General features: G+C 34.8%; 1 protein-coding gene across 2 annotated transcripts; it reads right to left on the bottom strand.

Moving 5' to 3' along the window:
- Positions 1 to 5,369: 5,369 nt before the first annotated feature.
- LOC137410082 (nuclear hormone receptor HR96-like) lies at positions 5,370 to 39,544 on the bottom strand. 2 transcript variants are annotated; one of them, XM_068095665.1, is made up of 8 exons: positions 39,424 to 39,544; positions 27,120 to 27,230; positions 24,094 to 24,169; positions 20,767 to 20,823; positions 12,697 to 12,885; positions 12,097 to 12,180; positions 9,796 to 9,900; positions 5,370 to 6,471 (listed from the first exon to the last, which is right to left on the bottom strand). In XM_068095665.1, exons 2-8 carry the CDS (start codon positions 27,182 to 27,184, stop codon positions 5,935 to 5,937), a joined length of 1,113 nt encoding a protein of 370 aa, XP_067951766.1. In that variant the 5' UTR covers positions 27,185 to 27,230; positions 39,424 to 39,544; the 3' UTR covers positions 5,370 to 5,934. The 2 variants fall into 2 exon arrangements, with proteins under 2 accessions (XP_067951766.1, XP_067951771.1); XM_068095670.1 differs by lacking the exon at positions 20,767 to 20,823.
- Positions 39,545 to 60,948: the final 21,404 nt, after the last annotated feature.

Here is a 60,948-nt window from a genome sequence, read left to right as displayed (position 1 = left end):
AGAGTGGCACTAGATCACTGGTTAGCGCTGTTATGGTCAATCAGTAGAGTGGCACTAGATCACTGGTTAGCGCTATTATGGTCGATCAGTAGAGTGGCACTAGATCACTGGTTAGCGCTATTATGGCCGATCAGTGGAGTGGCACTAGATCACTGGTTAGCGCTATTATGGTCGATCAGTAGAGTAGCACTAGATCACTGGTTAGCGCTGTTATGGTCGATCAGTAGAGTGGCACTAGATCACTGGTTAGCGCTGTTATGGCCGATCAGTGGAGTGGCACTAGATCACTGGTTAGCGCTATTATGGCCGATCAGTGGAGTGGCACTAGATCACTGGTTAGCGCTATTATGGTCGATCAGTGGAGTGGCACTAGATCACTGGTTAGCGCTATTATGGTCGATCAGTAGAGTGGCACTAGATCACTGGTTAGCGCTATTATGGCCGATCAGTAGAGTGGCACTAGATCACTGGTTAGCGCTATTATGGTCGATCAGTAGAGTAGCACTAGATCACTGGTTAGCGTTATTATGGTCGATCAGTAGAGTGGCACTAGATCACTGGTTAGCGCTATTATGGTCGATCAGTGCAGTGGCACTAGATCACTGGTTAGCGCTGTTATGGTCGATCAGTGGAGTGGCACTAGATCACTGGTTAGCGCTATTATGGTCGATCAGTAGAGTAGCACTAGATCACTGGTTAGCGCTGTTATGGTTGATCAGTGGAGTGGCACTAGATCACTGGTTAGCGCTGTTATGGTTGATCAGTAGAGTGGCACTAGATCACTGGTTAGCGCTGTTATGGTTGATCAGTAGAGTGGCACTAGATCACTGGTTAGCGCTGTTATGGTCGATCAGTGGAGTGGCACTAGATCACTGGTTAGCGCTATTATGGTCGATCAGTAGAGTGGCACTAGATCACTGGTTAGCGCTATTATGATCGTTCAATGGAGCGGCCAACTCCTAACACAGATTCTTTTTGCAGCAATGAAACGATTCATGTGCATAAGAGTAACCCTCGTTGACCCAGAACTATTAAAGCCGGTTCTCCAGTTTCATGTAGCTACCTCCACCTATCTCACGAATTTAGCTACGGGTGGTGATAATTCTGTCCCCTTCTCTTCTTTAACATTTCCTCTTAAAGAACCAAACACCAGGCTACTCGGCTGCATACCTGAGCATATTATCACAAATATAACAGATGCTATGTCCGTTACACGCCGCTTCAAAGAGTCATACTTTCAAGTTAGCCATGATATCGTTGGTATTGGTTTCAATCATAGATATAGTAAACCCTATATCTATGGTTTCAATATAGGTTTACTATATCTATGGTTTCAATAGACCTTTTGCTTTTCATATGCTATATTTTATAACAACCTTTAGGGCCTATTATGATAGCTTTAGATTCACCGCTCATCTTAGAATTGGAGAAATATTTTTGTAATTTGTGACAGTTGTAGTATTCGTTTGAAGACTTGCAGTATCTGTTATATTATTGACATCATTTGTGTAACTTGAAATACTTATGTGCCGTGTGTCACATATTGCTATTTCACATGATTGTTTAAAATTCATTTACAGATCTGCTGATTTTTACAGGAAGTTATTGATGTGGCTGAACACTTTATGGATCTGATCCTTGTGTTTATGGGTAGCAAATCCCGGCTGAAAAACCCGCATCTTCGAGCGAAGTTAGCTGAGGTACTCTGTGAAATCATGCCTAGTCAGGACGGGATACCTACGCGATGAGCCAGCTCAACCCGTATGTAGATTTTAGTTTTTGATTGCACAGTAGTGGAGGTTGATTGAATATAATCTTATTATCAATGCTGCCAGACAGATCTGCAGCTGCCATTAATATCTATAATTGATTAAGAGTCAGCATATAATTATATGATTTTGTCATGCAAGTTTACCTTGAAGCTTTTCTTGTCAAGACGTGTTGCCTTTTTCATTACTTTTGATATAGAATGGCTAGCAACCGGCGCGTGCATGTATGTAAGATCCAAAAAGGAATAAAAACTTTGAAATTATCGTTAGTTCCATCAAAATGATAGCATCTTCCTGATAAAATATGTAATGACCGAATATCTTTTGCTGGTTTTCTAGAATACAGATAAAGGTGAATCTGCTTATGACTTTGTGTAAAGAGCGAAAATAAATTCAATTCTTAAAGTAACTTTGACAAATAATGCAAAAAGTAAGATTTGATGAACTAATATATCAAAGTGAAAGTATGTTTAGTTAAACACTGTTTTTATTTCGGAGCCCTGAGTTGCAAAGTATAAACCTGGTCAATATATAGGGGGTCGGAGTGTTTGGGGAGCTCTTAGACCGGCGTGTTGACTAATTGATGGGACCAAAGGCAATACAAATAACTTAATCAGACACAATAATTTTGAAGTTTGGGTATCGCCATGATCTATTGTAGTTTTAATATATGTCGTTTATTTTTTTGCCCATAGACAAAAAACTGCAGTTTTTGTTGTTGTTTAATGCTTATTAGCAGAAATTGTTAAGGAACATGAGTTTTTGGCTAACTTAGGGCCTCGATTTGATTAGAAAGATTTTGTTTGCACTCAACCATGCTTTACTCTCCTCCCTGTCTAGTTGAACATGATCCTTTTTCTGTAGCCACGATGTACTAAAAGAGATGCTATTCAAGGAGCATCGCAATGTTGACAGGCTAGCAGTTACCAGTATTACAGCAGCAAATGCACTATTATATAATTGATAATACCACTAATAATATAATTGCTGCTCTTTAACAGTTTTGTCAGCCTTATACGTGTTTTCCAGTTTCTTCTGAAATGCAGCAAGATATGGCTACTCGACAAGCAAAAGACTGAATTACTTCAACGCATCGTTAAAAAACTGCCTAAACTGGTTGAAATGTCAAAATTTCTCATTAAATTCAAATAATAAAAACACTTTTTAGACTTTTCAATCTCATTTGTTAACAAGCAAGTTTATTTTCACAAAATATTAGCTACAGCAAATTGTTGGGATGCAACAGTAAATAGGATAATAGATGATGAATATTGTTTTACTATGATACAAGACAAATCACACGGTAGACAGTATTTCATAGCCACGTGTGCAATCACCTAGAACGTGTTAATTTAAAGTAATATAGCTCTTATATTCACATCCAGTTTTTTATCTATAAAATATTTAACTGTTTTCTTTAGGCAGTCCTTTGTTTGTTACATAATATCTTGGCAACAACTTATTAAGATAAAAATGGTTGATTAGTCGGGTATGAAGCCACATTTCTGGCAGTTTGTAAAAGTTGAGTGAAATTATCTTTGCTGAGAATTGTTTTATTCTTTATTATCATATCATAGTAGTTTGGGAATTTCCATAGAATGCAGCTGTACAGCAGATGGAGGATGACGAGCTGAGCTCATCAGCTCCAGAGGAGTTCCTTGATGCATTGCTGAACACGATGATGAAGGATCCAGTGATATTGCCAAGCAGCAAGCAGAGAGTCGACTGATCTACCATTGCTCGCCACATACTCAGGTACTACAACTAAATTAAGGCTCGCAACTATGTTAGCCATTATGCTGCGGTATAATTTATGGCTTATATGTCTAATGTCTGTGATACAAGACTACTGGACAAAAGCTGCTGTTAGACCTACAGTTGGTTCATGTTATCTTAGGCTTATATATGTGAGGTTCAGGAACAGTATAAGCAATAAGAAATGGACAACGTCATCAGGTAGCGTCACAGAACAAGCTTCATAGAAAAAACCTAATTTTGATTTATTCGTTCTGTTGCGACTTTTATTGTCTCCACCTGCTATTTATATATTTCTGCATTGTCCAAACAAAGCTCTCATTACTGTGTTAACTGCGATGAAGTTAGCATTCCTCAAATAACCTTCCTGAGATGACTTTAGGGAGACATATTGGGCATCACCCTAGTTTTCACCTCAATAGGGAGCCAATTCAGACCAAAAGCGCTGACTAGTGATAACCTGTATTAAAGATCAACTTCGGAAAAAATTTACAAAATTTTATTTGAAGGTATAAATATTTTTTATCATTTGCGATCGCATTTTATGTTTAAGGTGATCTGACTGCTACGATGTTTCAAGATTAAACTCAATGAAACTTGATCACAATTAAAACACTCAAACCAATAGAAAGTGCGATTATGAATGTATATAGTTGCAAAGAGACCGACAGGTTAGAGATGTGTAATGCTTCAACTTGAACACAATAGCCGAAATCAACTAACGCAAAGATAACTAGTGGTGTCATATTGCATGTATTTTTCTTCTGAACATTCTAACCGCGATCAAGTTTTATCGATTTTAACTTAAAAACTACCTGGCTGTCAGATCTCCTCAAACATCAAAAACAATCGCAAATGATAGAAAAATCTCGATATATTCTGGTGAAATTTCAAAAATTTTGTTCAAGTTCATTTTTACGGTTTTGTATTACTTATTATTGTTATTCATTATTTTACTAGAAGCAAACTCTTTAACTCAAATTTTCCTCTCGAATGTCCCGTGGCAAGAGTGGAATTCTATGATTCTAAAGAACACATCTGCTGTAATATGTTTTTATTCTCTCATTGAAGTCTGCAGATTACCTATCACAAGATATAAGCTGCAAACACTTATTCTTTTTTTATAAAACTGCGAGATTGTTGATCTGTATACCATTATTGACCTAAAAAACCTCCCTGTAGCAGTTGTGCGCTCTTGTAATGTAACACCTAGAACATGCTTCTCAATAATAATTCAGCTGCTGATGAACACTGAGAAATCAAGCTAATTATATGCTTTACCATTCATCGACAAAAGCATGGAGTAACACTAGAGTTATCATAAAACTTTGCCAAAGAACTTATCTATTGCTAGAATATGTTTTGCGGTTTAATAAGGTTTGTTCTCAATTGCTTTGAACGGCTTTAAATTGTTTGGCTAGGGCTAGTCAAATCATATTTATATTATTTTGCCGTGATTAGACCAATCCATTTGATCGTATTCCACTTATCCTGGACCAAATCATTCCGGACACAGAACTTAAATCAAAGATTTTCACCTGGCTCCAAGAGCAGAGAAATAAACTATAGTATTCTCTTATCACCTGTAAGACATATGAATGGGTTATCAGTGGGTTGGCATATCTTGCTCGGCTATTAATATTGCACTAGTATCATGACAGAGCCTGCCAGCCTGCCACCATAACCAGCGCTGTCAGCTCTCATATTGGCTTGTGGAATTAAGCATATTCAATTGGTGCTAATACTAGGGTTTGTCCACTTGCACCAAGTAGGCTATGTATTTGTACATGTATGTGAATTTATCAGACCTCCACGTGCACCGACACAGGCATAATCTGCTTATTTTCAAGTGATATATTGATATCTGGAAGCATGAATTAAGAGCCAAGTTACAAAGCAAAACTGTAAGTTTAGCCAGCTCAGTGGTGGTAACATATGCATCTGAAACCATAGATGTTTGTGTAAGATAAGCTAGATTTGACTCCATTATATAGGAAATATTATGGTAAATATATAAATGGGTGAATCGACGTATATGAACATTTTGTAACCTTGGCATTCCAATAGCAGCACATATTCTGTTTTATACAAAAATTCGAAAATACATGTTTATTTAGCCATAACAATTACAAAGTAGTCTATCAAATGATATAGAACATGGAGACTTTCCGCTACCAAATTTAAGAAGCCCCAATGTTGGAGACTCACAAAAAATAAATCAATAAAATGGAAAACAACAACTCTTTTGACTCGAAGGCAAGCAGCTTCGAGTCAAAATAAATTTCAAAATAAAAAAATGTTAAACTATTCATGCAAGCATAACGAACATAATTGTATCAGCGTTTTCAAATCTCTGACGATACGTAATTAATACTGACAATACGTAGGCTATAGCATTGAACTCATTAGATCAATGATAGTTTAGAGAGAGAGGTAAACGAGGCATCGGGTCTCGCAAGAGCAGCTCCCTAAGCAGTGGCTCAATAGCATCGTCTGAGCTAACTTCTTGATTAGCTATCGCACCTTGTGACATCACAACATAGTTGCGGAGATCTGTAAGCTTCATGACAATGCGTGGATAAATGATCTTCTTTGCTTCTGAACAAGGACACACGCTGCATAGATATGCCAGAAGCAACTCGCTGTAATGCGACAAATGCTGATCGACTGTATCCTGCTGATCATTGCTGATCGTCGTTCTGTCAACGTTGAACACATTGATAATCATGGCAAGAATCATGGCTGTCTTGTCCTCCAAAGCGGCTGTTCTGAACGAGCTTATGAATTTTAGGTGCTCCTCGTAGATCTCCTCACCAAAGATCGTTCGAATAAATTCAAGCTGAAGATGTTTGCTTGAACCAGAAGTTGTGTCCACGACCGAATATCCTCCGATGTCTGGATGGTATTGAAGGGCTGATCGTATTGCCATAATATCCATCATACTATTCTACAATGTACAATATTTCAGAAGTGTTTAGGCTCATAGCACGCGAGAAGCAAATCTCTACCAGAAGGTCGTTTAAAAAAGGGTTTAAAGTAACCAAGCCTACGCCTTTTTTTAAATATTGCAGGTTAAACAATTTATTTTACTTGAAAGTAATTTTGTTGTAGAACATTTTGTGATTTTTGAAATCTTGTGCATAATTGATAACACATTTAAATGACAGGGAACAAGTTTTTGCCATCATGGCTACTATGGCTTTATGACTACCTATCCGCTAGGCTAACTAATGTAAGCTTTCGATTATGGACAATGTTTTAGTACACTGATATCTCTACATACTCTAGTACAGTGAGTACCCCAACACGCATGAAACTCGAGATGCAATCTGACTTTCGAGCAAGTTTCTGCCTTGAGGTACAACTAATCTTTGAGATACACTGTAGCATTACAAACATAAAAACAACTAATTTTTAGCTATATATGCATAAATGATATATTTCATAGGCAGCAGTCAAAATGGATGGCTAGCAACATTTGAATGCACCATCTCGTAAAGGGCAAACCAATGAAGACAAATTTAAAATTGGTTTTGACAAAAACCGATATGCAAGAAAGTCACTGCTATATGAATTTTGTGAAATTTTTCAGCCACACCGTATACAATGTAAGATTTAATCGCAAAGTTTTTTCCAAGTCATATTGTCCATTTCTACAGGATATTTTTTATCAGTTGATTTGTCTTCCATAAGGTGTCATTTGTTAGCTGTGATTAGTGCTAATGTTTGGGACCATTCTGGACAACCATGCATATGGCAGAGAAGACTCCTGTTCCAAATTGCTTGTATTTCTTGTGTATGTTCTTTCAAAAACTCGCAACCATTTTTTAAAATCTCCGCAAATCTTAAGCACAAAAGTGGATGAATGTTTTGGGCAAGCTTACAAAACATTAAAAAAATTTTTCCTGGACTGAGCTTTTAGGATAGAAATAGCTAAAAAAGCCTGCTTACAGGTCTATTTATTATGTTATTGTCTTGAGAAAAATGCTAACCAGTCTTTTGCAGATTTATGACTCTTCAGCCTTTATGTTAAAGGTTTACTTGCAACAAAATTCACATAACAGTTATTTGGTATCAAAAAGTTCACTACGTCTTACTCTGCTGTGTTGTAGGTGCAAAATATGTGGGAATGTGATCACAAGCTCTTAAAAGATCAAAAACGAACAGTTCATCGAGGCCATGACGAAAACGCCGTAGTTTGGAATCCTTTTCCAAAACGGTTCAAATTAGACGAAGCTGAACACGATGGCATCTGTTTACACTTTCACGCAACCTCATTCATTGAAATAACTTCACAAATATGCTTCACGCATTCAATAAAACCATATCTATTGTCCTTACGCGTCTATTTCATCATCATTGTATTGCTGTCACTTTGAGCACTGAAATCTTATAACCTCGTAAAAACTCATTGAATTTTTTAAACTTAGCTTGAAGGAGTGCATATCGTCCTTTGATAACCATGAGGAGCCTGTTGGTCACTTGTGATGGTCAAAAAAATGCTGTAAAAATTGTTTGCGCCATTTGGAAGGAAGTATGGGTCACATGATCAGATTACGACTAGATGATTAGACCAAGCTGAAACGGAAATGTAAAGTAGTGAGCATTTATATTCGGTTATGGCTTTTCGGTAAAACCCGTGTTTGTTATAGACTGGTGCTAGGAGACGTTTTATATTGCGCCTTTAATTGGCATTTCAATTAACTTGATAACATCACGTGTCAAAACGATAACCATGTTGCTTGAGTACATCATCAAAATAAAAGGTTTTCGACCTATGGCGCTTTCGTTGTGGCTGCGATTAACTGTTCGTCTTTTAGCTTTTAAGAGCTTGTGATCACATTTCCACATATTTTGCACTAGCAACACAACAGAGTAAGACATAGTGAATCTTTTGATACTAAATAACTGTAATATTAATTTTTTTGCAAGTCAACCTTTAATGAGTTTTTTTAGTACAACAACATTTTATCTCCCGTACTAAAACTGACACGATTATGAATTATAGATATTAATTTGTCTTAGCCATAAATTATTTTTTAGATGGCTTTATTATAATTGGTCAGAGGAACAAATTTGCAAGTTCATAAACTCCAAGTCTGTGTAGCACTTGCATTTACCACTAATAGTATGCAGTGTTCTGAGGAAGGTTTACCACTACTAGTATGCAGTGTTCTGAGGAAGGTTTACCACTAATAGTATGAAGCGTTCTGAGGAAGGTTTATTACTAATAGTATGCAGTGTTCTGAGGAAGGTTTACCACTAATAGTATGAAGTGTTCTGAGGAAGGTTTACCACTAATAGTATGCAGTGTTCTGAGGAAGGTTTACCACTAATAGTATGCAGTGTTCTGAGGAAGGTTTACCACTAATAGTATGAAGTGTTCTGAGGAAGGTTTACCACTACTAGTATGCAGTGTTCTGAGGAAGGTTTATTACTAATAGTATGCAGTGTTCTGAGGAAGGTTTACCACTAATAGTATGAAGTGTTCTGAGGAAGGTTTACCACTAATAGTATGAAGTGTTCTGAGGAAGGTTTACCACTAATAGTATGCAGTGTTCTGAGGAAGGTTTACCACTAATAGTATGAAGTGTTCTGAGGAAGGTTTACCACTACTAGTATGCAGTGTTCTGAGGAAGGTTTATTACTAATAGTATGAAGTGTTCTGAGGAAGGTTTATTACTAATAGTATGCAGTGTTCTGAGGAAGGTTTACCACTAATAGTATGAAGTGTTCTGAGGAAAGGTTCTTCAACTTTAATGAGTCTTTTTTATACATAACAAAAGCCACTAGTACAAATAAGAACAAAAAATAAAACAACCTGCAGATGAGTAGTAAAAACTTCCATTTGTTTTGCTAATAATTTTAAAAGCATTGCAGATCGCAAACTAATTGACCAGCGAACGCTCTTGATAGATTCCAATCATATAATCTAACAGCTTCACATGTGCTAAGAAAATCTCTGGCAAAAATGTACAATTGTTCCATGAAAGCTATTAAGCATTCATATGATCACCTACATGTACATGTAGCGCATGAGAAGCAAACAACCAAATCTAATGCAACATACAGAATTTTAGTTAGCTTTTTGCTGTTTGAAAACTTGCAATTGTTTGTTTTTTGTGTACTTGCAAAGTCTGTTTATCTGGAGAAGATAACTGCATAAACCGTCAATCATACTGTTAATGTAAAACTCAATCAAAAATGTCATGTCGAGGCAAAACACTGAACAAATTTAATGCAGATCTGTTTTTATGCGGGAAAGCCTTACCTTGAGCAGGGCCAATTTAACATTCAGGTGAAGCTCTTTATAATGTTCCAAACTCATCAAAAATTTTATGAATCTTTCAGCAAAGCTTTCTACCATATTGAGAAGCTAAAATGGAAAAAGGAAATATCGGTAATAGGATGCTTGAATATCACAAATCTAACAATAAGTCTATCAGTGAGCTTTCTAACATAATCATAAGCTGAAATGAAAAGGAAAATATAGGCAAACACTTAAATTTTAATAACACGCATAACTAGCCAGTCACTAGACAATAACTAGCCAGTCACTAGACAATAACTAGCCAATCACTAGACAATAACTAGCCAGTCACTAGACAATAACTAGCCAGTCACTAGACAATAACTAGCCAGTCACTAGACAATAACTAGCCAGTCACTAGACAATAACTAGCCAGTCACTAGACAATAACTAGCCAGTCATTTATTAGTTGGAATTTTATACAGTTATGAATATATATATATACTAAGTGAATGCCCATCGGTGCACAGGTAATAAAAATATTTACCATTCCAACTTTTAAATGAAAGGGTTTATTAATTTCTGAGTGTGTCCAGCCAGTGCATAATTCAAATATTTAAAAGCTTGAGGCATGGCTAAAACAGGTTGTTAAAAAACATTTCTTACTTTTTATGCTACACACTCGTGCAAGATTTAAAACAGTGGCAGGTAATAGAGTTGCCATTGGCTAAGTTTCTTTACCCAAAGAATTTGGGTAAATTGAGCTAGTCCAAATATTTACTATAGTAGGAGTTGTGTCCATCCTTCCGTATGGTCGTTAAGAAAAAAGATTGCACCCCACGGGAATCACACCCATACATTCTGCGGTTGCACAGAAATGAAGACAAGCGTACTATCACTAAGCCTCGCAGCTAGCATGACATGCCTGAGAATAATTATATTTATAATCATTACGCGTCATGATCTCTCACACAACCATGATCTTCAAGCGTACTGGAATTATTCAAGTGTCCTAATTATTCCACAGTATCACAAGTAGGCCGGGTGGGGTGGTGGATAGCACGCCTGTCTGCATAACAGTTGTTTCTGGGTTCAATGCCAGTGCGAAAAGGTTTTCCATTTCTATAACTATTTCACTATAATTGACAAGCCGATGACAAACAGACAAATGACAAATAGTAAAATTTATATAGATATATAATATGGAAGTGTTAAACTTGTGTATTTTTCTCAAAAACAGAAGTCACATTTACAATGTGATACTCATCTTTATATTAGTGAATGCCTGGCGTTGCTCGGGTAATAAAAAAGTTTTTGGATAAAAAATTTATTAGCAGTTAACATATAACAACATTTACCATTCTGCCAATGGTGGGTGGCGATGGGGCCAATGGCTATTCTGCAAGTGTGTGTGTTTGGATGTGTGTGTGTTTGTGTGTGTGTTTGTGTGTGTGTTTGTGTGTATGTGTTTGTGTGTTTGTGTGTTTGTGTGTGTGTGTGTGTATGTTTGTGTGTGTGTGTTTGTGTGTGTGTGTGTGCGTGTGTTTGTGTGTGTGTGCGTGTTTGTGTGTGTGTTTGTGTGTGTGTGTTTGTGTGTGTTTGTGTGTGTGTGTTTGCGTGTTTGTGTGTTTGTGTGTGTTTGTGTGTATGTTTGTGTGTGTGTTTGTGTGTGTGTGTGCGTGTGTTTGTGTGTGTGTGTACAAAAGGTTACTGTTTTACCAGAAGCTATCCACCAAAACTTTGATAGCGCACTGTCTTTATCTGGCCGAACAGAGAGAAAATGTAGAGGCTCTTCCTACGAAGATAATACAATTGTTCGCGTGAAAAGAATTGGCTTTAACCGTGATATAGTAATTGAACCTTAAGAAAAACCGAAAATAGAAGTTCAAAAAAACACGAAAAAGCATCGTGTTTCGTAAGTTAATAGAATTCATAGTTTCAAATAATACGTCATTTAGCGTGTGCATACGCTATACGGTATATGATAATGTATTTGTTCAATATGCTTTGTCTAGCTCAGTGGTAGAGAGCGAGGATTATAAAATCAAAATGTGGAAGTTTAATTCCAAGAATTTAATAGCTATATCTGGACATACACAGACAGACACACAAATGTTGAGAAATATGTATATAGATTCATGACATTCTTTATATATCATGATATTCATCACGGTATAGCAAATTCGACTGTACTTCAATGAAACCAGTTTTTGGAGACAGGACTTGTACATGTTAATCACCACTAGCACATGATGAACTGGAGCAATTCATAATCTATAGCTACATTAGATAGAGTAGATACATATAGGTGATCGTACCCACCTCTGCAGCATGCTGGGGTTGGTCTGTCAACTTGCGAAAGATTTCACCATCCACACAATACTGCTTACTGTGCTTTATTAACTCCTAAAATCAAAGAAATAAACAGGTGGATCCATATGTAGATGCTAGTTTAATGTAACATGTATTAGGTGAGCTGATATATATCAGTGTATATAGTGAGATGTTTAGCTGTTTTGCTATTCCAGAGCCTTCAGTTTTACAAGTACTAGTATCAAACAACTAACAGTGTGCCAGCACTGAAGAATAGCAAACAGCAAATCATGTTATTTTTTAAAAGCAATGAAAACAGCTTTTTATTTAAAATACATGTTTAAAAGAAACCAGTGTAATTGTTGAAACTTTGAAAACTTTATAATAGCTATAATTAATGAAATAGTTACCAATTAAATATCGATGAGAAGTCAGAATGTTTATAAAGATTTTATATAAGCGAAAAAGCACCAGTGACCACTTAGAACAAGACAATCACCAAAATCTATTATACATACATTTTTGAGAGGAGACACTTGTTTTACTAAAGTGCTAATTTCAATACTGGTCAAATACAGGCCTTAAAGGAAGTCCAGATCATCAACTCACTATGTCTTCGGAGAGGTGACGAGTGTCAGGGGCATCTATAAGCTCATGAGCACGTAATATTGCATCAATCTCTTCTTTCTGAGAAGAAGTGAGTGGTTGAGGATGAGAATTTGGGGCAGACATTTCTTTGGTTCTACTGTTTGATGAAGAGGCCACCTCTGATCTAGCACCTTCACTCGCTGTCTTTTTCTAAATAAAAAGGTTTATATTTTGCTGACATTCCGCTCATGAGTATCAGACAAGCTAATTTTGTTTAAAGCCTATAACTGATGTTGTGACAGACTCGCAGTAACATCGCTTGCTATCTGGGTGAATTGTGGTTGATTCTTGTCAACATCTCAGTTTTTTATCTCACAGGTTTCCCTTCATGTTCACCAGTAATACTTTCACTGCAGCACTTCAGCGATTGTTTACTAAAAGCTTTTTTAATGCCTACAAGAATAGCTATCATAAAAATTTATTTAAAATGTGACTGGTTTATTGTCTGTCTAACCAGTTTGACTGTGGCGTAACACTGCTGGCCTTATCAGATTGTCTAACGTCATATACATAAATAGCTTTGATGCCTTGCAGTTGCAAATATGATTTGAGTAACACAAAATTATTTATGTTAAACACTCTCTGATGTGATATTGGTTATAGCACTGACTATGTATTAAATTAAATGCTCCAGGAACTAATTAGTCTGGTGTGGTTTCTGAGTGAATCACTCTTTAGAGATGTAAAATACAGAAAATAATTTGAGCATAACTTCTATAGCATATTTCAAGACTGCCAGGAGGATGCAACCACAATGTCATTACTGTGCGACTAGCTTGATTTACTGTCTGATTACCGGTATAAGAGATAGAGCTCTTTACATAGTATAAGAGATGGAGCGCTGTACATAGTATAAGACATAGAGCTCTGTACATAGTATAAGAGATGGAGCTCTGTACATAGTATAAGAGATGGAGCTCTGTACATAGTATAAGAGATGGAGCTCTGTACATAGTATAATAGATAGAGCTCTGTACATAGTATAAGGGATGGAGATCTGTACATAGTAAAAGAGATAGAGCTCTGTACATAGTATAAGACATAGAGCTCTCTACATAGTATAAGAGATGGAGCTCTGTACATAGTATAAGAGATGGAACTCTGTACATAGTATAAGAGATGGAACTCTGTACACAGTATAAGAGATGGAGCTCTGTACATAGTACAATAGATAGAGCTCTGTACATAGTATAAGGGATGGAGATCTCTACATAGTATAAGAGTTAGAGCTCTGTACATAGTATAAGAGATGGAGCTCTGTACATAGTATAAGAGATAGAGCTCTGTACATAGTATAAGAGTTAGAGCTCTGTACATAGTATAAGAGTTAGAGCTCTGTACATAGTATAAGAGATAGAGCTCTGTACATAGTATAAGAGATAGAGCTCTGTACATAGTATAAGAGATAGAGCTCTGTACATAGTATAAGAGATAGAGCTCTGTACATAGTAAAAGAGATAGAGCTCTGTACATAATATAAGAGATAGAGCTCTCTACATAGTATAAGAGATGGAGCTCTGTACATAGTATAAGAGATGGAACTCTGTACATAGTATAAAAGATGGAACTCTGTACACAGTATAAGAGATGAAGCTCTGTACATAGTAAAAGAGATAGAGCTCTGTATGTAGTATAAGAGATAGAGCTCTGTACATAATATAAGAGATGAAGCTCTGTACATAGTATAAGAGATAGAGCTCAGTACATAGTATAAGAGATGGAGCTCTGTACATAGTATAAGAGATAGAGCTCTGTACATAGTATAAGAGATGGAGCTCTGTACATAGTATAAGAGATGGAGCTCTGTACATAGTATCAGAAATGGAGCTCGCTGCTATTCATAGATCTAGATAAGATTTTAGCTGAGCATTCTAATGTATATGGAAACCAGGCTTTATGCTCAGTGGCCATAGCTATTCATATTGTGTTGTTTATTTAGTTTCGTAACTAGATACGTTTCTCCTCACTTTCAACTTTGAAGTTTTTACATTAATTATCTTAACTTGTCAAATTTGAAAGTACTGTCAAGGTGTGAAGTCCATATAGCTTGCTTGGATTGGTCACTTACTTACCATAACAGCTACTGCTTGCCTGTAGCCTTTCCTTCGTATGTATGGTAACTTTATCGCTTAACTTACTATAAAAATCTGTTGCTACTTTATTGACACTCGTTTTGTGACAAACTGTCTATTCTAACCGGATGTAAGTTACTTTCGGATTTCATAAACAGACCTCAAAGATGTATCAGTGAAAATATCTGTCATTACCTGTGATGTTAGATAAAAAATCATTGACGCTTTATGAATAGACAGCATTCACATCTTGCACTTGTGTTGTGTTTACATCAAAGTCAAATCATTGCTTTACTCTGTAATAGGTTTTCATGAAAATGTGCCATGAGTGTATGTACATCGTGATGCAATAGTTTGTACCGCATCTAGCGCTGTGAAGTGTGTACTAGCAACACTCCCATTGCATCCAGCATTGCACACTGCAGTACTTAGGATATACTGCCACTGCACCATTACTGCTTAGTGCTCACTAGATAATAGTTGAACTGCGAGTATACTGCGTATTGGCAGTAGTAAAAGTATGTATTGCTATTACACTGCACAGCTGTGACATGCTTACTATTGCTAATGCAATTAATTTGATGCCCAGGCCAAAAAATTGCTGCAATTGTTATGCACTTTACTTGAAAAGTATTAAATTTCACCGTTTTGCAAATACATGCAAAACGGTGAAAATTTAAAGTTCTTGTGTAACATTAATCAGGTCAGCATGGGCGTCGTGGTTCTACAATCTATAATAAAAAATAAATATAGGAATGGATAAACTTTGTATGTCAAGGTTTGACTGCATTTAAAATTATGTAGACCAGCAAAAGTGCCAAATAAAAGCTAAGATTGTCTCTACAAAAGTTTGTAAAATTTGTCATTTTACAAACACATGTACATCCCTTTTATGTAACATTAATAAGGCTAACACCGGTTGTCACCCGGGATTCTATAATCTTGCAAAAATATAATTTGGTTTCATCTTGTGATTTTTTACTATTTACTTGGTCACCAGCCCATCACATGCTTTTAATAGTTCAAGTTGCTGCCAATACTACTTTACGATTCTGTGCCTAATCCTACGTTGTTGCCAAAGTGAAACCTAGAAGGTCTGTGAAACAGTGAATCGCAGTAATTCTTCACTGAAAATGAACAAAAACGAATTCCATCGATTATAATTTTTATGCATGTGTTGTAGATTGCTGTTGAACGAGAAAAATAGACTATGAGACATTGACATATGCTGGATAGTTTTAGAAGAGGTATTACGACACAATTATTGTGTAAGTGTGATTCAAAGTGCCAATATTTCTTCAAACCTCTGCTCTCTCATATGCATGACAACCTTTCATTCAGGCAATGGCTCAGCCCATGAATACTTTACATAAATTGTTGAATCTGCAAAGCTGACTAGATAGGGTAGCGATATATGGCAGCATAATGACTTCACATTCTTTAGCTGTCATCACTAACTTGACAACTCACTAAAATTTTAAAATGATGACTTGATATTGTAGACATATGTGGCAGCATATTTATTTCACATTATTCAACTGTTGTAACTAACTTGACAACTTACTAAATGCACAATGTTGACTTGATATTGTAGACATATGCGGCAGCATATCGATTTCACATTATTCAACGGTCGTCACTAACTTAACAACTTACTACATTTACAATGCTGACATGATATTGTGGACATATATGGCAGCATAATGACTTCACATTCTTTAGCTGTTGTAACCTAACCTGACCTTCAGACTTTGTTCGAGATTCTTAGGTCTTGCCACATCCCTTCCTAGAGGGATTTGAAGTGAGACTGTTGAAAAGGTCAGATAGATTTTGCTAAGGCCAATGTAAATGTTCTCCAATTGAGGCATCCAATTTTTTAGGCAATTTACACTTGATTAGCTCTCTTATATGAGCTGTGTGCTACTTTTAGAAAGGGTTGTCTCTACCTGTCATGGGAGGCTATTCTCACACCGACCAGCCTACTTCTAGCCAATCGTTTACCTCTAAACTCAACCGACTAGTTGCATCGGCAGATACGGCTGGCGCATCCGATGTACAAGCTAAGGAAAAGCCGAAGAAACAAGTTCGGCACCACGACCTGGACCCAAACACTGCTGCCTGCGTGGTATGCGCTTCCATTTTAGGGAATGCATGTCTTTAATATTCTGCACTGACTGTCTAATTGTCATGCCTAGGGTGTTTGTATTAGCAACATCGTCACTTGACTTTTCCATACAGTCAGTCAAACTTACCTGTTGACTTCATTGGACTGTCTCTAATACAGTCAGCCAAACTCCCTCGCTGACTTCTTAACCCAATCTCCATTAGCCACTATCTATGACCAATGTTTACTACATTCTTTTCTAGATCCATCTTGGTAAAATGTTCACAGTTGCTTGAGAAATTTTGCAAAATCAATTTCTTTTAGTGTAACCCATGACATCTCGTTGTGTTCGTTATTAAAAAGGGACAAAAATGGAAACTTAGCCTTGTGCTTCTGCAAACTGTCAGCCATACTTGCTGCCTTGCAAAGTTATGGCTACTTTTTGGCACCATTGGGTTGTTTTTTCAGAGCCGACTTATTTCGGCAGCATTAATTTTTCAAATTATATTATCTAACGGTGTCAATCTCATTTCTGTTACTTTTAGCTGTCGCAACGATGGTAAATGGCTGCATTTTTATCAATCGTCTAATGAATCAATCATGTTTTTGTGTCATGCGCAATGGCACTAAACCAATGGCACCGCCAACAAAACCTGCACCATGCACTGGCGTGAAATCTTACTTTGCCTTCTGTATTATGTCTCTGTCAATAGTGACGGTTGTAATCATGGCTGTTGCCATTGTTAAATCTGTTGCACACTGAAAAAAATATTATTGAGCAGAAAATATTACTTCACTAAAATCCCGGTACATAGCAGTGTAATACTTTATACAGTGAAACTCGGATAACTCAAACTTCAAGGGACCGAGCAAAAGTGTTCGAGTTATTAGAGCGTTCAAGTTATCAGGACAGTCATAAGTGCACGTATTTATCAGTAGATACATGTACATATACAAACTATATATAAATCAAAAGCATAGATTGCTTGTTGCAAATTAAAGGGTCTCTCGTGTGAAGTTTTAAATATTTTTAATCAGAAAGTATAGATATTTTTCTATCACTTGAGATTTGTTTGTTGTTTTAGGTGATGTGACTGCCAGGACGTTCTCAGATTATAATTGGCAAAACGTGATCGCAGTTAAAACGCTCACAAAAAATACATACGTATTTTTTTACCGAGCGTTTTAACCAAGATCAATTTTGTAGTAAGTCAGTTATTACAAAACTGCTTTACTATGAAAAACCCATTATCAATTTTGCGGATTTTACTTTAAATTTATCCGAATTTTACCTCGCTTTTCTTGCTTTCAGAGGGTTATCGCTAAGCAGATGTTTGGTAAAATTTGATTTTTGCAAATCTTTAGAAAAGTCGTTAATGAAAAATATTTTGCCGATGTTAGTAATAACGAGGCCTAAGAACTACTAAAAGTCGATGTTTATCTCTATGGCTTGGAATAAAGTGATATTCTAGAGCGATAGTAACAACCATCTCGGTAGCCATTTGGCAAAAAACTGTTCGAGTTAACGGAGTTTCGGTCGAGTTATCTAAAGCCATTTATCATTGCGTGGGAACAGACCAACTCAAACTTCAAGGGACCGAGCAAAAGTGTTCGAATTATCAGAGCGTTCAAGTTATCAGAGCACTGTCACAAGTCCATGTATTTAACTTTATGCAACAGTAACTTTATGCTATATCTAAATACATGTATACAAATCTCAGTGCTTGTTGTTTGCGTGTCGTTAGTCCAGCGATAATTTTACGAATGAAAAATGTGCTTTGCACAGGATTCGGACTCACAACCTCCAGGTCTGTAGATCGGCAAACTAATCCACTACACCACATCAGCCTGAGTTTACATCTGTTTAGATCTCTAAACTATGATGAAATATTTCAAATCTCACTTTCCCGAATTGCAAATCGGGAGCAACATTGCCCAGAAACTAACGGTACACGAGTGTCAACATTGTCATAATAGATGTACGCATACCTTCTGTACGATGCGAATGGAAATGTGTAGGTTGATCAAACTCCTCTACTCAGCTTGACCAAATTGAATGTTGATGAAATTACGAAGGCATCTGTATATACAGTGTTACATTCTATTTGCCAACTTTAAACATATTTTAAACATTCCAAATGTTTTAAAATACATACATTATTTAAAAATATGTACTAATAATTTAAAAATATAATTTTGCCTATACTTCGTAAAATAGGTAAACCCAATTTTTTATATAAAGGGTCAAAAAGACAGAAGACTATCTCGGAAGGATTGTCTATAGATATCACAAATGTGTCTATAGATATCACAAATGTGTCTATAGATATCACAATTGTGTATATAGATATCACAAATGTGTCTATAGATATCACAAATGTGTCTATAGATATCACAAGTGTGTCTTTAAATATAACAAATGTGTCTATAGATATCACAATTGTGTCTATAGATATCACAATTGTGTCTATAGATATCACAAATGTGTTTATAGATATCACAAATGTGTCTTTAAATATAACAAATGTGTCTATAGATATCACAATTGTGTCTATAGATATCACAATTGTGTCTATAGATATCACAAATGTGTCTATAGATATCACAAGTGTGTCTTTAAATATAACAAATGTGTCTATAGATATCACAATTGTGTCTATAGATATCACAATTGTGTCTATAGATATCACAAATGTGTTTATAGATATCACAAATGTGTCTTTAAATATAACAAATGTGTCTATAGATATCACGATTGTGTCTATAGATATCACAATTGTGTCTATAGATATCACAAATGTGTTTATAGATATCACAAATGTGTCTTTAAATATAACAAATGTGTCTATAGATATCACAATTGTGTCTATAGATATCACAAATGTGTTTATAGATATCACAAATGTGTCTGTAGATATCATAATTGTGTCTATAAATATCACAAAGGTGTCTGTAGATATCACAAATGTGTCTGTAGATATCACAAATGTGTCTGTCAATAGCAAATGTGTTTGTAGATATCAGAGATGCGTCTGGTCAATCTCATGGCTGAGCATATTGAATACTAACAGTTTTGTTACACAAATTCTACCCATAATTCCCACAATGTGAACAAGTTTTGGTTGCAAATAAATCTATCAAATATGCACTGAGTCTGTTGTTATAGGTGAAGACTGGTTTACTGTAAGAACTACCCAATTATGTGAAAAATCAGGATACTGGCAAACATGTTTTTCCTCAAGTCAGGATGTAAATAAATCCCCATTTACAATGTTGAAAATTATTACAACCAATCAGAGGCTAGGAATGTGGTTTATTACAACCAATCAGAGGCTAGGAATGTGGTTTATTACAACCAATCAGAGGCTAAGAATGTGGTGTAAGGTTTTTATTAGTCGCATTAGGAACATAAATTAACTTTGTTTTCTTTTAAATAACAACAAATTACTAGATGCACATTTTATGTTTATTAACTGTATAGTAAAAACAACCAACCGTGTAACAAAAGACATCCAGATTGAAGTTAGCTTTCACTGATGATCAGTAGATCCGATCAGTATCTGGATCGGATCTTGTATTTTGAATTGAGACCTTTTTAATTACTAGAACCTAAAGCCTGTTTAACATTGGACACCTTATCACTCCATTCAAACGCCATCACAGTAACTCCCATTGGCCAAGTAGAATAAAAAGGTTCGACCTAGCAAAAAATTTCCATCTGGACCATGTGTCTTTTAACGCCAATGCCCAGTTACCCATTCTATTAGGCTCCTGAGCGAGCTTAAAAGGAAGGTGTCAACTCTTAAGTGACATTTGTCGAACTATAAATAGAGCGAGCAATAGATATTTACCTACCGAGTCTACAAACAGATCAAGAAATGGCTCCGTGAGTGATTGATCACCGTCCCTATTCTAAATAAAAACATCAAGTCTGATAATGAAGAAAGAGCTCAAACAGAGCCAGTGGCAAAGCTGAACAGAGATGCAAGCAGCGAGCTAAGGGCACCAGATGTTGAATCATAAACATAAAAGCAAAAAGCAAATTTATGATGATACGATTACTGTGGCTGCCTGCAAGTACTGCTGTTAAAGATGACCTTGCACAAAGTTTATTGAACATTTCATCAAAAAGTATCAGTATTTTTCAATCTTTTGCGATTGTTTTTGGATGTTTGAACTGATCTAACTGCCACGATGTTTCAAGATTAAATTGATACCCGAATGCGATTCAAACTCTCAGAAAAAAAATTAGCGTGAAATGACATAACTTATTGCTATCGTTGTTATATTTGACATCAGCTATTGCGTTCAAGCTGCAATGTTAAGCGCCACTATTCGATCTCTTTGCAACTATAGACACTAGAATTGCACTTCCACTTGATCTGAGTGTTTTAATGATTTGGCGATTTTTATCTAGAAACATCCTGGCAGTCAGATCACCTCAAACATCAAAAACAATCACAAATGATAGAGAAATACCTACAATTTCTGATAAAATCTCCTAAAATTAGTGAAAGTTCATGTCTAAGACCTAGATTGTTTTTGCCACCAAAGTAATGTAATTCGTTTAGTACCTCTTTTGGTAGATAGAACAAGGCGTACTGCATAAAGCCATAAACGAAGAGCAAAGTCAGTTTTTCGGACATTCTAATGTGGCCCTAAAGGCGCTGCGTAACGCATGTAATACTTGTGATGTCGCAGTTTCTAATCCAGTTGTGATCAAAAGTGCTGCTATGCAATAAAAGTGACTCAGTACACGAGTTTCACTCAAGCTGCAGACTGAGTTGGGCCACTAAAATTGATAGACAGTGTGAGTCAACAGCAAACCTTCATGCGCTAGGAGAATGGTGACGCCATTGCAACTAATCATAGCAGCCAAAAGCTTTGTGTCAACATATTTCTTGTCAAAATGCTAAAGTTGTCAAAGCTAAACTTTGGCAGATGGCTGGAGGTCGCTAGACTGTAGGAAGACTAGACTGTATCGCTAGACTGTAGACCTATTGAAACTGTGACGTTACTGTCCCTTATCGCTACGCAGCAATCACCATTTTCAGCATAATGCCATTCTGTTCCTCTCAACCTACTATTTATTACTTTTGTTACATGGCTACTTGGGTGGTGGGACAAATTGTGGCAAAGCACTGAGCGTGCCATGTGCCAAGTCTTTACATGCTTCGCCGATACCATGTGTGATGCCAACTACCGCCCTTAATTTTTGTTTGCAGCCAAAAATAGTGAAAGTATTGATGTTGTATTATTACAATAGAAAATAAGAGTTAGCCCCGCAATACCTAACATATACAATCGGAATAAGTCTGTCTGTCACACAACTCGCTCATAGCATCAAATCAGCTCATACCAGGAACAATCTCCTTAGCAGCTCCACACAAACTAACAATAAAATAGTAGCATTGTGTGTTTGTATAGTGAATAATACAAGAGGTTGTGAATCTTTAAATCCTTGGCTTTATACAATAAATAGAATTCAAAGTGTTTATTGCTATCAGAGTATGTCACAGCATCTACATGGGAATAGTTCCATAGCAGCGCAACTTCAAGCAACACGCCACACCAACACTGCAAGCATTAGCACTAATAGTCATACAATGGTTTTCTACCATAACCCATCCCAATAAACTGCTTGAAAAGTGATTTGTTCAACATTCATAGCTATTTTCCCAGTATAATTGATGTAAATAATTTTAATTTCATACCAAAACCTTTGGGCCTTGATTTTCTGTAAGAATTATAGCCTGGCTATACGCGGAGAAATACTTGTTTGTGTAGCCAAACAAACATGTTGGTCTGAACCAGTAGAGATACAACCCATGCATCTGCGATTGGCTGAAATAGTTATTTTTGTGGTGGATGGCGTCCACTTACATTTAGCCTAAGCTCAAAGCCAAGGCAACCCAGAGCAGTGCCGAGTCAAGACCGAGCCGGGCCCGGCCGCGAAATTTTTTTTCCCAAACAGGTTTACATACGGCAGTTAAATTTTGGCTCCTGATTGGTTTTAGTAATTGAGTTTTAGTAACCAAAACCTACATCATTACATTAGAAATCAATAGTTATGATTAGAAAGGAACACAAAATTCTAAATAACGTAGTAAAACTGATGTTATCATTCAAAAAGTGCTGTTAAAACGTAAGAGGCGCTCACTTAAAATTCATTAATTTAAGCCATTTTGAATAAAATTTTGGAATTTTGTGTTCCTCTCTAATTATAACTATTGACTTTTAATGTAATGATGTAGGATTTGATTACTAAAACTCAATTACTAAAGCCAATCAGGAGCCAAAATGTTACTGCCGTATGTAAACCTGTTTGGGAAAAAAAAATTCGCGGCGACCCAAGCCGAGTCCAGCCAAGTAGAACGGAGGCGGAGCTTACTAGTTATATAAGCTCCAACATTTGTGTAGAAGAGCAGAGCTGTTCTGGGCCTGTTCATTGCCTGTTACTTGATCATTCTTGTTCAACTTATGAACTAAGCAGAAATAAATGTATAAACTCATGTACCGAGTCTTGTACTAGTGGAGGAAAGTGAAGGTCACACAAAACCTTTACATTCTAACAAACATAACATCAATTCCATTTTATTCATTTTCAACACAAGTTTGTTCTATCAAAGATTCGTTTTCAAGTAGTAACTACAGGATCTCACAGATATGTATTTATATGTAGATAAAGATATTCTCACTTGTAACAGATAAACAAAGCCCACTAGTGTAAATTAAAGATTTTCATAAAAAAGGGTTTTAGATAAGTCTTTAAGCAATTGCATCAGTAAAACCTCAATTTTTTTGCTCTGTACCTGTGCAGCAGTTTTTACATAAGTAAAAGTACAGCAGCGCTAGCAGCTGCACATATTCTATGATTCCCACAAATTTTTGGCTATCCACATTAGATAAATAAATATGCTCGCAATACTTCAACAATGGTACAAGAAAATCATATCATGACCTTCACGGAGTTGAGTTCAATTCTGATTGGTCAATCTATTTGTCAAGGTAACTCATTGGTTAGTTTACTATCTACCCTACTCATCAGCAATGCATTTCCATGTAGCCAAACTTTTAGGTAGGAGAACACAGTGTTAGGTATCCTGCAGATGCTTTGGTTGCTATTTTTGCTATGGCTACGTATATCATGCGAGGAAACAATATATTAATGCTCTATTTTACCTTGCTTGTGGTTTCATAGGGCACATATTCAGCTCCAGGTGGACAAATAGGGTGCTGTTGACTGGTGGAATCTGAGCTAAATGTCATAAAATACGATTATTATTATTTGAGCTGCCATCTTGAGATCACATGTCGTCAATAATGATCTAGTAATATCATACCATTTCCATACCACAGCTGGTCAGTCAAAAGAATTTCTGACCCATAAACTGCCAGTGGCAAGATAACTCCACCACAACCTTATCGATGAGTTTGGATATGTAGACAGGTTATACCAGCAAGTGTTAAAAACCAATGAATTTAAAAAAGTATTTGCAATAGTTTTGGATGATTTGTTAAAGGAGAATAATCAGCGTTATGACCGGTGTGTTAGAGATGAACTTGCGCTAAAGTTTTTAGTAAATCTTATCTATCAGAAGGTATCGGTATTTTTCAAACATTTCGATTGTTTTTGATGTTTGAGGTGATCTGGTTGTCAGGATGTTTTAAGATTAACATTGATAAAACTTTATCACAATCAAAACGCTTAGATCAAGCTGAAGTGCAATTGTATGATTGTCATTGTCATTATGATGTCAATAATTGCAATAGGGACAAAATAGAGATGCGTAACGCTTCAAATTGAACATGATAGCTGATATCAAATATAACAGCTAGTGACATCAATTTGCACATATTTTTCTTCTGAGCATTTTAATCGTTATTGAGTTTTATTGATTTTAATCTTGAAACATCCTGGCAGTTACATCACCTCAAACATCACAAGCAATTGCAAATGATAGAAAACTATGGATATTTTCTGATAAAATCTAGTAAAATTTATGGTAAGTTTATCTTTAATAAATTTGCTAGTTGTGGTCTCCTGGTGAATGATGCCGAGAGGTTGTGCATGGAATATTACATATACATTGTAGATACAAACAACAACTGAAAACAGATCTGAATGTTAATATACACCCAAGTTGTGGGTTCTCCCTCATAAATTATGACAGGTATATGACAAATGATTTGTGGGTCCTTTATCATGAATGCAATGAATACATGACAAAGCATGCTTTGGAATAATAACCTCCAGGATACTCCAACACTGGCTTCTTCCAGATGCCTGACTCGATAACAAATTGTTCACATCGCTGAATAAATAGCTACATGCACTATTTACCAGAGTCAGTGAGATGTTATTGCTCAGCTTATATAGTCGATAGTATAGCTGTACATACTATATACCAGAGTCAGTGAGATGTTATAGCTCAGCCTATATAGTTGATAGTATAGCTGTACATACTATATACCAGAGTTAGTGAGGTGTTATAGCTCAGCCTATATAGTTGATAGTATAGCTGTACGTGCTGTTTACCTGAAAAGTCATAACCAAGACAAGGCAATTAAATTAAGGCATGCTGTTGCAAGTCAACCTTTAAGGCATGCTGCATCAACACAGATGACTTTAAAAGCTATTTGAATGGCCAGTTATGAACCTAATCATCAGACAGTATTGGATAAACTTTAAGGAAAAACTACATAAAAAACATACTACTCACGTATGGATAATACCCATAATACCCATGATGTTACGGTTATCCTACAAAATCTAAATAGAAAAATAATAACAGTAACATATTGCACACCTTCGGTCACTATATACCTCGATCTTATAAATTCGAATGATTATTCTTATAACTAAATATTTTTGCAAGATGTTAAAAACGGCTTGGCAGTACCGCGATGTTGGGCACAGCCATAGTATCATCAACAAAATCTTTAAAAAAATAGTAACAGTAACATATTGCCCACCATCGGTCACTATATACTTCGATCTTGCAAATTTGAATGATTATTCTTATAATTAAATCTTATAATAATCTTATAAGAATCGTGTAACAAATATCATCGTCATTTCCTTTACTTTCACTGCTTTGGACATCAGTTGGAATACCAAAGTACTCATTGTAAATGTCCAAAATGTCAGTTGACATTGAAATCGGCAAAAAATAAACCATTACTTTTCAGTACTTCTACGTTAATTACAGAAACCTTCGGCAATTGGACATTGCCATAGACTGGTGAAATGTGCAAATTTTTCTCGTGAAATGCACATGACTTAATGGTTCTACTCTCTGTCGCACGGCTTTATCGGCGTTTCGTTGGCCGGTTTTAATTTTGATTAGAAAAGGCTTGTCAGGTTATAATGGCGATTTTAGGCAAGATTAATCTGTCTAGTTATGAATTATCCGATCAGATGAGTAAGTTTTAGGATACTGTCTACACTTTTCAAAGACCTGGTAACATATTTAAATAGGTTTATATGTGTTTTGTATCGTTATTATAGTTAAACGACTCCAAACAAAGATGGTTAAATTTTTTGATGATATTTCGGTACAAGGGTTTGAGTACAGTGTTGATGAATCATTTTCGAAACTTGTGTGCGCATATGCATTTATCATAAAACTCTCAAACACTCTTTTCGCTCGTGTTTGGTCGTGGGATTATATAATAGAGAAATAAGCATTTAAAATGGTCTATTATAAAGAATATATTAATGTCAGTAGCACTTTTTCCAGGAGTACAACTCGTGGTCTGTAACCCAGGATTGCCCGCTCCTGGAAACTAATTGCACCCTACTGAAGATAAGATTATGTAAAGCTTACCACAAGTATTTCCGTACCACAATGCATTCTGAAGATGTAATTCTAATGGAAAAGAGATCGTATGAAAGCTAGATAATTAAAACTATCCATGACCTCAGACTACGGCCTTTCAATCAAAATATTCCTCACCAGTGTGAAGGCCAGCCAACAAGAATCACTGTAAATACATTCTTACAATCCCAAAACAACTTTTGACAAATCCTAGTCCGCGATAACAAATGATAAAGGACACCTGTCATAACCTCTATAGATACCTGTCAGAACCATTAGACTTTTGTCAGAGCAACCAGACACCTGCCAGAGTTACTAGACACCTGTCAGAGCAAACTACAATACAACGTACCCAACCAGTCTACATTATTTTACTAGATCACTCACTATGTATGCTCCTGCGTAGAACAATTGGTAAAGAAATCCTCATCTGGAACAGGTAGGTCATCCATCACTTTTGCAGGTGTCGGATGAAGCACAGCTCGGTAGTTCACCACGCTGTCAAGTACAGGAATAAATCTACGATTAGGTCAGCTTGAGTTAAAATCTACATAATGACTCGAATATATATTTATCACTGGTGTAATTATTACGCATTGATAAAATGCTGCTTAAACCGTCTCGATAACATTTCACTATGCCTTAACTTACAGTGTTGCAACTAGAGAAAGCTTTCATTAAATAACATACAATGTTTACATAACCCGGTTAATCTGCAAGTCAAAGATGGAAATGGTACTAGTGAATGATGCGGAAGAAAATGTCGCGCAAGCTATTCCATTTTAAACATTTTCTAAACTCCGTCAGTTCTATTTCGAAAGGGTGCTGCTAAGCGAGACAGGAGTATACCGCTATGACCTCTGGCGGAGAATTCCTCATCTTTTTTAACAAAGCGTTAGTGTTAATACGCAACATACGAATGTCTATTAAAACACTTATCGCATATTAACTCAATGTGTGCACAATTCCAAATCCGTACCATGGAAACATACCACTTTCCTAGATTTTTATAAAAAAATTGACAGTGATATTTGATGATAAGATTAAGTAGCATTACATAATGATATAGTATTCAATGTGTTTCCTGTTATGAATATGGGTCCTCCGTATCATATTTCAAGGAAGCTTTTGCTGTAGCATCACTTTTTAGAAAGTCAGGCCTTTAAAATATTCCTTGAAGAATGAAAATGGTAATCTTCCCAAGTGTTAATTGCCGACAATGATAAGCGATTTGTGTTCAAGAATACTTATAGTGTCATTTCACATTTGGCTACTGGTGTAAGCTTACTACAATAAAACATTAATTTAAAGTTAATTATTATTTTAAAACATAACGCTGAAAAACTGAGACTCACTAAACATCCACATGGTCCGAGGACTACATGCTAACATCCATTGTGAGTGACAACAACCCAAATAGATTCAAATCAGCAGTTTATTTTGTGGTCGATAGAACAAGACCTAAAACTGATAAAATTGGACATTGCGCTTGTCTTTTTTACACATCTTTCTACTGAAGCTTTATGTACACACTCATTGGCAAAATAAAAGAGTATATGTCAGAATGTATGATGAGTTGAAGAGAGCAGTGACAGGTCAAATTAGTAGTTTTGACGGGTTTGCACGCATCATCCAATCAGTCTCCTCTTCAGGAGACATATTGCAAGCCGCATGCAGATATTTATGGTTCAAAGACCATGTATTAATCTTTAAATGGCCAAACAATCTAAAATCTAACCAAAGCAAAATATTTTTGGTGGGCCACATAATTTATAACAATGTGATTGCACTTGGTATTTAAAAATGTCAACGGTAGAGTACGATTAAATTTACCACATTGCAGGTTTAGATGATAAGTGGTCAAAGAGAGAATACAAATAGTTTCCCTTCCTAGACCGGCTCTCTGTGGTCATGTTACTTTGAAACCTAAAAAACTTTATTGATATTTTGAAAAATTTAGACAAGCCCAAAAGTGTATGTATTATTAATTGATTGAACAACTAAACCTAATAAAATTAAGGATTACTTCAACTGTTAATTTCAAGCCAGTCGATAATTTGTTCTTACAAATTACTATCGCAAGTCAACATCTTTTAAATTAGTTTTTGCACCAAAAATCAAAGATAAGGTGTTTGCTATTTAAACAAGGATAGTTATGAAAAGCTATTTGTAACCTTAGGATCTAACATTTTTATGACAAATAACAGGCGCCTCGCTAGATTGTGATCACAACCCCTAGTCATAATTCTAATAAAGCTACCATCAACTTGTGCCAAGCTTGAGCTTCAATAACAAATTAGCTTTGAGTGAACTTTTATAATCAGACTGTTAAAAGTTTGCGAAGACATTTAAGAAAAACAATTATATTTTAGTTCCAGGCCCTAAATGATGTAAACTATAAAAAGCAGAAAGTTCTGCTTAAATGTTAATACAAAAAACAGACATATTAGTCCATGTCCATATTAGTCCATGTCCATATTAGTCCATGTCCATATTAGTCCATGTCCATATTAGTCCATGTCCATATTAGTCCATGTCCATATTAGTCCATGTCCATATTAGTCCATGTCCATATTAGTCCATGTCCATATTAGTCCATGCAAAATAAGTTGACACGGATGATGCGTTGAAAGGGTGCAGAACATCTGAGAAGTTTATATTTCAATTCTTCCCGAGAATCAGAAAGATTAGAAAGTTTTAACCTTTTCCTAATCTGCGGTTTTAAAAGAACCATCTAGAAGGATTTTTTAAATGAGCAGACACTTTTTAGCATAACTTTTGTTGGTTGTTGGTGTAAAACATTTTTCTTTATTCAAGCACAACTGTTTGTCAGACGTTCTGCAGACAATAAAGCTAGAGATCATGTACAGCATATATCCATGTATGTGGCATGAGATAAGGATCAATTATTATAACATGGAAAAGCGAAAACAAAAGCTGATCACAAGCAAATTAGAATGGGGGTGAGAGAGCTAATAAAATGAGTACTAGTTCTATTTGAAAGAGAAAGACTACAATGTGAGGTAAGAGACGCCACCATTTATTGACCTACAATATGTTGTAAGCAAAAATGTCTAGACAAGCAGCTATCAAATTAACTATAAAAAATGCATCAAGAAAACGATTATAAACACTGCGGTGTTGTTAGGCATAAAATTAATTTCATCTTGATATACGAACGAAAGTTTAACCTCATCTGAAACTGAATGTATTGATTCAATTCGTTAACAAGTTCAAACAAGAATAAAAATATTGCGAATGTATAAAAACGTTGGCTGAAAATTACTATTGTAACTACACACTGATACAAAACCCCGTATTGTATTTAAAAGATTTTATCTCGGCTGCTACTGGATTTGAACTTCTATCGCATCTCACTCCTCTCAAACTGAAAGCACTCTCAAACTATTCTGTTCTCAAACTAAACAATTCTGATCAGTCGTTCATGCACAAATGAATAGTAAAATTAGCTTATAGAAGCATTGGGGTTGATAGCAATAGTGCCAAATGGTCAAATGTTAACACCGAGATAATTCGGGGAATTCTTTTTCAACTAATCCTAAAAACATGCTGACCCTGATCAGGATCTTACGCCTGATTCTGATTCTAAGCCCAAGTAAACTCGGCTCTGCAGTGCCACTTTGTTCTTTTCTGCACCTCCAGTTTTTGTAGGATCACGAAACTTTGATCACTAACTGCAGATTTTATTTTCAGTATAATTCCAAAGTTTCAAGTTGATTCAACGCCTAGTTCTTGAGATATCGCTAAAATACCGAGGGAATTTCTAGCCGACCGAGAAATAAAAAGTGACTGTTGACAGGACATCAGTTTCTAATGACATACTGATTGAAGTTCTTGATGAAAAGGAATAAAAAATAGTGAAAGCTAGAGAAGTTCTTCTCATCAGCTACAATATTTACAATAAAACTATTCGTTTTTCTATTCATAACAAACATACACAATATATGTGACTCAGTGTATCATTGTGTTTCTTCAGCTGCCTCTAAAACACCACACCACTTCTTCGAAAGAGTGTGAAAAAAACTATTAACTCTATTTTATTTTTCCATGAGTTCTACAAGCTTGGAGCTTCAACATGGTATTCAGTTTAACAGGAACTGCCCTATTTTCAGCACTTTCACCATTAATGAAAGGTTGTTGATACGGTCGATGATCAGGGGTCCTGCTTCTATATACAAGACTAGGCATCTAAATGTTGAGGCATGATACATACATGAGCGACGTTATGCTACTTTTTTAGTAGTGAGCATAAAGTTAAAATAAAATAAAAACGGACATTTTCAACATACTAAGATATGCCTTTACACTACTTTACAGTTGCATTTTGAGCTGCAATTGAAACGCTTATTAATTATGGAGATATAACATCTCTTGACTTATTTTACACATTTATTTAATACACTAATGTAATGCTCAAAGCTGGAGTAAACTTAATTCGAAAGAAGGTGACATGAAAATTTACAACTTTGTGAAGTAACAACCTCTTCGTATTTCGCTTTATGACAAAAAACTAACTTTGGATTTTCCTACCTTAGTCAGCCTTTTGTGCAGCCTTTTGAAATGCTGACGGCTACACATTTTAATTGCTGACCACACAATACTCACTATATGCGTATACAGTCATACCTCGACATACGAGCTTTATGCTTTTTGGGACTAAACTCGTTTATTAATTTAACCGTGTCTCAAAGCGCTGTTTCTTATATAAAGTAACTACCCTACAGGATGAAAATATTCGTTGGTTATAAAAATTCGCGATTTCGCGAACAGGCAACTCCGCGAATTATAAAATTCCGTGAATAATTAGTTCTATTTTTAATCACAAGGGAGAATAACTACTGCATCAAATTAAAAAACTAGCCGCTATAGGCTGGTTTTCAATATAAATACTAAACGTAGTTGAGTTTCAAAACATTTTTAAAATCATTGCTTGGGCTTTGAGCTAACACCATTGCCTTTGCATCATATTTCTTTACAAAATTATTCAAGGTTGTCACAAAATATGCAGAATGGGGTCATCGCAAAAATAGCCACTAGGCAGAAGTACTAAACGTAGCCGAGTTCCAAAACTTCTTTAAAATCATCGCCGGGCTTCGAGTTTTATTGCCATTGCATCAAACTTTACAAAATTATTCAAGGTTTTCACAAGTTATTCGGCATGGCTTCAGCATCGCAAAAAATCTCTCTTTGTCTTTTTACATTGAAATCAACTCTATCAATCTCTAATACCGAAGTTGAGGACGATCATGATTCTGATCTGGACATTATGGTATGTATTTGCTTTGCAGATACGTTTTTCCATAATCAACTGCATTAGTTAATTCTTTTGTTTAAAAACTGATCGCTTTCATTAAATACTTCAGCTATTGTTTTTGTACTTCCTTAACACTTATTAATATTTTTCTTTTTTGTGTTTTCTGCAGATTGACAATGAAACAACCTACTCCAATTACGAAAACTAGAGACAAGTAGTAATATTCACCGTGGCAGAAATATTGGCAGAGAAGCAACCAGTCAACTTAGACCCATTCACCGACAACAACTCCTTGATATCGCTGCAGCAAACATGGTTAAATTATTATTTTATTTTATGTATAGATATATTATAATTTATTACAAACTTGAGTGTACAAATAAAATGTTTCAAATACAAATACAATTTTACAAACGATGAATGGAGTAAATATAAACAGTTTAGTCTATATGGCGGCTGTCTAGAGCAATAAAATTAAACTGATAATCTTGATAAGTGAATACTAGCGTGTAATGGTGCTCTCTGACTAGTTATATTTTGGTAATAGTAGCTCTATATCGCTGTCACTGTCTTGGGTAGATGTTAAAGGCAATTCTCTCACTACTACGTGGCTGGTAAGTCAATTCTCATCAGAAATCTCCTCGTGGCTTACTATTGCAACGTTCTGCTGGTTGGCCAAAAGTTTGTGATCGTAAAGGCGTTCTTGTTCCTTTTTTAAAACAGATATATTCTCTGCGTTAGCAGCTGCGGTCACTTCAATTTCAAGACATCCCTGAATGATTGGTGATCTTCTAGGAATAACATCCACCACCCTTGCAGTCATTGTACCTCCGGATATGATAAAAAATCTGCTTACTATACTTATTTCACGGGGTAGATGACCAACCGTTGCGCAGTCTGCGTTTATTAGCTTTACTGCCAATGGTTCGTGTAGATTATTGGGCTCTTTCTCACACTAAAACGAATAACAAAGCGGTAGGGATGGAAAAAATAAATATTGCATTTTACTAAAGTAAAATTCAATTATTAATTTAGTAAATGGTTTTAAAAAAAACTCATAACTTACCACAAGTTGTTGGCTTATCAAAGGCCTCCAAAGCGATGAATATTCGTGAAAACCTCTGGACGCAGCAAAAATTGTTTACCGCAGCTTAGCATGATCGCCTCGCAGTTGTAAGCTAAATATAAACCGGAACACGCGGTGTGCGCATGCGTAGGAATAACTCTATTACTAGCCGCAATAGAGTTAACTTTTCCTAGAGAGTGGCAGTTTTCAGCCGCAAATAAATTCATCCGCGAATATGCATAAAAAGACAATTTTCGCGAAATATAACTCCGCGAATAAATTCATCCTGTACGGGTAAATACAAATTAATCCGTTACCATACTATGAACAAAACCACATAAAACAGGATATTACGGTAGATGAAAATGTTTTTAATTGTTGTAGTTTAGTGCCTACAATACCTATTTAGTTGTTAAAATCTGTAATAAAATGTAACATTGCTATGTACACTACTATAAGTTTTTACCTTCGAGATAGACTTGGTGGCTAATAGTGGTCTGAGAGAGACTTGACAGCAACGGGTTCGGTACACGAAACTTTTGTGACGCTATATGGCTGGTATGCTCGTATCTCAAAGATTACTCGTATCTCAAGGAAGAAGCTTACTCAAACTCTGCCCATATCTCAATTTTCTCATATATTGGGGCGCTTGCATGTCAAAGTATGATTGTATAGGCAAACCTCGACATGCTAAGTTTATCTGTTATGATATTTGCTTCGTATGTAAAAACCATCACATGTTTTAGCAAAGACTCTTATAAGAATAATTGAACTTTATATAATTCATTGTAGCACTCTTAATAAATATAAATAAATAAATAGATAAATATTTTAATATAGTATTAAAGTAAAAGCCTTATTTAATACTATGTATAAAATTGAATGTAAACTCCTAAATTATACGTAAAAACTAAATTAAGTAAGGCATCTGATATATTAGTTTGACAGTTTATATATATATATGTATATATATATATATATATATATAAATATATATATATATATAGGCTATATATATATAGGCTATATATATATAGGCTATATATATATATAGGCTATATATATATATATTAGTTATATCAGTTTATCATTTATATTACAGTAATCCATCGATACTTAGCAGTTCCCCTTTCGTGGATGCAGGGTAAAAATATTTCTTATTAAATTGAAAATTAGAGAAAATGAATAATTATGTATATAAATATATAAAATAAATCTCTCTCACACTCTGGCCCCGTGAGATCCCTTTGCTAGCATCTTTGTCCTAGCAACTACCGCATCTCACTATTTCTCTGTAACTTGTTGTGAAGTGAAAAAGTGCCACGTGCCTGTAATGTCCTTCATCATGTCTAAATGCTAAAGATTCCTAAATTCTGGCAACTCTCAAAATCGTCTAAAGAACCTATGAAAAGGAGGAAAATGGTTATGATTAATGAAAATTGGATTTAAAAATTGGTTTCTATTTTGTGGATTTTCAATTATTGCAGCAGGCGCCGGTCCCCCTTAACTGCAAAAGGTGAATGATTACTGTAGTAATAATATTTTATTATTGCTTCTATTGACAATAGCCAACTATTATAAACAATTGGAGCACGTTTGAATACCTCACACATATTCAGCAAAACCTCTAGTTGAACGCCATGGCGCTCAATTAAACCTTGACATCATCGCCATCGCGCATTAAACCCTTTGGATGCAATAAATTTGCAAACTTACATCCAACTTGTCAAAGACCTTTAAGAAATATGCATTGAGAAACCGAGAAATATCTCTACCAGTTGATATCTATTGCTTGCAATTGACTTGCAATGATATTATAGCCCGTGTCCTTCTTTGCAATTTGTTGGCATTTTCCATTTTTATTTCATTCTAAATTTGAAGACATGTTTCTATTTTATATTTATATTTAACAGTGTTGTATAAAAGCTCATTGCACTCATTGATATGTTTGTTACAGTTTGCAGCCAAATCTAGCTTTTTATGTGCAATACAAGTATAGAGCTATGAGCATCGATCCATTGTAAGCCATGTTAAGTTAGCCGCAAGGATGCTATTAAATAACATGTTATAAATCTGCATATTTATAAGTTATATAATGATAATCTATCGAATGATACAAATATATATTTATGAACAAGTGACATAAACGAGCCATACTTATATCACATGCAGAAACAAAAATTAACGTTTTTAAAACAAAAATATTTCCCTCATTTGTTCGGATAGCTGCGTTCTGATTGTTGCTTTCGATGGAACAAACATATTCTAGTTGTTCAATACCTTCCAAAATATTTTCTGGCCTCAATTCTTCTTCTGCACTGCTGAACTAGTCGATATTAGCACCCAAACAATTTTTTGGCGGAGCAAAACTTTTACGCGCTGCATTTAGCACAAATGCTTCGAGTAAAAGTTTGCTTGCTAAACGTAACCTTGGGCCTAAAACTTGTTAACCGTTTTTTATATGCATGATCTTCAAAGTATTAAGACCACGTTAGACAAGGAACTACTAGTAGCCTGAGAAAGTAATTATTTCTATTTCTTTCAAGGTTTATCTACCATCGCAAATTTAAACCGTTTATATATCTTTAGGCTACTTCGAAGTAGAAAAACTGCGCAAAACAAAGAACTACTACTAGCCTGATATTATGGGTTCATAAAGATCAAAGATAGTCAAAGTGGCAGTCAAATAGAGGTGGCAGTCAAATAGAGGGTGGCACTCTATTTTTTAACCCTGCTCTCGTAGTGGAGGTCAAATAGAGGTGGCGTTCAAATAGAGGTGGCATTAAATTAGAGGTTTTACGGCATTTCTATGTTTGTTAGTGAAAAGTTTTGTCGTTGATGCAGGTCTATGTGATGTAAAGCCAAATATTTGAGGCGTGTGTACGAGTATTTGCACGAGTACTTGCACAGCATTGTGTTATCTCTCAGCGCCTTGCCTTCGACAGAAAAGACCACAAAAAATCTTTGCTAGTTTTACGAAGCTGACTGATGACTACATCTAGTGTCAACACCGAAAGTAATAATTCACATAGATTAGTAGATACTTTTAGTTGCTGTAATTCTATCTTATATTTATAGAACAATGTCTCAGCAGTTTGGAGTAGCCTGTACTGAAAACAACATGAGCTCTGTCTGCCAATTTTACGATAATTGCAAAATACTATTTTTGAAAAGATATTTTTTTACAGTGAACTTGAGTATAGCTGGTGAAGTTCAATAAATGAATGTTCTATTCAAGCACCCGCACTTTCATACGGACATTTATTTATAACAGTAAAATAGTTTCACTACACTCGCAGACAAGGATGGAATCAAGCAAAATGCAAATAAATATTTATACACATTTCTCTACATGCAAATGTTAAATTGTAGTGAGCGCTATAAATGATTAATTCATCATTCGTCATGCATCCAGGTAACATCTTCAGCATCAGAGTCTATAATTTCCTAACCAGATAGTTGTTGCATGTCTGAAGCATAATATCATATTTAATACGAGGACCCTAATACCATTGAACACAAACAATTATACAATCCTTCGTTTATTCGTGACGTCATTCTATCGTTGGCTGCCATCTTTATGGACAACTTTTATTGTTAAAAACACGAATCTTCTGCAATTAATTATTACAAACAATGCTTTTGTTTGCAAATTTTTTATTTTAGTATCAAAACAACACTGAAAAATACTATTAATCAAGAGAATGACGATCGTTTTCTACAAAGATGGCGGCTTTTTCGTGGACGAGCGCATGTGCAAACAGGGTGATGACGTCAATAAAAACGATGGATTATTTAGGTTACTATGTGAAACTATATGAAAAACTGTGAGACATATGTGAAAGGTACATGTATGTGAAACAAATGTGTAAAACAAACAGTCCAATCAAATAAGTCTAGATAGTAAAAGGGCTTACTCTCTCTTGTTCCTGTGAAAACCTGAATGGCTACACTATCAAAATCATACGTACTAGTATGGTGTGCAAAAGGTAGGGGACAGTAAAAAATAACAGTAAAATTTTTTTGAAGTCGCACCAGATTTACCAACATATGGAAACAAGAGGCAGCAAGCGACATGTAAATGAGACGCTAAAACTCCTACTAAAGTATTCCATAATCCACAAACCACAAATAAAAATGAAAGCTGTTTTCAATTATATGCGTGTGTCCTTGAGGTATACACGTGTGTCCTTGAGGTATACACGTGCACACTGCTTACACGAGGTTACTGCCACCTATTGTTTGTGCAACTTCATGAATTCTATACAGAAAAAAGCTACAGTAGTTCCTTGAAAAATAACAAAACAGTCATTTGGGAAGGTAAATGACAAAATATGTACCTCCTTGTGAAATCCCAGCGGAAGCTGACCAGATTTTTAACTTCTTAAACATTTTAACGCGCATGCATCATCACAGAACTATAATTGTCCCTACACCCAGCCACATTATCAATAAATAACAATTTGGTGTGTGCAACTGAGACGTAAGTGGAACAAAGAGCTAAACTTTGAAGCTGTTCTCACGTTAGTAGATTTCTAATGGACAATTTTTGGCACAGCTAATAGTGGTTGTTGCCAGATTGAGTGCTGCTTTTGGAAATGCGATCTTGGTGAGTCAAAAAAAATTCAAATGTAATTATTACTGCTGCATGAAAAATTGAGGAATTGTAGAATCCATTTTGAGCCAGACTGTTACGTCAGCAACAGACAAGGATTTTACTTTACAAAATTCTCTGTCAGTAAAACTCTGAGAGTGGCTTAGTTTTAGTGAACCAGTTTATGTTCTTGATAATTTTATAAAATCCTAAAGTTAGATAACACCTTAAATGATAGCAGCAGTCTTCCTATTAAAACAACTTCATACCACAAGTACTGTAACAGAATATTTTTAACAATCCAATTATGACTTCAATCAACTGAGTTCTGCTGCTTACTAAAATTGATATTATAAAAAAGTTATAAAATCAATTATAAAATTATTATTAATTTTATCTTTACATCTTTGAGAAACTGGTGTGGGCCTATACCAGTTTCTGGGTATACACACACTGGTGTATACCAATACACCAGTGTGTATTTCTCAATAAACATTTGAGAAAAAAAAATTAACAACATAATTTTTGGCAATACGGCTCTCATAGCAGAACATGTAGGCCTACATCCTCTTAATACAATTGATTTTTACATCAAATAGCTAGAAAAAAAATACTGCTGGTAAACACTAATGATTTATCGTAGATCCATAGAAAGGATAGCTATCCACATATAATGGAACCACAAATTTTGCGTTGTCTGGAAAAATGTAAGCTTTTGAAAACTTTGCCGCAGATAAAACCATTTTATTGGGTATAATTGGTTTGTTCACCCAAAACAAAGCACAAGGAAGTACAAACCAAACTTTTTGTTGGCCAGAAAATTAAAAAAGATTTCCTTCTTTTATCACAATTATAATGAACATAATGAATAGCAATAATAATGGTGCCAAGGCTTACCTCTCGTCTCTCATCTTTTGTCGCAAAATGATGACAGTAAATTATATTACCTAATATAACAATTAGCTCGTGCATTAGGTATAGAATTTGAAAGAAATAAATACTGATTAGTTACAGTAACATAAAATGTCTGCTGTAATCCTGTATTGAAGGAATGTTTAGCATATATAATGTTAGCATAATCCTGATAAAAAGAACTATGAATATACATGTATTTATTGCCAGTTTCAAAAGACTGACTTGAACTTTATTGAGTGAATGTAGAAGAAACAAAACAACAAATACTAAATAATATTGGTATTGAATTTCAACAATCATGGTTTTAAAATATTCCAACAAAATGATTTTATTTATAATTTTTCTATAACTCTTCCTTTATAACTTCCTTGTAAGCTACAATGCTTGCCCAAGTGCTACGCATTGCTGCCTATTGCCTTGGTCATAATTCAGATGACACAGTAGCTAATAAGTACTTCTATGTTAACGAGCAGCTGTGTCTAATTCAAAAAACTTTAATTATTATAAACAAAATATGCAATGCATCAAGAAAATGAGACCAGAAAAGATACAAGTTATCAACAGTGAGCTCCAAACAAGTGATGCAGGCGCCAATTTGCACATAAGATCAACTACTTGTGATTCTGCAAGCTTTTTATAAAACTCAGGATTATGTAATTCACAACCTGAAGAAAAAAGAGCTTGCTATTTGACAAACACTAAAATGTTCTAGGCGTACTAACAAACTTAAATGAACACACTAATAATCACAAATTTCTATGATTAATTAAGAAAATGTAACGCTTTGAATATATACTTCGTCTCCATTCCGTATTATAAAACGATTAACTTGGTCACTCACCTGCTGCAAACATGAAAGTTATTGATGCCAAGAAGCAAATTATGTCAGTTCAACAACACTTGAAGCTTACACTTTGTTTTGAAGCGTACCTAGTTTACAGACGCTTATCCTCACAGCTCACTGTCGAATGATTAAGTCTAAGCAATGATATACAGCCCCCCCCCCTTATGGGGGGGGGGCTGTATATCATTGGTCTAAGCGAGTATGATGGATGACGATGATTGATGGATTTTAAATGACAGATCCCCTAATAAAATATTATTACTGTCACATCTTTAGCTAACATAAATGACAAGGTGTTATCACTACAACTCGTTACTCGTTAGCTAATGCCAATTAGTTACTTCATTTCATAAAAACATTTGACAAGCTACCTCATGAGCTTCTGATGCAATAACTTTCTACTATACAAGGTATTGACAGTTATTTGTTAACATGGATACTTGACTTCTTGATTGATCAAAATCAATGTGTGGTGCTCAATGGAGTTAAATCTACAGTTCTGCCTGTGACCTCAGGAGTACCACAAGGATCTGTATTAGGGCCTACTCTCTTCTCAGTGTACATCAATGACCTCCCAGATTGCATAAACTGCTCAGTAAGTCTGTTTGCGGATGACACTCTGATTTACCAAGTGGTCAACAACACAACTGATGAAAATCGTTTTTAAAAAAACATTGATTCACTGCAACAGTGGGCAGATAAATGGAATATGAACTTCAATGCAGCTAAGTGTCACGTTATCGGTTTTAACAACAGTAGAGTAGTACCAAAATACACTCTTCATGATCAAGTTCTAGACCATGTGGAAAACACTTGTTATCTTGGTGTCCAGTTACAATTTTACCTAAGATTTGACAAACACATTTCTGAAAAAACGGTAGCTGCAAAGCGACAACTAGGCATGATAAAAAGATCCTTATAGTATAAGGCTCTTTTGAGATGAGATGGTAAAGTCATTTTTGACAGGACCTCATCCACTACAAATAAACGACTGGTAAAAACCTGAAAACAATGCATAACTTGCACTGGAAATGGCACTAAAAAAGGTTAACATTCGTTTTGGCAAGTTCATAACTAGTTAAAACTTTTAAACAGATTGTAGAGCCCGGTATAAGGCTTATACTGGACTCTACAATCTGCTCGGTTGCTGGCATACAAGCCACTTTGTCGTCCACATCTTGAATATGCTGCTGCAACATGGAATCCGTTTTTAAAAAAACACCTAGCAGATATAGAAGCTGTTCAAAATCAAGCTGTACGTTTTATAAGCCACCTTAAAGGATGAGAAAGTGTTAGTGAAGTGGAAAAAAAGCTTGGTTTTGAGCTACTACAAAAGAGATGTCGTGACATCAGACTATGACTTTTAATGAGGATACTTAGTGAAGAGGATAAGCATTCAGCACTGAACAGCTCACACGACCAACTTATTAACCAATCTGAGCCTCACATTCAAACTCGAGCAAACAGTAAAGGACTACCATCATCCGTGCATGCCACTAAAAGTGAATACTTGAACAGATTTCTACCTAGAACCATAAGAGACATTAAATATCCTACAAATAACCACTTAGCTAAAGCACTATAAACTTATATAGCAAGTTTAGCTTGCACTACTGACTAACATTAAACTTAATTACTTGAAAATCGAAAACCACTGACAAAATAAATTAAGTCATATGAGGCACACCACTTCCACATTAAGTGGTCAAGTGGGAAGACAACTACGAGGTAATACGAGGTAACTCCGATGCAAGTCTCCAATTTGTACTTTCGTTTGCGCCGTGGCTCAATAGGGGAATCCCCTAACTATAAATACTCAGCTGAGAATTTAGTGATACAATATAAACTTTATATATTTTAAATAATAATTGAAATTAAATAAAAATATTAAAAATATGGTTTTAGTTTTTATAGTTACAAAAATGCAGTGAAATTACGTGGTCAGGCTATGCATTAGCGCAGTGGTTCCCAACTACCTTGGAGTCATGGACCCCCTGAGCTATTTATCTAAAAGTCATGGACCCCTTTATAAACATCATAACATATGGTGTTTATAACAATGCATTTTAAATTGGGGTACATTATAAATTAGAGTAATATAAGAGTCAATAGATTTGACATGTTTCTATTTATTTACTTACATAAAGCAATGCTATACTAAATTGCTGTGACTGTTAGTTTTCAGTTTGTTAGTGGAATAGATTATACTTCTTGTTTTTCACTAACTTCTCAATCTTTGGGGAAATGGTTGACAAAGCGCATCGGATGTCATTTTCAAGTCCTATTCAGTTTTGTTGTTTCGATTTGACAACAATCATGGAGGAGAAAGCGGACTTGCATAAGTATGTAGACACAAATGGGAGCAGAGTTCGAAGGGCAAGTTTGGCTGTTGGTGGATCAAGCATGGAAGGCCAAAATTCTTCAATGGTTTTATCTTCATAAACATCTTTGGTTATTTTACTGATCTGCTAGTTTCATTTTGTTGACAAATAAATATAGTTGCCAATGTTATCCATGTTTGACTGTAGTTGCCAAATATTGTCACAATTATGATCAGTCAGCTGCCATTAACAATCATTCATGATATTAATAGTCGCCATTGTGAAATGACCCAAATTTGGTTTTACATTTAGATTTTGAGTATAAAAACTAAACTGCACAGCTTTGCTGCTGTCCCATCTTATTGGTCAGGTCAAACAATGTGACAACGACAAAAGACTTTGCCATTTCATATTATAGGTAGAAAAATATTAATCAAACACCAGGAAAAAAAGGCCGTTGTTTGGGCGATTTTGGGTAAATTATATTCAAATTTAAGCATGTACTAAGACCCCTACCAATCTGAAAATTGGTAAAAATAAGTAAGTTGAAATGTTTTAGTTTCCATGGATCTTAGTACATCGCTGAAATGAAAGAGGGAAAGAGAGAATTACGTGTTTGCTGGTTACAGGTTGTGTTGTTTTGTACTACTAACCGAAAATCAGGTACTATCCAGCGATTGACGCACATAGGTGATAAAAGTCTAGACCCAAAAACCTAACAAGACCACGCACCACCCCGTGGGAACTGCATTAGCCCGGAAACCCAGGCTAGCACAATCCCAACAGACTTCGATCATTAAACCCCGCTCATATGATAGCTATCGTCTATCCTTTTAGGGTTTTATATCATTGATCCAACCACTATGACAGAAATAGCTGTAAACATCTAGCTAGAAAAACCAATACTGGCACCAGCCTGTGGACCCCCTCAAAACCTCCTGTGGACCCCTAGGGGTCCATGAACCACCAGTTGGGAACCACTGCATTAGCGAGTCTTTAATGTAACACTGTTTGTCAATGCAGGCCTTTGCCTTTCAGTGAAATTTATAAACAATCTATTTTGGCATCGATGACGACCAATGAGATGTCAGTAAAATTATTTAAACAGGTAAATGGTTTGAGGAGTAGCTGCCAATCATGACTAATACTGAAACGATGATGTTTTTTTCTTGGTTTCTCCAAAGTATAGAATAGGATTTACTCCAATGATTGACTACACATCCAGAGGCAATTACTAACCCCAACCAAGAATTCTTGCCCCAACATTGATCCACATACCACCAAATGTTATAGTCTCCGAGAACTTCTTCTCTGTTTTGTACGCCGACCATTGAACGTTTGTTCGTGCTCCTCTTTTCTTATAAAGCTGTTGGCCTTTTCCAATGAAGAGAAGAATACTGCCGACATTTTTTCACAATATCTCCCATCAAAATTCCCGGAAATCGTGTATCAAAACATGACTTTTTCGGTTTAACAATAGGCGGTTTAAACGTCATCTATGCCGAAATAGATTTTGTATAAATTTCACCTTGCCTTTCTTGAGAGTTAGCTTCTCACAAAGTCTTGCAGGTCAATGAAGATTTAGTCGAAAAACTAATGGTCAAAACCGTTGTTGCCGGCAGGCTGTTTGTCGAATTTGTAGACTATTAGTCGAGATTAAAGAGTCTTGGTCGAACTTATAGACTATTAGTCCAAATTGAAGACTATTGGTCGGAGTATGAACGCTTTCGCAAAAATGTTATTTATTTAAGAGAGCATAACTCGAAGTACAAACACATCTGCCATATCTTCTAATTTTGGTGGTTGCTGGTTGATACTATTATCAGGGTTGTGGCTCATTAAAATTGAGCTGAGTCAATGTGTACTAGCAACTCTCTTGTTGCATCTACAGCTGCACAATGTGCAGTAGAGGATTCTCCCTTGCATCAATACTACTTACTGAACATAAGGAAATACCAGCAATTGTAGTACTCTAGCCAGGGGAATTTCTAGAAATTCCCCTGTCATCCAGCCCACGACCAAAGTGATAATGGAAAAAGAAAGGGTACTACCGGTTGAGAAATGCAATATTAGCAGTCAAAGGGCACTGCAGTGCAATAGGAGTACATGTAATGCAATGGTAGCTGCAATGTACTGGGTGTGGGTGTCATTATGTACAACAAACAGCAATAATGAAAGGAAAAGATTATATGTTTATATCTCTCTCCTGCAATAGGAGAAATGCAATATTAGAAGTAAAATGGCAAGTTGCTGTGTAATATACACAGGCTTGGGGGCTGTATATCATTGGTCATAGCAGCCAATATCAAAAAGTTGTGATATTTATTTAGTTTTGTGATTTGATTTGTAAGAGATGGTTTCTCTTTACACCATAGAGTTATCTCCTCCCTAGAGTGATAACTGTGCCTTCAACAACACGAGCGTTTTCGGTGCCAACAAGGAGCGTTTAGGCCACGCCCCTTTTTTGTGCTAGTCAATCGTAGTGATTGACAGAACAATAACATCAGCCATGAGAATGATCATGAATTTCCACAGTTAAGATAGTAATTATTGCTCATATTAAAGAAATGATGATTATAGTTTATTACTCTAATATATGCTTACTATTTAAAGCAATTCAATACCTACATGCCTTGCAAAGGCACTGAATAGATAGTGTTAAGTAAGTGAGTTAATGCAATCAGTTACTCCAATGATATACAGCCCCACACAGGGGGGCTGTATATCATTGGTTACTCATAGATAAGATAGATAGTCATACTGGGGTTGTATTACATTGGTGTGATGGGAAGCTAAATCGACTGCCATCAACTGAAAGTATTGACATTGAATGGTGATAGAGTGATTCATTGACACCACAGTTCACAAACAGCCCTTGCATGTAATATTAGATTTCAATACATATCAATCAAATACATAGACTAGCTTGAAGCAAAGATGTCCACTAGCTAGTGGACATCTATGCTTGATGTAAGCAAGCAAAAAGTTTGAAAGTTAAAGTGGCAAATGTTGTTATCTGTTAGATAAAAATAAATTATACTTAATTATACTGAATTATAATTATTTAAAAATAAAATAGACTTTTTTATTACTTAATTTATTAAATAATTTTTTATTGTAATCATAGCTAAACAAATTATATTTAGCCATTACTTGCTAATTATTTCACATTTACATTTAAACACATTTGCAGTTTCATTTTTCTTCCTAATTCATTTCAACAAAAAACTTCTTTCATGATATGAAATTTGAAAGTTGTAGTTGTTTGAAAAAGCTTGAAAACATTTACAGTTGTTTTTATTTTTTCTCTTCTCTTCATTTATTTCAATTACACAAAACACTTCTCATAATATGTAGTTTGAAAGTTAAAGTGGCAAATGTCGTTATATGTTAAATAAAAATAAATTATACATAATTATACTACATTATAATTATATAAAAATAAAATAGACTTTTTTATTACCTTATTTATTAAATAATTTTTCATTGTAATCATAGCTAAACAGATTATATTTAGCCATTACTTGCTAATTATTTTACATTTAAACACATTTAGAGTTTTATTTTTTTCCTAATTTATTTTAACAAAAAAATTGTTTCATGATATGAAATTTAAAAGTTGTAGTTGTTTGAAAAAGCTTGAAAACCTTTACAGCTGTTTTCTTTTTCCTCTTAATTCATTTGAACTGCTTAAAATATTTTTTCATGATATGAAGTTTAAAAGTTAGAATGGTAAATGTTATATAAAAATAAATTTTCTGTTCAAAGACTTTTTTATTACTCGGGCAACTCGGGTAGTACAGCTCATATTTGATGGCAGTCGATTAGCTTCCCATCACACTAATGTAATACAACCCTAGTATCATTATCTATCTTATCTATGGGTAACTGATTGCATTAACTCATTTACTGAACACTATCTATTCAATGCCTTTGCAAGTCATGTAGGTATCAGGGATTACGTGTATGTCACAATTTCCATTTCCATAATTCATTACCATATTATTTCCATTTCCATAACATTTCCATAATTCATTTCCATATTACTTCCATTTCCATAAAATTTCCATAATTTATTTCCATATTAATTCCATTTCAATAACATTTCCATAATTCATTTCCATATTATTTCCATTTCCATAGCATTTCCCTACTTCATTTCCATATTATTTCCATTTCCATAGCATTTCCATAATTCATTTCCATATTATTTCCATTTTCATACCATTTCCATATTTCTAAAATAAAATTTCCAAATCCATTTCCCTAAAATTATGGAAATATTTATGTTTATGGAAATGGATATGGAAAAGTAAACATTTCCATAATATGTTTAGCGATCCCTGGTAGGTATTGAATTGCTCTAAATAATAAGCATATATTAGAGTAATAAACTATAATCATCATTTCTTTAATATGAGCATTAATTACTATCTTAACTGGAAATTCATGATCCTTGTTTAACCCTTCTCATGGCTGATGTTATTGATATAGTCTATCACTACGACTGACTAGCACAAAAAAGGGGCGTGGCCTAAGCGCTCCTTGTTGGCACCGGAAACGCTCGTGTAGTTATCACTCTAGGAGGAGATAACTCTATGGTTTACACTTTCATGCAACCTTATTCGTCGAAATATTTTCACAAATATACTTCACGCATTCAATAAAACCATGTTTATTGTTCTTACGCGTCTGTTTTATCGTCATTGTAATGCTGCCACTTTTAGCACTGATATCTTATAACCTGCCGTAAAAATTCATTTAACTTTTTAACCTTACCTCAAAGGAATACATATCATTGTCTGATAATCATGATGAGCCTGTTGGTCACCTGTGATAACCGAAAAGTGCTGCAAAAATTATTTGCGAAGTATTGGGTCACATGATCAGATTAGGACTTGCCGATTAGACCAGGCCGAAACAAAACTGTAAAGTAGCGAGCATCTACATTTGATACGGGGTCTTCGGTAAAACCCGAAGTGTTTGTCATAAACTAGTGCTACGATAAGTTTCATATTGAGCTTTTTATTGGCCTTTCAATTCCCGTGAGAATATACGTGACAAGACGATAACCAAATTTTGTGGCTACGTCATTGAAATAAAGAGATTCCAATCTACGGCGGCTTTTCATTTTTGAGCTTTGAAGAGTTTGTAATTAAATTTCCACATATTTGGCACTTACAACATAACAGAGTAAGACATGGTAAATCTTTTGATACCAAATAACTGTAATGTGAATTTTGTTGCAAGTCAACCTTTTATGACATATCACATGAAGTTGAGCTACAAAAGTATGAAAACACTGTATCTAAAAATAGGAACTTCAGCACAAGTTACATATTAATCTTTACAGATTAATCTCCATGGTTTAATCTTTACAGATTAATCTCACAGATTAATATTACATATTAATCTTCAACTTTCAAATAGAAATTTGTTAATAAAGTTATTAAGCATCCCTCTTTCATAATTATTAATACATGTATTGATAGCACAGCATACAATATGATAATATCATTTTGTTTCTAGCTGGTCAAGTTCCTCGTCATCAATTATGCATGATGACGAAGACCTGCCCAGGACCTGCTGACTTTGACAACAGTGATATTGATGATACGTAAGTCTAAATAAATATAATTATTATTAACAATAACCATGCAATAAATATGAACAAAAAATCTATCGCTTCGTTAATAAATCATCATTACAAAAATGTGTGGTTTTCATATACTAACTACGCAATAATATATGTGGGATTCACTTATCAATTATAAATATAAAAGAAAATACAAATTTGATGTCTAAATGCACAAAATTTCTAGATCGATTCAAACCATGGAATTATTGTCTAGCATCGATTGAGATGAACATCTATGTAGTTGTGCTACCAGGCGGTACCAAAAACATTCGAGAAATCAATGGAGAGCAAAACTGAAACAGAAATAAAAACACCATGTACCATTTACATGTGTTATATGTTCATGGCGGTAATGTAATGTATTTGTCTCGTCTCACATGTTTGAGAATCTGGTGTTGGTTTATAGAAAGATAACCATAACTAAAAAAACTTTTTCTAGTGCGGTGAAGTATGAGATTTATCTAGCCGGGAGCAGGCAGCAAGGAGATATACTTGTGTCATCAAACACAATGTAGGTACAGTAGCCTGTCTTGACAAACTGTTGTTTTTGCAAAGTTGTCCCCTGGCGTGCGAAGAGAGCAAAACAACAGCTTGTTACAATACGCACTGCACCTGTTGCATCAGCTGCACCGAAAGGGAGTTGTTCTCTTCCGTCTATGCGGTTTGGCTGCAATGTTATGTCGGTCGCTCCATTGGTAATCATAACCAATTTAGCCCAAAAATTTATGTAGAAAAAATATGATAAAAACGTTTAACCAGAGACCAGTCTCTGCGGTAAACTTTAGTAAAACTTGAGAATAAAATAAATTAAAAATAAAATCAATAAGAACAAATAAAACTCACTGATACAAAAATACAAATAACACTGACTGAGCCCACAAATAACAACATGTTTAGTTGCTGTTGTTGCCTAAGTTCTTACTTTCTACTAAAGTTTACCGCAGAGACTGGTCTCTGCTTACACGTTTGAATCTGATTTTTTTCTACATAAATTTTTTGGGCTAAATCCGTTGTGATAACCAATGGAGCGACCGACATAACATCGCAGACAAACCGCATAGACGGAAGAGAACAACTCCCTTTCAGTGCAGCTGATGCATCAGCTGCAGTGCGTATTGTGACAAGCTGTTGTTTTGCTTGCTCCGCTCGACGGGAGACAACTCGGCAAAAACAACAGTTTGTCACGACAGGCTAATAGGTACAGCTATGTCGTCAACAAAACTTACAAAGAAATGGATGCTAGAAAGAGAGCCTATTGGATTTGTAGCAAATGAAAAGAATGCGGAGCCAATGTTACCCAGATTGACAGTTTTGAATCTGCATACAATGCATCTGGCTTACACAAGAAAACTATCACAAGAATACCTAGAAGAGTGAACTGCTTTAATAACTAAGGTAAGAGAAGTAATGTTAGAAGCACTCAATCTCATTAATAATCCCCCAAACTTATTTAATTAAATGTTTGGCTGAAGCTTTTTATACTAAAGATTAGCCTATAAAAATGCTGTACATAACTGACTGATATTATAGATTAAAGAAGAAGCAAAACTGAAACCTTTCTCGAGTGCTACCTCGATAGGAGACAACAACTTAAAAGACAAAATGTACAACCAGCAGCAGTCTTTCAAGACAAAATTTAATTAGGATGGCCAATAAAATAAGAGAGAGATGCAGACCAAAACATCCAGTCAAAATATTTCGAGGTGAGCCAGCCTACAATTTCATTATATATAATTTTAATATCGAATTAAGATAACCGGCCTTAATGGCTACTAGGTCGATAGTGATAACACTAATGCTGAGTCAGGCTTTAGTCCTATGACTTGGATGGCTCGAATTTTCTAAAAAAAATTGTGTCATTTTACAAGCAACTAACTAGACTATTTATTCCTTATCATAATTCATCAGAATTTTTGTTGGCACAAATTTTAAAGCTCTGAACCCTTTTGCTTTGAGTTGCTTAGTTTCCAAATATCAAATTGATGACGACTTCTCAAATTTTAGATTCGCTGCATTTTTCATGCTTCGGGAGTAAAAACCAGTCCACTTCTATTGACTTTCTTCGTCGAAGTATTATTGCACCATTAAGTATAAAAAAACATGATCATTTGCTAGCATGTATAATAGCATTAGGATTAGAATACAGGTACAAAATATTATGTATGTTGCAAATGTGTAAAATTTACCAAGTCAAATAATTTAACAGATCTAAAACTGAATTGTCAATTGTTTTAATGAATGTATGTATCTGCAGCAGACACCATGCATAACCTGACAAAAGTCTACTTGATTGCACATTAGATTACGGAGTCCTAATCGTGAGAAGAAATTATGCAAGTAACGACTTTCATTGTGAATCCAATTACTAGTTGGATTTACTATTTGATTGTATAATTTCTCACTTGTTGCACTGGTTGATACTGACAAAAACAAGCTATCATTATGATGTATTTGGCAGATCATTTTGCATCAAAAATGGAACCGTTCTCTGAAACTCTTCGAATGTTTATTAGATGGAACTTTGCAAAAAACCTTAAGCCAAATATATAATATGATTAGCTGTAACACCCGGCGTTGTCTGGGTAATAAAAAAGTCCGGACAGAAAATTGATTTATATTTAACATAAAACAGAATTTGCCATTCTAACTTTCAAACTACATATCAAGAGAAAAGTGTTTTGTGCAGATCAAATAAATTAAAAAAAATAAAACGACTATAAAAGTGCTTAAATGTAAATGTAAAATAATTAGCAAGTAATAGCTAAATTAATTCTGTTTTGCTATGATTACAATAGAGATGATTCGGTAATTATACAACTGATACAAACTGAGAAAAAAAATAAAAATTTTGAATACAGTCGAACATGGATAACTCGAACTTCACGGGACCGAGCGAAAGTGTTCGAACTATCAGAGCGTTCAAGTTATCAGAGCACTGTCACAAGTCCATGTATTTACTTATTTATTAGTAGATACATGTACATATACAAACTATAATATAAATCAAAAGCACAAATGGCTTGTTTCAAATTAAATGTTTCTAATGTAAAGTTTAAAACGTTTTTTATCAAAAAGTATAAAAAATTTTCTATCATTTGAGATTGGTTTGTTGTTTGAGGTGATGTTATTGCCAGGACGTTTTTTAGATTGACATTGGCAAAACTTGATCATTGTTGAAATGCTCAAAAGAAAATACATCTTTTTCTTTTGAGCGTTTTACCCACGATCAATTTTGCCGATTTTTCTTGAAGTTTATGCAAAGATTACCTCACTTTACCTTGTTTCCGAAGGGCGATCGCTAAGCGGATGTTTGGTATAAATCAAATTTCACCAAACCTTCAGAAAAGTCGTTGACAAAAATATTTTGCCGATGGTGGTAACAACGACGCTTATGAATTACGAAAAGTTGAGGTTTACCTCTATGGCTTGGAATAAAGTGATTCTCTAAAGCAATAACAACCGTTTCGGTAGCCGTTGGGCAAAAAACAGTTCGAGTTAACAGTGTTGAGTTCGAGCTATCTATAGCAATTTATCATTACGTGGGAACGGACCAAAGAAACCGTTCGAGTTAACCATGTGTTCGAGCTATTCGTGGGCGAGTTATCCATGTTTGACTGTATCTTGAATTAATAATAACAATTTTTGCATAGAAGTGTGTGTAGAAAAAAGGTTGCTGTTCCACCAGAAGATATCCATCAAAACTTTGAATACAACCATACTGGTACCTTTCGATACTAGTACAAATGTAAAAATGAGATATCGTACTGTCTTTGTCTGACCGAACTGTGAGAGAATGTAGAGGCCATTTCTACTCGAGATAATACAATTGTCCGCGTGAAAAGTATAGACCTTCACCGCAATTTAGCGATTGAACCTTATGAAAAGCCGGAAATAGAAGTTCACGAAAACGGAAAAACCATTGTATTTCGTAGAGTTAATAGAATTCATAAAGTTTCAAATAATACGTCATTTAGCGTGTGCATACGCTATATGGTATATGATAATCTAGTTGATCAATATGTCTTTTGTAGCTCAGCGGTAGAGTCCTTGGTTAAAAAAACTTGCGGGTGCAATCTCCGTGAGTTCAAATCCATCAGGATGTGGAATTTTAATTCCAAGATTTTAATAGCTATAGCTGAACATACCAAAGGACAGAAAACAGATGACAAAGTTTGAGAAATATATCCATAGATTATGATTACGATAATAATATTATAATATACATATATATATAAATATACTAGTTGAATGCTAGGCATTGCCCTGGTAATAAAAATCTTTGAACAGAAAATTTATTTTTATATAACATTTAGCATACTAACTTTTAAACTTCATGTCACAAGAAGTGTTTTTTGTGCAGTTCAAATGAATTAAGAAAAAAAATAAAACAACTGTAAAGGTGTTCTAATTTTTTAAACAACCGTAACTTTTAAATTTCATATCATAAAAGAAGTATTTTGTTGAAATAAATTAGGAGGAAAAATAAAACTGTAAAGATGTTTAAATGCAAATGTGAAATCATTAGCAGGTAATGGCTAAATATAGTCTGTTTTAATACAATTACAATTAAAAATTATTTGGTATATGGTTTTAATTCGTTTCAGAATTGGCATCATAAAGCGAAAACATCATATAGAGTGGTACAGAAACCCATAGTAATTATCTAATGCAAACACCTTCTAGTAAAAATCATCTAAATCATCATTTTAAATTAGTAACAAAACAATATATTATTATAACAAATATTTTATAACAGAGGCATTGTAACCTGAGGGTGAACTGTATCAATTAATACGTCATTTAGCATGTGGAATCGAGAAAAGGGTATATGGTATATGATAAGAGCGTTTAGATTCCAAGGGCTGTGTAGCTCAATGGTTGAATGCGCAGTTTAAAACTTGTGGTTGCTGGATTTGAACTCTCTGTAAGTTCAAATCCAGTTCGAAACGAAGTTTTCATTCCAAGATTTTAATAGCTATAGCTGGAAATACAGAATCACAGACACACAAACTTTGAGATTTATATATATAACTAATATATGATGCTTAACAAAATTATCTGTCATTATTGCTTCATCAATTTCTAAAGCTGTTATTAAGATCATATTTGCGATCTCTCAATGGCTGCCTGCATAAAAAGAACACCTAAATTAATAATGATAAACATGTGTGGATGGCTGTAGCAGTTGTGAGTATAAAAAACTATTCTTTATTTCAATTTGCTGGCTATATCTTATTTTTAATTTGTGTTGGCCTCTTGTGGTATTTTAATTTATGGGTTTATGAGCTGATGATGAAAAACACTAAATTGGAAGATAGTAAAATCAACAAATAGGTGGTAAAAGCCATATTAGTAATAAATGCAGATGAGTCTTTGACATTTGACCGCTATATAATTATTTTAGCCAATAATATCATTTGTTGTTTCTGTTTCAGGAGTCTTGGATTGTTTACAAAATATATGTGTGGAGTTTGTTAACATTTTTATGTATCAGAGCATGCAACTTAATTTGAACCCCTTAAATTAAGGAGAAGTGATGTCTCACAAGCATAAATAACCCAGCATCAGTTGGAGCAGTAAGAGGAACATGTAAAAGTGAATTGAATATGTTTTAAAGGCTTCGTGCAAAGTGTTAGTTCTTGCTGCCATAGCTAGGTTGGCAGGCATTTAGTAATAAACCTTACATTTATCTTGTTAAAGAGCTCTATTACATAAATAATAAATAATGGCTATCCTAAACCTATTGCATATAATTAAACTACTTGTATAGATTTGAAGATGCTACATACAATATCTGGGTAATACAGGAAAATTAAATCTGAATTAGCGTAAGATTTAAGAAAAACTATTCCAACAGTCTTTTTTAACAATCCATACCATATTCAGAGATGTGCGAGTATTTAGGTTGTCAAATGGATAGAGTCAATATTTTATAGCCAAATGTATTTGTGTAAGAACTTGCTTAATATGCCGACATCTTGCAAAAGAGTGAGTGCTATCTTGAAAACTGAGCTGATAAAAATGTTAAGTTTATCAGATTTTATATCTGAAACAGTTCTGAACAGCCATATGAGTTTGTATCCTGTGAAAGACTGAGGACTTGTATAGGCATTACATTACGCCTATCGAAATGTTCAATGAGAGACTGCAAAGTATAATTATTTTTATTCTTTTTTATATTAAGTTTGTAATAGAAAAATCTGGAAAATTTTCTGCTAATATTACAACAAGAGATCGCCGATGTTTTTTTCAACTCAAAGTAACTTAGTTTGGGATAAATGTCAAATTAGAGAAAATAAATTAATTTACTTTCTAGAATACATGTTTATGATTATATTTAGCTGTGCTCATCATTTAAAATCATGTAACACTTCATATTTCATACTATTCTTACTTCATTCTTTTATGTCTGCCATTTTTTTCATTCTCAATCAGATAGCCTGCAGGTTAGCCTGTCTTGACAAACTGTTGTTTTTGCGGAGTTGTTCCCCCGTCAAGCGGGCGAGCAACACAACACTTGTGATGCTCGCCGCTCGACGGGGGAACAACTCTGCAGAAACAACAGTTTGTCAAGACAGGCTACCTGCAGGGGGGTGTTTACGAGGCATATTTTCGGAAACTAGATGAAGTTTTTAAACCAAACATTTTATTGACTTGCCAGAAGGTGAGAAGCGTGTTTGTGAAGTTTAGATGAACTCAGCCGAAAAATGTGGAAGCACGTAGCGTATATGCAGACTAACGGAGACAGACAATGACAAAGCTGAATTTATTAATATTTATTATTCTTGTTTCATCTTCTAGTTGTGTTTAAAATTTAGCAAACAGGATTCACTTTGTTTGTCTCACTATAAGTCTTATATGTAACAAACCTCTTTGGCTCATTGGGATCACTTGCTATGTCAGTCATCTACATGTATAGTCTTTATTTTGTCTCTGTAGATTCGCGGTTAGGATAAAAAACTCCTATGGATAAGCTAAGAGCCGGGGCTGCCGGCAAAAGACCAGAAAAGACCAAAGGAGCTTACATCTTGTGGTAACATAGTATATTGTATAATATATTGTATGATATATTGTATGATATATGGTATAATATATTGTATGATATAGTGCATGATATAGTGTATGATATATTGTATAATATATTGTATGACATATTGTATAATATACTGTATGACATATTGTATGATATATGGTATAATATATTGTATAATGTATTGTATGACATATTGTATGATATATTGTATGATATATTGTATAATATATTGTATAATATATTGTATGATATATTGTATAATATATTGTATGATATATTGTATGATATATTGTATGATATATGGTATAATATATTGTATAATATATTGTATAATATATTGTATGATATACTGTATAATATATTGTATAATGTATTGTATGATATATTGTATGATATATGGTATAATATATTGTATAATATATTGTATAATATATTGTATGATATATTGTATAATATATTGTATGATATATTGTATGATATATTGTATGATATAGTGTATGATATTTTGTATAATATATTGTATTATATATTGTATGGTATATTGTATGATATATTGTATAATATAGTGTATGATATATTGTACATGTAAGTATTGTATTGAAGAATTATTTATAGACTCTTCTTGTTTTACTAGTTATCACATACCTTGTCAAGCGGCAATATTCACGATTTGGAACACTATTTTAAAGGTTCAGTTTGTAGTGCTTAAAAACAGTTGTCTTTTTAAATTCAAATTGAAGACAATATTAAAAAAAATCAAGTTGAAAACTTGTTCACTGCTTTATTGAATAGCCTTAATTTTGATCTCAAGTCGAACTACCGTTTATTCTGTTCTACTATGTATGTACTTCATCACTATAAGTTTAGGGTTGGTCAAGTTGTTTCTTGTTTATAAATGATGCTAAGTTCTTCACACTGTTACATCATGTCAGCCTGAAAAATTTATTAGTGGACTGACTGCTGCCACTAGTTGAGGGTACAAGGAGGTAAATCCCTTTCAGGCTTATCATTCGAAATTTCTCCATATTTTCCCATCATTGTTCCAAGCATGTTTTCCGATTACAAAATTCCTTTTTTAATCTACTGTAACAATGGAAAAGTTAGTGAAAGCTTTGGGCCTTCTAAAATGCTACAACCTACATTGGGTTAGTCGAGATGACATACTGTGTCATCAACGCATCTCCATGACTGATTACTAATTTTTGTATTTTTAAATTTAACCAAACTAATAATGTGATGTTTAAATGCTGAATAGAGTTGTTTATGCGCTTTGTAGGGCATGTGACGCCATTTGATATGATACCACTGGGTAAGTCCTCTTCATTCTTTATTATGGTTTGGAATACATATATTCTCTATGGTAAATATTTGCAATGACTGGTTGATAAAAAGGAATGCGATTTGGTGAGACATCCAACATGCTTGCTCTTGCTTTGGTCTTTGTGGTGCTGTAGGAAATATCTGTTCAAATTAATTCTAGTTGGGAGAGGATTTTTAAAAGTTCATTTGGTTAGCTGAAACATGAAGCAAATCTCGTTACAGCTATTTTAATTGTAGTTTTTGCAATGTTTTTTCTGCGCACTACGGTAAACATTGAAGCCTGCTTTCTTTAAACAGGCATTGCAGCACTATAACCTGTCATAACCTGTCATACAAAATAATGCTACGCAATATAACAAACATGTTATATATCAGAGGGAATGTACATGATTTGTATATTGCAGATAGAAAGCATGGCATAATTTAAGGAATAATATCTCAGGATAAATGGATGGTATAACTGATATATTACTGGGCTGGTATAATTGGTATATTACAGGGCTGGTATAATTGGTATATTACTGGGCTGGTATAATTGGTATATTACAGGGCAGGTAGATGGTATAATTGGTATATTTTAGGGCAGGTAGATGGTATAATTGGTATATTACAGGGCACGTAGATGGTATAGTTGGTACATGTATATTACAGGGCAGGTAGATGGTATAATTGATATATTACAGGGCAAGTAGATGGTATAATTGGTATATCACAGAGCAGGTAGATGGTATAATTGATATATTACAGGGCACGTAGATGGTATAGTTGGTACATGTATATTACAGGGCAGGTAGATGGTATAATTGATATATTACAGGGCAGGTAGATGGTATAATTGGTATATCACAGAGCAGGTAGATGGTATAATTGATATATTACAGGGCAGGTAGATGGTGTAGTTGGTATATTACAGGGCAGGTAGATGGTATAATTGGTATATTTCAGGGTAGGTAGATGGTATAATTGGTATATTACAGGGCACGTAGATGGTATAGTTGGTACATGTATATTACAGGGCAGGTAGATGGTATAATTGATATATTACAGGGCAGGTAGATGGTATAATTGGTATATCACAGAGCAGGTAGATGGTATAATTGATATATTACAGGGCAGGTAGATGGTATAATTGGTATATCACAGAGCAGGTAGATGGTATAATTGATATATTACAGGGCAGGTAGATGGTGTAATTGGTATATTACAGGGCAGGTAGATGGTATAATTGGTATATTTCAGGGTAGGTAAATGGTATAATTGGTATATTACAGGGCAGGTAGATGGTATAGTTGGTATATTACAGGGCAGGTAGATGGTATAATTGGTATATTACAGGGTAGGTAGATGGTATAATTGATATATTACAGGGCAGGTAGATGGTATAATTGATATATTACAGAGCAGGTAGATGGTATAATTGGTATATTACAGGGCAGGTAGATGGTGTAATTGGTATATTACAGGGCAGGTAGATGGTATAATTGGTATATCACAGGGTAGGTAGATGGTATAACTGGTATATTACAGGGCAGGTAGATGGTATAATTGGTATATTACAGGGCAGGTAGATGGTATAGTTGGTATATTACAGGGCAGGTAGATGGTATAATTGGTATATTACAGGGTAGGTAGATGGTATAATTGATATATTACAGGGCAGGTAGATGGTATAATTGATATATTACAGAGCAGGTAGATGGTATAATTGGTATATTACAGGGCAGGTAGATGGTGTAATTGGTATATTACAGGGCAGGTAGATGGTATAATTGGTATATCACAGGGTAGGTAGATGGTATAACTGGTATATTACAGGGCAGGTAGATGGTATAATTGGCATATTACAGGGCAGGTAGATGGTATAATTGGTATATTATAGAACAGGTAGATGGTATAATTGGTATATTACAGAACAGGTAGATGGTATAATTGGTATATTACAGAACAAATAGATGGTATAATTGATATATTACAGGGCAGAAAAGCGGTGAAGTATGTAAATCCAAAAACCATCATCTTCTGATGATGGCTTTTGAATTTGCAGGACGGTGGCCATGAAAGTCGGAATCCACTAAGGAGTGTGTAACAACTCACCTGCCGAATCAACTAGCCCTGAAAATGGATGACGCTGGAGCGCGCGGCTTTTACCGGGCCGTCGGGGCAACGCGTGCGAAATGCCAGGCCTCGACGAGTAAGAGGGCGTGTCGGTGGCGTCGAAGTGTAGTGCGCGAGCATGCGTGGAGGCGCCTTCAGTGCAGATCTTGTATTTGCTTTAACAATCTTTCACCAAATATCTGTTCTCTTAGCAGAGAAAGGCATTTTAAACACTATTTGTCAGACTATTTATTCAATTTTAATGGCTAACTGTTGCCTTTTTCCCCCTTTTTTTTGTTTTACTATTGTTGTATGGCCTAATTTGAAAAACATTTCTATTTGTGAAATGAAATTATTGCCAATAAAGAACTATATATATATTCTGCTGCCTTTTCTGGACGAATGTCTCAGCAGACGCCCCAAATCACACAAGCTAAGCCTGATGAGACGGCTATTGAATGTAAGTATTTGCCTGATAGGCCCAGAGTAGGTCATTGCAAGTAACAAAGTATACCAAAGGTTTCTCTGCCAGATCTTACTTATATATAGGGTGTTATGTGGTGAATGATGATGCCAAACCAGGATAACACTTAATTCTGTGGATTTTCTTCATTTACTTGCTGCAAGACTTCCAATTGCATTTCTCCAACCGTATGCTTTGCCTTGTCTCTGAAAGTATTTGGAGTCATTACATTCCATCAATCTCTCAGACTATCACCTTGTTATTAGTCACAAGTTCTCACCAGTATTACTCATTAAGATGTTCCTTCTATTGTTAACTTGCATATTTTATTTCTGTTCCACTGAGGATTTTCCAGTCTAGATTTTTGATCTATATGAAGCTTGTTACATCAAAACATTCTAGTTGTTTTGCTTTTGATGTTCAGAAACAGCTTTTTATAACTAGCTCAGCGATGTTTACAAATTTTATTCATTCAGTACTGTTCCTAACACTCACCAGGTAAGCCTACTGAGCTGTATGATAGCATCGTGGCAGAAGGAGTGGAGAATGACAAGACAGACAAGTTGTTGTGCGGCGCTCTCAAACAATTGCACAATCACAGGGCCAAACCAAACTAGCATGTGGTGCTAACTCTCATGGTGCTCGCCAAACAGCAGCCACAACTTTTTTCTACTGATTCTGTTACAGCGGTAGGAAGTCTTAGCACATAGCTAGTAGATTATTGGTGTGCTTATTTACTGTCTGTTACCTGTAATCAACAAGCATGGCCCGCAATGGTGACTTTCTAGATTGTTCTCTTTCGGTACCACAAGCCGGGTTTATGAGGCTCGGCACAGCGTATACGTAAGGCCAAGAGCGGCATGGTGCAGCTGTAGTAGACTGCACAGCGTTTACGTAAGGCCAAGAGCGGCATGGTGCAGCTGTAGTAGACTGCACAGCGTTTACGTAAGGCCAAGAGCGGCATGGTGCAGCTGTAGTAGACTGCACAGCGTATACGTAAGGCCAAGAGCGGCATGGTGCAGCTGTAGTAGACTTGCTGCACCATGCCTATGATTAGTAAGTAGATAATTAGCCTATCGTGCCTGTACTTGAACAAATGGAAACTTCTGTCAGTTAGAGATCTACATGAGCAAGTCTCTTTATATAGAGTACTAGCTGTAATAAAAATAGTCTTTGGACAGAAAATTGATTTGTATTTAACATATAACAACATTTGCCATTCTAATTTTCAAATATCATGAGGAAAATGTTTTGTGCAGGTTGAATAAATTAAAAAAATAAAGCACTTGTAGAAGGGATTAGATGTAGATGTGAAATAATTAGCAAGTAATAGCTAGATTAAGTCTTTTGCTATAATTACAATAAAATATGATTCGGTAATGATACAATTAATGCAAACTGAGAAAACAAAATAAAATTCCTGAATATGTTGAATTAATAATAGCAATTCTTGCATAAAGGTGTGTGGGTATAAAAAGGTCACTTTTTCACCAGAAGCTATCCATCAGAACTTTGAATACAACGATACTAAAATTATGACAGAATATGGTAGTATTTTGTAATTGAAATTTTAATACAATGTCTGCCAAAAATGGTTAAATAAAAAATTAATATTAATAATAAAGATTGGAAACTAATAAAGTAATAATAACAGTGATAGGAAAATGAATAATGTTTAAACTTCAAACACGATACACAAATTATGTTTAAAATAATGCAAGTTGAAATAATAAGGACGATGAAACAAACTTTAAAAACTTATATAATAAACTTTAAAAGTTATAAGAAATAAATAAATGTAATAAGAGAATGTAAATTTATATAACTATATATATATTTCTCAAAGTATGTAAATGTATGTAAATATAAGAGAGTGGGGAATAACTGATACTTGTAACCTTACACGAAAAATTTTACAGTAATCTTACAAATGTTTGTTGTAAAATGTGAAATTAATTACGAGTTACTAATTGGTTAGGTTTAGAAGGAAAGATGTGTAAGCTAATACACCTAGCTGTGCAACCCGGCGTTGCTCGGGTAATAAAAAAGTCTGTGGACAGAAAATTGATTTGTATTTAACATATAACAACATTTGCCATTCTACCTAAAAACAACTGTAAAGGTTTTCATATTCTGTCAAACAACTATTGAACTTCATATCATGGGAAAAATGTTTTGTGCAGGTCAAATAAATTTAAAAAAGTAAAATGACTATAAAAGGGTTTAGATGTAAGAGTGAAATAATTAGCAAGTAATAGCTAGATTAAGTCGGATTTGCTACGATTACAATAAGAGATGATTCGGTAATGATACAATTATTACAAACTGAGAAAACAAAATAAAAATTCTGAAGATCTTAAATTAATAATAGCAATTCTTGCATAGAAGTGTGTGTATAAAAAAGTTCTTGTTCCACTAACAGCTATCCATCAAAACTTTGAGTGCGACGATACTGGTACGACGATATGTAAGAATGAGATATTGTAGTGTCTTTGTCGGATCGAAGGTGGGAGAATCTAGAGGCTATTCCTACTCAAGATAATACAATTGTTCGTGTGAAAAGTATTAACCTTTACAGCAAATTTAGCAATTGAACCTTAAGAAAAGCCGGAAATAGAGGTTCACAAAAACGCAAAAAAGGGATCGTGTTTCA

The sequence above is a fragment of the Watersipora subatra genome, chromosome 1, assembly GCF_963576615.1.
Source record: "Watersipora subatra chromosome 1, tzWatSuba1.1, whole genome shotgun sequence".
Classification (NCBI taxonomy): Eukaryota; Metazoa; Bryozoa; class Gymnolaemata; order Cheilostomatida; family Watersiporidae; genus Watersipora; species Watersipora subatra.
The sequence above is the reverse complement of the archived record's forward strand: the minus strand, read 5'-3'. Positions and strand labels throughout refer to the sequence as shown.

Bases quoted from the DNA above. Each gene is read 5' to 3' on its own strand.
- LOC137410082 (XM_068095665.1), bottom strand. From the start codon at position 27,184: ATGGATGACCTACCTGTTCCAGATGAGGATTTCTTTACCAATTGTTCT. The intron at 24,170-27,119 runs GTGAGTGATCTA...TATGACATTTAG, and splicing joins TCTACGCAGGAGCATACATA to CTCAGATTCCACCAGTCAAC. The intron at 12,181-12,696 runs GTGAGTTGATGA...CTTTGATTTTAG, and splicing joins GTCACCTCTCCGAAGACATA to GAGTTAATAAAGCACAGTAA.